The sequence below is a fragment of the Numenius arquata genome, chromosome 22 (genome assembly GCF_964106895.1).
Source record: "Numenius arquata chromosome 22, bNumArq3.hap1.1, whole genome shotgun sequence".
NCBI lineage: Eukaryota > Metazoa > Chordata > Aves > Charadriiformes > Scolopacidae > Numenius > Numenius arquata.
The window spans coordinates 3,029,974-3,101,353 of record NC_133597.1 but is presented as its reverse complement, the minus strand read 5'-3'; the positions used below and the strand labels follow the sequence as shown (position 1 = coordinate 3,101,353).

Sequence of the window (71,380 nt, the reverse complement as noted above, 5' to 3'; positions counted from 1 at the left end):
CTATAGTGCGAACCGAGGGAGGCAACGGGCAACCCGAGGGAGGGGGACCTGGCTTTTGTTGCGAGGCAGTTGCACCCGTCCCAGTTAATCCCCCTAACCTTTCAGACGCAGCAGCAGCAGCTCTCTGCTCTGCTTTATGCATCACCAGAGCGTTCGTAACTGCACGCCAAGGCTTCATCAGTTTCTTGGCTAACTTCTCATCATTTATTACTTCATCAAATATTTTATCCCCATATCTCCGCCACTCCTCTTCCTCAAAAACTGTATCGGGATTGGCAAAGAATCCTCTAGCTGCCCCATAAGCTAATAACTCTGGTAATTCCTTTTTACAATGTAAACCTTCTATGCTCCGCTTTTCTAAAAAGCATTTGAGCAAATCATACGCCGCTTGTCTATTCATACCTTCGTCAGCGCGCTGTTGCAGCCTTCCAGACTTCGGCGGCGCGTAGCCGGCAGGACACTCTCTATAGGTGCTCCAGGGCGCGGGGATCTTTTCCTTTAATCCCTTTCGCTCTTGGGCGCGGGGACCTTTTCCTTTAATCCCTTTCGCCTCCTGCGCTGCTTACAGGACCAGCACTGAGACTCCGTTGACCGTGGCTCGCAGGTTCAGCCCTCTGTAGGGTCCCTGTTTCGGGCGCCATTTGTCGCGACGGAGGGAAGACAGGGCCACTCAATATGAGTGATCAGCAAGCTTCGTTTATTGATTCACACAGTGCCCTTTTATGTTCTAACATAATTAGCTCATACATATTACAAAAGTTAAGCTCATGATTGGTTAGTTCTTAGAAAGATCAACTCCGCCCTTGGTTCCTTCTTTACAATTACTTTCATCCTCTTTTCCCATGCCTGAGCAGCTGCAACCTCTCTGTTATCTTACAACAATTATAGTCAAGGACAAGGTGTCTTTACCAGCCCAGTAGTTACGGGGGCTGAATCCGATGTTTCTCAAGCTTTTGCTCGGCCAGCTGGATCATGTCTACGTGACCCTTCTCAGCTAGCCATTCTCCCACAGTTCACAGCGAGGGTGGGATAGGGAAAGGCCTCAAAAATAATACCCTTGAAGCCACACAATACAGGTGAGGATCCCTCAACAGGGGACCTGAGGCCCTAAGAGAGGAATCCTGAACCTTGGGAGCCGGTGGGGACCATCCACGAACAGCAGTCAAGATCTGGGCTGCCCTTCCCTAGAAAGGCCATGAGAGCTCGAAGGATCACGTGGAAAAGTCTGGTTCGTCTGAAGGAGAGACTTCAGAGCTCACGCTGATGGTGTAGATTTAGGAACTACTAGGAAATGCTTGGAAAATCTTCCTCGTGGCCAGGCACTGTCCTACAGCTCCTTACATGAATAATAAACGGCAGCTTTTGTGAAGCAGACTCACAACTAAGCATTGGCTGTAGGTGCCTCCTGCAGAAGATGCCTCTTGGTGTGGGCCAAAATGCACCGCACTGGAATAGGAGAGTAGGATTTAGTAGTTTTTGTGGGTCAGCCCTTCCCTTTTGGTCCAGCTTCTGTCCTCTGCTGGGGGCAGAACAGAAGTGGTACCTGAGGAGTCGAATTCACATGCCTTTTGTGTTTAACTGGTCTAAATGGCAGGGCAGGTTGGGTGCCCCCTTACTTTCTCCTGCTCCAGGCTTTTTCCGTCCCGCTCACACAACTCTGCTCCTTCCCTTAACATCTGGATTCAACTATCAAACAAGAGGCTTTCTGTAACGCATTCCTCGCCTCCCTCACTGCTTCATGCCGCACAGGGTTTGTCCTGCTCACAGAGGGAATAAACACAAGGAGGGGGAGGTCAGAGACAGACAAAGACAGGGCAGGATGAAGGCATTGGTAGGTGAAAAACTTTTTTCTTTTCCTTTCACAGAATCACAGGATCACATGGGGTTGGAAGGGACCTCTGGAGATCATCCAGTCCAACCCCCTGCCAAAGCAGGTCCACCCAGAGCAGGTTGCACAGGAACATGTCCAGGCAGGTTTTGAATGTCTCCAGAGAAGGAGACTCCACCACCTCTCTGGGCAGCCTGTTCCAGGGCTCTGCCACCCTCAAAGTGGAGAAGTTCCTCCTCATGTTTAGGTAGAACTTCTTATGTTCAAGTTTGTGCCCATTCCCTCTTGTCCTGTCCCTGGCCACCACTGAAAAAAGACCAGCCCCGTCCTCTTGACACCCTCCCTTTAAGTATTTATAAGCATTGATCAGATCCCCCCTCAGCCTTCTCTTCTCTAGACTAAAAAGACCCAAGTCCCTCAGCCTTTCCTTGTAAGGGAGATGCTCCAGGCCCCTCATCATCTTTGTAGCCCTCTGCTGTACCCTCTCCAGCAGTTCCCTGTCCTTCTTGAACTGGGGAGCCCAGAACTGGACCCAGTGCTCCAGGTGTGGCCTCCCCAGGGCAGAGCAGAGGGGGAGGATGACCTCCCTCCACCTGCTGGCCACACTCTTCCTGATGCCCCCCAGAATGCCATTGGCCTTCTCGGCTACAAGGGCACATTGTCTGCTCATGGTCATCCTATTGTCCACCAGGATTCCTAGGTCTTTCTCCTCAGAGGTGCTCCCCGGCAGGTCAGCCCCCAACTGAACTGGTTTCCTGAACCCAGCTCTTGGCCTGTTTGACGTGGGCTCCCAAATGCCACACAAATACAGGGATCCCACCCAAACCCCCTGCAGAAGTCTTCTGAAATTGTCCGGTGAAAGCTGCCCTGCAGTAATTGCAGCGAGCAGAGGGGAAACCTTCCTGCCATTTCCAGGGGTGGGGAGGATGCGTGAAGCCTCTGCGCCGCTGAGAGGCTGTTCTTTGGTTGGCAGGTATGGCACACAGCCGAGCCCCAGGCACCCTAACGCCGTATACAGCTGTATGAATGCCATGTCTCATAAGCTTTCAATACCCCTGGATGCACAGTAAGCTCCAGCACCGTGTTGTGTTTTGGGGAAGAAGAGATGCAGGAGGTTGGCTCCGTCTGTGCAAGACCCCTCTGAATGAGCACAGCCACCCCTGCCAAACTGAGTGCTGATGGCTGAAGATCTTAATAAGAAATTAAAGTCCATCCACCACTCAGGCCCTCAATGGGTTTAGAGATAAAACTGGGTAAGGTCTGGGAGAAACGGTCCACTTGGCCCACTGTCCTGCCCTCCGACAGAGCCCTCAATCACATGTTTCCAGGAAAGCAACCAAATACCCTGCTGCGAACATCTGAAATAACAGCCCTCAGGGACATCTACTGACCCGTCTCAATCGGAGGTTGGCTTTTGTCCTGAAGTATGTGGATTTAGATCCCATCTAGCTGATTTCTTTACGCTGATGTGATCAGAGCTGGGCAGGAAATACAAAGCCAGGTCCTCTGTGGCCATTAACTGGAAGAGTGACTTTTCGGAGCACTGTTGCTTTCCTCCTGCTGTGGTATTGCCGGGGGTGTCGAGGGACAGGCTCTTGCACTGGAATTTCATGTCCTGCAGGACCTCAGCTCAAAACGAGGAGTGAGGGGGGGCATGGCCTCACCATGGACGTAGGTGCCTGCTCCCTTTGCACAATTGTGGTCTTGGGGACACCAGCAAGAAGGAAATGCTGAGGAGGGAGATGCCACTATGCCGAGGATTGCCAGCTCTGAGCTCTCCTTGAGATATCCGAGCATTTTCCTGGGAAAAGGGAAGCGGAGACAGAAATGCTACTGCTCCCTCAACACCCAGGCGCAGGAAAGAAAGGAATAAAAAAGTGGTATCTCACTAACTGGACTCCCACTGGATACTCTGAGGAATCCAGTTAGTGAGATGATCTCCACTACATTCCTGCTGGTGCTGAGTTGGAAAAGGTTAATTTAAATCAGCACAGTTTATGCTGGAATGATCCCAGTGGAAATTACAGGGGGGAAAAAACAGGTGGTGAGTTCTTGCTTCATCTATCTAATTGGGAGGCTGACCAAAGTCTACATAAAACAACATCAGTGTTGAGTTAAAGCAGCATCCTTTAAAACAAAAAGGATGTGAATCCCCTATGCAAGACAAGCCTAGTAAAAGAGATATTATAAATCTAAGTGAAGCCCTCAAATTCTAAAGGGATATAAATCTAATTAAAGTGATATAAATCTAACTGAAGAAATACACTGTAAATCCAGCCAAAATGATATCCATCTAAGGAAAGCAATGCAAATGCACTAGAAACACCATAAATAAAATCAAAGCAATATATAAGATGTAATGGAAGCAATCTGAAACCTAAATCAAGTGGTATAAATATAACAGAATGATATAAAACTAATTAAAGTGATTTATAAAAATGGACATTTCGAAAAGAATCATGACCCACAGAAGATGAGAATAGCTGAAGAGACGGACCAGGACAGGTTTATGAACAATAAAAAACACCTGCAGCTACAAAGAATAAACCAAGGTTAATTAGGTGCTGTGCTTCAGGGCAATCTCCAGTCGCAAAAGGGGTCAGGAAAGCTCCTCTTTGAGTACAACACTGAGTCACAGCCGCTTCTCTCATTACGTGAATGGCAAGAAAGCAAAACGGGGACGTTCGCATGGAGTAAATGTAACGTAGTGAAGATAATGACAGCGCTGCCCAGGGGAACCCCAGCGCCTTCCAGCCCAAGGTCCCGAGAGCTTTGGGGATGCTCAGTTAAAGCAGGAGTTCGTGGGAATGGGCATAATCCCCTGCACGGCTGAACGCACTCATCCGACTCCACGGGACCCGACACGGCAATGAGGGCCGGGAGAGCCAGCCCCACGCTGAGGGTCGACGCTCAGAGCAGTTAAGAGAGATCGGAATCAATTTAAGCCCGAAGCAAAAGGTTAGGCACGTTCTAGCCGTACTTTGCCGGGTGCACAGTGCCAGCAGCGGTGGGACCGACTCTCCGGAGCCGTTAGTGTAGCTGGCAGGGCGAGCTGTCGGGTGGCGAGTGGCTTCCCCCTCTCCCCTTGCCTCCGGAGGGGTCCGGCTCCCCCCCAGACGTGGGGACAGGAACAGAGGCAGCCCGCCCAGTCCTGTCTGAAACGTCTTCCCCAGGGGGGCTCATTTCCATTTCAAACTTTCCTGTATACAGTGAGGCAATAAAAAATAATGAAGTATTTAGGGATTTTTTTTTTCCATTTCAGTCATGAGCAGTGAACCCCTCCTTCCCCCTTCGCCTCCCATGTTTAAAGGCAGAACTGTCCCAAATCTTCTGTGTTTGCAGAGGAAGATGGTGGTTAATATTTTTCTCTGGAAAAGTCTTGATGGTAGCTTCCATTTTCATCCACTTTCACATAAAATAAATGCTTAAGGATCTTTTGGGTTTCACTTAAGTGATTTAATAACTGACCTAATACGACCACAATACAAATAATTAATAAGGTTGTTGCTCGTCTTTGGAAAAAAATAAATTTCAGAAAATAGTCAATATGCCCAAAATTCTGTCTTCCTTTAGCTAGGAGAAGCTCTTTCTTTTCATTCTGAATAATAAAATATCCTCAGCTTAGCTTTACAATTGAGCTTTTCCCTTCCAATCTCATTCCAAAGCAAAGTGCCATATGTTCTATACTTATGATTTCAAAATTTTCTCGTGCTTGAAAGTCATTTGGCATTTGAGCATCTGCAGTGGTCTGAATTTCATTTTTCCAAGAGTAAAGGAAAATAGCTATTTTGTGGAAACGTACTGAAAAGCAGCAACCCCCCTCCCTCCCGAAACCCCCAACCCCAACAATGTAGGTTAGAAATCAGCCCGGAGGGAAATGCAAATATTTTTCTTGCAGATTTAGCTGGAAATGTTTCCTGTCCTTTCCTGGAACATTAATGCAAAATTAGGCAATCTGTTGGACCGACGGGCCTACCGAATGACATAGCTTTAAAAAAAAACCACCCAAGTTAACCAAACTGTCTATTCACTTCATATATGGACAGATGCATTGCATTCTGTGCCACCTAATCTTACATGGTCTTAAAGCTCATTGGAAATAATCTTGTAAACTTATATTATATTATATTATATTATATTATAATTTCTATTCTTCTCATCAAAGCCATGTGGGGGGTCTAACTGTGAGGATCAGCTTGAAATTGGGTTAAACAGCTGGGGGTGACCAGGAGCTGTTTGTACCACACCTCTGTTTTAAGGTGCCTCCAGCAAAACCTCGTAGAGCTCGTTAGCTGGAATTGAGGAGGTGGGCAGCCATTCAGCATCCCTGAAGTTCAAGCCTGATTTACCCCAAGCTGGAAGGAATACGATGTGACGCTTGGAATTAACGAATGAGCTGGAAACTGGAAAATGGGTCTGGTGGCTAACAGCTAGAAGTTACACGGCAAATCCAGAATGATCTCCCGAGAGCCCTGGTTCCCACAGCAGCACATCAATGCCTCCTGCTTTCCTCCGGCTGTCGGTAACCCTTCAAATTATTGGAAAACTGCAAATAAGCCTCAGCTACAGTCTGTCATGAGGGAGTAAATTGTACAGGTCACTAGAGCTACCCTTCTGTGCTACATTTGTATAATTTTACACCGCGAAGGATTGCGCCTCAGCAATTAGTCCTACCCTGAAACCAGAGCCAGGCCCTGTGAGCATGGGGGCCAGGAGCTGGCTCTGGGGATTTCACATAGTGCAGATGCAAGCTGGATCCAGCCCTGGGATTTAGTGGAGATTCACGACCAGGCTGGTTCTCATCCTGTTCTTTTGCCGAGGTGGTTGCAATCAGTATTGAACGCAGAAGCTGAAATCATTGTGGCGATAGAATCAGCAAACAAAAGCCCCGAAGCCATGCAGCACTCACTCTATAGTGTCACTGAAACTTTTCCGGTGGCTACAGGAGGTTGAGTGCTGCCCAGACCAGCCTGAAACACAGTGAAAGCACCTCGGTGCCATATGTGGAGACATGAATAAGCATATGATAACCTAGCATAATGATAGGGACCGACTTAGGCTAGGGAACATCGCTGGTTATTGAAGCAGGGTAAAGGATGGGGTTGCAATGACGTTTGAAGAAGGATAAGCAAGATTTCCATCATGGTCAAGTACTTCTGGGGTTGAGGCTCTGTCTTTGTGCTGCCTGTTGACAGCACCTGGCCAGTGAGATCCTGGCACTTACCTGAGAAGCCCGGGTCTTGCTGCAATAAATGTAGTAAGTCATGAAATGGTTATCGAGCCTGAAGAGATGTATTCAAGAAGATAAGGTTAAAGGTAGTCTGTCAAGAAATGAAATCAAAACTCAAAAGCCAGGCTTGATGAATCTAGAGCGGACTAGTTCCAACGTCCAAGCCTGGAGTCTATTCCTGTGAAGGACCTGGGGTGGTGGCTGGCTCTGGGAGTCAGAGTGGCACAGCTTATAGAGGCACCTCTTCAACTCAGAGGTGAGGGATACAGTCAAAAAAAGGAACAGAGGACCTTGGCCACACAGAGAGTCTGGCAGCCCTACCTATCACCTTTAAAAGAGTGAGGACCTCCTTTGGGTGACACCTTCTGCCTGCACAGCCTGTGGTGCTTGTGGTGAAAGGGCTCTGCAGCCACCCTGCTCCCAGCCCAGCATGGCAAGGGACAGGGCTGCCACACTGTTCACCTCTGAGCCTGGGGAGGACACGACGGTTGAGTGCGAGGGCAACACAGAGGCTGCTCTACCTTACATGGGGGTGAGGGGCTGCTCCATGTCTGCTTGGGAAGGCAGGTGAAGAAGAACATTACCTTTCCTTCCTCCCAGGGAGGGCTGCAAGCTCCGGCCCAGCAGGGCTGCGGTGATGGGCCTGCCAGTGCCCAAGAGGGGTGTCACCTCTCCCAAACTTTCTGAAGTGAAGCCGGTGGCATTCACCCCAGGCTGAGGGATTCAGCGGAGGAGAGGGAGAGGGAGAGCTAGCTCAGGTCCAGGTCATGGTGTTAGCATCACCAGTTGATCACAGCTCTTGACTAACGCTTGTAAATCTTAGTTGGTTGCTGCCAACAAGCCATCAAACTAGAGATGATGGAAAGAAATCCCCCCTGTGCCAGCTCCTGCAGTCCCTCCTGCAGCTCCCAGACCCTGCTGCCGCTTTGGCTCCAGCTCCTGGGTGCCGTTATCCCGACACATGGCTCCTGGAAACAGTCCACCCTCCCTTGTCTCTGTCTTCCTAGCTCAATTCCTAGCTCAAGGTCCTCCTGCCTGATGTCCCTGCAGGCAGCGCGATGGAGGCAGGCCAAGGGACAATCTGTTCCTCATTGAGGTCATCCTGCAGCTTGCTGCTGATGTGGCGTTTGGGGGATGGAGGAAAAGAAAAAAAAAATAAAAAAGAAATAAAAAAAATATCTCTTCCTTGCTTGGCCTCAGTTCCAGTGCTGCTGGTGGACTGATAAAGCGTGAGAAGCACAAGGCCAGCAAAGGAAACCCAACTCTTCCAGGTAACCCTTTACACCCCCACCCTCCTGCTCCCACACCGGTGACTAAAAACCACAGCACCTCACCAGCTGGGCACAGTACCAGGACTTTAGAGGAATATTTTCCATCTCCCTAGGATGTCTTTTCCAAGGTCCTTTTCTGGTTTTGTCCTTCCCCCAGTTATTTCAGAGCAGGGGCTTCCCCCACCCCTGCTCCCAGAGGGCCTCCCATGCTGGGAAGCTCTTTCCCAACAGCCCAGCCGAGCTGCTGTGTCATTTTAATGACCCAGCTCTAAGTGCAGCTGCCAAACTCAGACAGTTTCTCAGATTCTGGTGAAAAATCACAGCTGTCTGAGAGTTTCCTGTTGCTTTGCCTTCCCCGGTTCGCCCCCCCACTAAGGAGGTGGGGAAAGCAGGAATGCAAAAGCTGAGAAGCCTTCGGAGCAAGGAAGGTTTTTTTTCCTTCTCTCCAGTACATCAAAGGCAAGATGTTCGTGCCTTCCCTTTTCTGTGGCACGTGGCAGAAATCAGCAGCATCTTTTGAGAAGCTACCTGGTCCCAAATCCCAGAGCTCCCAACCCTCCCTCATGAAAGAGCCCAGCTCTGAATTTCAAATACCCCGAAGTCTAAAGAGGTTTGGCTCAAGCTGTCACTCCAGAGCTTGGGATGCGTCTTTCAGTCATGCTGTGGAGTAAAACCAGAGTCCACTATTAGATAGCGATTCATGGAAGCAGAGAAGCGTGAAATAATACAGAAAGGGGGCACGAGAGCTGGAGTAAGACAGAGCTACCACTGGGAAGACTTGGGAAGTCCCCTTTGCGTGCCCAAGGCACTGTGGCATGACGCTCAGAGCTTGGCTAAGGACAAAACAAGATGGTCCCGCTCGCAGCTGCCCTGCCAACCACCTCCAGGCTGGGCAGCCCGCGAGTCACCAAAGAGTGCCAGGCTTGAGAGAATGCCTCACGCTGTTCGTGGGGCGCTGCTGCAAGGAAATCTGCAGCCCAGAATTAATTGAGCGGCTCTCAGCGCTGCAGGAGAAATCACATTATATTCCCTTCACAGCTCGTGGGGCAGGATTGCAAAAGAACAAGAATCCCTGACTGGGATGGAGCCACAAAAGGGTCAGGGCACTCTTGTCTGTATTAGCAAGAAAAGAGATACCTTCTGCTTGAGATAAGAGGCACTAACCACAGCAGGAGGGAGGCAGAGCCTGGCACTTTGTGCTCTGCCTGTTGAGAACAGAAGCTCACGAAGCACATGCTGTACCCTGACGGGGTGCACAGAGGGGGTCCCACTCCCTGCAAGCGTGCTCAGAAAACGCTTTTGCAACAGGGGGCTGAATTAGTGGGGAAAGCTGCACCCCCGGTGATGCCAAGCACATCTGTGGCACCACTGGGAGCAAAGGCTGGGCTGCGGAAAAGAAATTTCCCTTTCCTTCTCAGTGATGCCCCCCAGGAAGCAGCTGGGGGGTCTGCCCCAGCTGACCAACGCTGGGGGTTTCCCTGGCCCTGACCAAAAGCTGCTCCCATGGGAAGAGGCCAGCCCAGCTGTACCAGGAGATGAGGAATGACCCCTATTTTCCAGCTCCAGGAAACCATCCTACTGGTTTGTGAGTCACGGTTACAGGAGCGTGGAGGCTGGTACATGCATGTAGGCTCTTGCGTGCTAATCACAGCTGAGGATGGAGATGGGGGAGGGAGGTGGGAAGTGTAGGGGGATGAATTCCCCTTCTCTGGTATGAAGAGATCCAGACAGCCCGCTGAGTCAGCGCGGGGTCAGCAGGGTGAGGCCAGACAGGCTTTGATTCCCCCAGCAACTGGCTTTCAGCTGCTGCCTTCCCACCACCCAGCTCAGCCCCTAGCACAGGAACCATGTGTACAAGGGGAGCTAGCTTATCCCTTCGCCTCTCTTTCTTGCCGTAACCTTAGCTGGAGTCCTTCCCCACAATCACGTGGCAAACGTGGCTCTGTTTCAAGGGACAAAGTGCAGGAGTTTCTCATTAACAGAGAATGAAAACTGCCTGCTGTGATCCAGCTGCAGTAACCCCGTTGGAGGAGGGAGAAAAAGCACTGTGGGGAAAAAAAGGAGGTAGAAAAGGAAATCAAACAAGCACAACTGCCTCACAAACCCTGAGCTGAGAGCTCTGAACCTCGTGGTGCTGCCCCTGCGCTCCTTTCCCCACGTACCCAGCCGAACCCCCAGTGACCCCAGCATGTCACGCTGGAAAGGACCTTGTTCTGCTCCCTGAGCCTCTTGGGGGACCACAGCAGCCATGACCTTGACTTCAGTGTAACACTCAGCAAAACCCCTCTGGGCGCACAGCATCATCTGGGGCTTCCTTGCCCTGCCCAGACACCTGCAGCCCATCCCAGGATGTCGGGAGCAGGAAGAACATGGCCTTTCCCAGGGTGTTTAGGAGCAGGGAACCGAACGAAGAGGAGGAGCAGGAGAAAGGGAACTGGTTGCTGCAGTGTTTACATCTCCCCCTGTTCTGCCCCCCAAAAGAAGAAACTTAGATTGGATTTCCCCGAGGCAGCTCACAAAGAATTTACCCAGCATTCAAAGGAAAAGGCCTCTTTTTTCCCACCTACAGACTTGGCTGTAAAACCAGCCTCTCATTCTACAAGAGGAAAAAACCCATATTGTTAGTGAGAGCCCACTACTGCCAAACAGACGGACCCACGTGGGCCAGGGCTGGGAGTAGGAGTGAGACAGGGAGGGAATAAAACGGCCTTTATCCGGTGCCCGGGTTGCCAGGGCTGGGGGTGATGTATAGTTAGCATAACTGGAAAGGTCAAGTTTCATAACAGCCTGAAGAGGGGGATCTTCCTTCTGGGGAAGCTAGGGGAGAAACAAGGAGGAGCAGCTGATGAGCAGACAGACAGATGGTCACTGACTCGCATGTGGCTTTTTCATACTGCAGGGGTGAGGAGGTGTTATGGTAGGACGTGCTTTGTGCATCACATAACCTAGCGAGAGGATGGGAGAGCGACCCAGAAGCCTCCTTTGGCAGCAGCAGATTCCCGAGCCACGGAGATGAAGGAGCAGACGGGGCAGAGATGGAGGTGGGGAACGGGGTGGCTGTGGGAGAGATGGGGTGACAGCATGGGGCAGAAAGGAAAACACTGAGTTTGGATAAAGCAGGAGCACTGTTTTCCTTCCACTGCATTGACTCAGCACCACAGAAATCCAGTCCCAGCGGAACTGTTTGTTTGTGATTGTTTATGGTGAAGTGAAACAAGCTGCTTTCCTTTTACCCCCAACACACACAGTCACTCGCTGGCACATTATGCAGCAAGTTAATCTAAACTGAGCAAGGACCTGCCAGCATCTGCTGCAGCTTCCCTGATCCTCCCCTCCTCTAGGGAAGTTACGAACAGTAGAATCATCCTCGTGTTGTCCTCCCAGCAAACGCCTCTGCTTTCCCCCAGGAAGAGGTGGTGGTGTTGGCCAGGGTGGCACACTGTTCCCTTCCCACCTCCTGCTAGAACCTCTTGTTGAGGGTGAAGGGCAGGTTGCAAGAGACAAAGCCCTGATCCTATTGCCATGGAGATGTTAATTCAAGCTGAGTTCAAAGGAAATTGTTCCAGCTAAAGCTAACAAGCCTGGCAGGAAAGCCCTGCTGTCAGTTGAAAGAGGCCAGCTTCTCGTAAAAGGGGAAAGGAGGTGGGGTCAGAAAGAGGGGGCCCCCGTTCAAAACACAAGCTCCAAACAGACCCAGTCCTGTTCCCTGCCTTTGAGCAAAGCCTCTCCCCGCCACCAAAGCACCAGCTGTGAAGCAGAAGATGCCAGGCAGTCTGGACCCTTGCAGAAGAGGGAGGCAGGGGTCAGAGGAGCTGGGAGGTGGGCACGATGTGGTGGGCACGCACTCAGGCTATCGCAGCTCTGTGGCCTCCCCGGTCAGGTTGCTCTGCTGTGGTATGTGCTGATGGCGATAAGGAGCACAGGTCCCAAGCAAGGCTGGCCGGCCGCCTCCTGCCACGCACCGGCAAACGCCCTGGCGGTGGGGTGAGAGGGAACCTTTGGCACCGCTGGCAGAGCTCGGCGCGAGCATTAAATGCACCGTGTGACGGCCAACACCTTCCTCGTGAGGCTGCGAGGGACCGCTCGAGGGCAGGACAGGTCCCGCTTAGCTTGTCACCGAAGCCGCTCCGGTTCTCATAGAGGCAATGCGGTTTCAGGGTTTAGTGGAAGTATTGCATTCGGTGTAATGATTAATCCTGGCAGGCAGGACTTGTCAGCTGGTATAATACCTTGTGTTCCTGCCTGGTATTTAGGGAATGCTTCCTCTCCGAGAGCTGGGGGTGAATATTCGCAGCCCCTCTGAGGATGGGTGGGACCGACCTGGTCATTATTTGGCACAAGGGCCCATATAGAGCATCTGGAGAGAAGGCAGGTGTGCTCTCCCACACAAAAACATCCTTAAACTGACTGAGGAAATGACTCATGGGGGTGCGAGTAAGGCAGAGGCTACAGTCCGGGGTGGACAGCAGAGAGGGTAGAGCTGCAAGGTCAATAAACAGCTTTGAAAGAGATGATGAAGCAATCAGCTGCCAACCCCCTCCCCTGCCCTGCAGGAGCACTTTGAACATCTCCTACCCTCAGCCAGAGCAGGAGCGGGCCTGCTCAGTGCAAGATTTGGAGGAGAATTATGAGCAGCCCAGCTTAGTATTAGAGGCATTAACCGTGGTTTAAAAAAAAAAGAAAGAACAAAAACCCCAAACTCCGAACAGACTCTTCCAATTGAGCTAGAATATCTTCCCATCTGCTCCTCCCGTGCCAAGAGGCAAAGCAGGCAGGAGTCGAGCTGCTCCCTGCCAGCCAGAGCAGCGAGAGGAAGCTTTTGTCTGTACCAGGCAGCCCTGGAGAAACTCCTGGCTGGCAAAGAAAGGCCCTGAGGGAGTCCTCTGTAGTCCTTGGCCACTGCTGGGCCCTGAGGTGCCTGCAGGGCTTGCGGGAAACTGCTGGCAGCGCAGCTCCCCTCCCATTCCCCCATTGCCCTTTCCCTCCTTCCCATCCCCATCACTTTCTGTGCTGCTTCTCTGCAGCCCCTTCCTTCTCTTGCAAGCTCACCCCGCTGCTGGGCTCAGAACTACTGCCAGGAAAGTGGCAGGGAGCAGTAAGAAAGCGCTGACAGCCAGTTAGTACTGCGGGTTTCACATCCCACTGGTTTAGCAAGACTTGGGCCCTCTCCCACCTCTTCCTTTTCTTTCATCTTCCCCTGCTTCCAGGCTGTAGCTCGAGGCTGCAGCTGCTGCAAAACCAGGAGAAATTTGCTAACGGACAGCAGAGAGATTTCCCACAAATAAGAGCAAGAAATGTTTTCTTTCTTCTTCTTAACTTTTTCTCTCCTCCGCTCATCATGCCTTCTCCCTTTTCCTTCCACCTCTCCCTCTCTCGGACTCCTTTCCTTGCCAGCTGGCTCCTCTCCTCCCGTGTCACTGCTGAGAGCACGAGGGGCTCCCTCCTGAAGCAACGCTGACTTTTGGCCCACTCAGGAACGTGCCTGAGCAAGAGGAGAGAAAGTAAGGAAAAGGGGAAGGACAGACTCGGGTTACTGGGAGCTATGAGGGCAGAGAGAGAGAGAGCGTGCAGTGAAGCGGAGGAAGAGACCTGAATACTGGGGTCAGAAATAAAAGCAGTGAGACCTGGCATCTCTCTAGCCTCGTTTGTCTTTGCACCGCAGTCTCAGGGACGGGGTCACAGCATGCCCACGGTCACACAGCCCGGTGGCGGGAGAGCCAAGAGGAGGACCCAGAAACCAGTCTCTGAACTGCCTCTTCACTGTGCAATTAGGGAACCCCCAGCCATGGAAGGGCATTGGTGAGCCCGGCCACCACGGACAAGGTGGCCAGGGCACCCCCCGGAGAAACGGGCTGCGCGGCGAACTCCCCGGTGACTCAGCTGGGAACCTGCGCGATTCGAGCCCAGGGTAAAGCACCTCCATGCCCGCCGCTCCCAGCACAGCACACACGTAAGCTGACCGGCAGAAGTATTTCTCAGAAGCCCTGTCTCCTCCTCCAGGAACGGGAAAGGATCTACTGGAGTAGCATTAGGAGAAACCGTATCACACACTCCCTTCCTCGAAATAGCTCAGGCTTCATCCTAAAGCAAGCTAGAGAGGCTTTTTTCCCCCAGGCTCTATCTACAAGCTGAATTATTTTAGAAAAGAAAAACAACTAGTTAGATAGAAAAACAACTAGTCCCTCGTAGGCAGCCACAAGTAATTTCATTTTCCATTTATATGTAGCCTTAATGCTTCTCTCCTGCAAAATTTTCTCTGACATCTCCTGCTGAGGAGTGAGGTTGCATTTCTGCAGTCATCTACGATAATCTCTCCCCACCCCTTCCGCTTTTTAATTGTAAGTATTGAATTAGGTGTTCTGGTCCTGTAGCAATGCTCAGATGACACAGACTCGTTAAAAATTGTGATGAAGGATCCGTGATTTCCTCCTCTTTTAGAAGCAGAGGGCAGAAGGTATTTCCCTAAATCTCCCCCACCAGAAAGCAAGCTCTGAATTTTGTCTCTATCAGGAACTTGGCAGTTTCCCTTTTAATACCTTTGTCTTCACTTGCCACACGTTTAGCTCTTTCCCCACTGATGATTAAGTCCTTCTGAGACAATATCTAGACCTGCCTTAATCTCTACCCCATGCTGACTGCAAAGCATCATCATTTCTTCCTTCCATCCTTGCTCTTTTTGTTCTCTGCACCCAAAGAACTTAGGGCTGGTTATTTTAACACCCATTGCGAGGTTAGTCATCTCGGCTTTTGACAGCTCTCATTGATTCCTCCACACGCCGACCTCTAAGCTGCTGCTTTCTTTGCTGATCTGGCCTGTTTCTTCATCCCTCGCAGGCATTCTGATTACTGTTAGCATCCTTTTGAGGTGGTTATTCATCTAGCTAGAACTGGAAACCTCCCTTGGAAGGAGTCCCCACCCCCCCACCTCTCAAGCATTTTGAACTTTGTTTTTTTTGACTTAGAAAAATCGCAAGCCTGCTCTGAGCTCCCGAGTCCAATTTTCATTCCTGTGGATTTCTCTTAGCCAACAAGGATTTGCCTATTGGAAATCAAGAACCTTATTTACAGGCTTTGTTTGTCTTTCCATTTCATTTTAATTGAATCAGCAGTTAATCTCTGAATCCAAGGTTACTTTCTCAGTGCAGTGCCCTCATCGCATATCAAAACCCAGTCCAGGGCAACAATACCTTTCCTCACTGGTTCAGTGAACGCTGGTGAAGAAATTCACCCACTATCACATGCCAGAATGGATTTCCTAGTGTTATTGGTGACATTGATTTTTTCACGCTAAGTAAGAGACTTTCACTCCCTGAGTAAGAACACATTTCCTCAGTCTGTATCAGGCGAATAATTATGCAGGACTCTCTGTCCATCTCCCAGACCCGTGTCTGACCCTGGAAATCCACAGCACCAACCCCCCCCCACAATGCCAGGACCAGCCTGTCTTTCTTTCCCCACCGATCTTAAGTCTAATAGATTCCTTTTATGGTGTGTCAAGACTTGGAGGATTCTTACTCTAAAGCTCTGTATTGCCCCTTCTACCATATATACCTTCAGGGAATGGTAGTTATTTCAGCAGCCTGCTGTTTCTGCACCTCATCAGACAGACGTTGCATTGCAATACATCCTCTGCCCAGAAAGCAGCAAATGGTGATGAAATGCAGTTCCCTGAACTAGGGATGGGCTGAAACTGGGATTCAGCACAGAATGGACAAGGCTCAGCTTCTCTCTCGCTTCTAATCCCTCCAGCTCCAAAAAGCAGAGTTAAAAACCAAGGGTGTACGCTTAGATCTTAGTTTCTGTTAGACCTTCCTCTCAGTCACCATAACAGCAACTACTAGATATACAGGTGCAAAGAGCTAATGCAGACGCAGAGCAATAGTACAAACCATGCTATATACCAGTACCTTGCTCTAACTTGTGGCAGGGGTCACGAAGCAGTACCAGGAATTTGCCTCCGTGTCATTACATCACCGCAAGAAACAAGCCAGAGCAATCAATGCAGAACGCCAAGGGGATTTTCTTTTCTCTCTCTTTACTCTGTATTTGAGTTCCTCTCTAAAAATCTTCCTGATGTTCCTGCCCCCTCCCTGATCTTTAAAGCATGACTTCAGCCCGCTAAGGTGGGCATCAGGCCAGGCTCCTGAACCATAGTGTTTGCTCAGTTTAGCACTGGCTCCTGTCAGGAGGAGCCCTGCTGGCTGAACACACCGCTCCCGGCCATATGTGGTGTTATTTACACGGGGAAGGGAAGAAAAAAACTACATCTTTGTGAAATCTTGAGTTGGGAGAAGAGAGAGACACGGGCAGGGTGGGGTGGGAATGTGCCCGTCTGAGAAAGCCATCCCAGCCCAGACCGCGGGAGGAATTAGCACAGGGCTCCCGGAGAGGAACACTGCTCAAAGCAATCTGCGAGGGTCTGCAACAAAGCCTCGTAAGGGAAGAAATTGGACAGACTTCTGGAATCGGTGCACGGAAGCTCTGCTACCAGCTGGGAGACTAATTTAGCTTCTGTTTTTTTCCCCTTCTCCCCATCCTCCCTCCTTCTCTCTTTGAATAGGAGAGCCAATGCAGCCAAGGGCTCAGCTCCTGCCAGATTGTACAGGCTCAGACGGGGCAGGCTGGGTCACTCAGTGGAGGAGTAAACATCAGGGAAAGCTGAAAGGGCTTTCTTAGGCTGTGCTTGAGCTAAAATGCCGAAAAGCACAGGAAGCACTTGAAATCCCCAACAGGGGGACTACCTGGTGGGAAGCAGAGCAGCCCAAGGACTGCTCTAAATCCCACAGCAGCCATGGCAGGTATACGAAAGCAGAGACAGGCAGGGGCTGAAGCTGGCAAGTGCTCTGTCGTCTTCCTGCTGCTTAGCACAGCAGTACTCTGCTCCTTGACTAGTGCCCAGCAGCAGCCTTGCAATTTTGTCATCCCCAGTACAACCGATCTCTTCCCAACACAGCCCGTGTCAGAACCCTGACGCGCTTGATGAGAGGTGCTGTGCCAGTGGAGGTGCCATCTTTTGGAATAAGATGTAAAACCAACCGTCTGACAGCCTGGACTATAAAAGTTCCCTTGGCAGCTTCTGCCAGCGTTATCTTCCTCCCTCAGCCAAATTCCAGGTTAGAAACTGAACAAAGCAGTAGTGATGAGCTGCCAGTATTTTAATGAGCAGTTCCCACAGACACTTTCCTCCCTCTGCCTGTGATGAAACTCCGCAGAGCAGGTGCACGTGTGTGCTCCCAGAAAGGGAGCTGTATTTACTTCTCACTTGTTCAAACAGCAGCAGTTACAAAAATCCTCTCTCATAACCATCACTCAAGCAGGGAAGTGGCTTATTTGGCAAGGAAATTGTCATCAAGAGCAGTTTGCTGGAGATGTTTACACTGTGTTTCTGAGGGTATAATGAGTGTGCTGATAAGATAGTGCAGGAACTAGCTGACTTGAACGAGGGGGGAATATATTGATGGAGAAGCTGCTAGCTGTATTCTGCAAGGCGTTTGGGAAATACCCTGCCGGCACCCTATAGAAACAACTGCATTTACTCTTAAGCATTTATTTCAGACTGCTTAGGGAGAAGGTCTTTCTAGGACACAAAAGCAAATCTGGGAGAGCTGAGATTTCCAGTATCATGCTTTTCTTCCCCAGCAAGGAAGCTGGGGTGTTTTCCTTGCTATAAAACCAACTATCCCTTCCCAGCATCTGGAGCATTCCAGCAGGGAGTAGGAGAAGAGGAGGTACTGGCAAACCCCCGAGGAGCCCTTGGTACCTGCTGACAATTAATCATGAAAGCACTCACCCCAGCAGCCCCGCTCGGGACCCTGCAGGCCAGGCATGGACCAGGGGAGCAGCGCAAGGGGGGACTGGCTCCAACACAGGCCGATTTTCATTGCTTCTTCTGTGCTTCGGGGCCAGGCTCAGCAGCTCTTCTGCACCCCCGGGCTGGCTGCGTTTCACTGGTAGTGGATTTACCTTCCTAGCAGAGCACAAAAAAGCCAGGAAGATTATACTTAGTGAAGCTCCAGCCCTGTCCTCTGTCCCTGACCTTCCTTCTCCTCCCTCCCGTCAAATACCTCCAGGGACACCAGGGACCGACACATCCCGCCGGGATGCGGACCTGGGCAGGTCCAAGCATCCACCCCACCGCCAAAGATGGGGTCTTAAGATAACATCCCCCTACCCCTGCTCAGCCCCAGGCAGGACAGGCTGCTGGAGGGGGACTGGCCCGACCTCTCCGGCGGGGGATTTTCCAGCATGCCCACCTTTTTGGAGGCCCCTTTCCCCGCGGGGCTCCCGACACCCGTGTGCGGGCCACCGAGGACACCTAGTGGCTGGCGAGCCGTGCCGGGCTGCCCTCGCCCCACAGCACCGGAGCCGGCGGGCTGCCCTAAGGATGCTCTCCCCATCACCCACCGGAGGTGGGAGCAGCAGGGCCGAGGGAGCTCCTCTCTCTGAGCTCCCCTCTCCGCCTTTAGTGCTCGGACACAAGCCCCAGAGCCAAGGAAGTTGCCCAGTCCCATAGAATGGAGGGGAAAAGTGGGGCTCAGCACCCTCCTCGCACAAGCAGGCTGTGTGGGAGAGTATTTGAACACTACATGGTGTGGGCACATGGGTGCAGAAGGTCAGCGAGGAGGAGTAAGCACCTCCTGTGTACTCCCAAGGTGGACTTCCACATCCCCCCAGCATGGGGCAGGGGACCAGCAGGATAAGGGGAGCTGGGATGGGCCAGAGGATGCTGGGGGAGGCTTGGAGATGTGGCATAGGGGACGGGGGGGATTTGGGTGGCCAGTAGGGCTGCACCGGCTAGCCTGGGGTCTCCCCCCATCGTTGGGATGCTCAGAGAGCCCTGCTCTGTAAAAAACTCACTAAAAGTGTGCTGGGAGGGACCTCACCAGTCACTGTCTCATTTTCCCTTGCTGCACGGGCAAGATGAGAACACCGAGCACAGGGGGAGGACTAAAGCCCTCCAAGTGAGAGACATGAGAACCTTCCAGCAATGCCCAACAGACCTTCACCCATCAGAAACACCCTTTTCTACAAATCAGCTGCTCTTCAGCTGGGCGGTGAGCGGTGTGCGCTCTCCTCAGCAAGAGCGAAGGCGTCCCTTCGTGGGTGTCCACACGTACACGCTGCCTCTCGCCCCTTCCTGCTGCCACGGGGCCAAGGTCTCCAGGACAGGTACAAGCATGTGGGTGAGGGCAACCCCCTGTTGCCCCCTCCCTCCCCTGTAGTGGTGGCAGAGGTGGCCCTGGGTGGCAATGTGTCCCCCTGACATGAGGAACTTGCCCCAAAATGCTGTCCCAGCCAGCCCAGAGAGCAGGGTCACCGGTGCCAGGGCACAGGGGGTGCGAGGCAAGGGCAAGCGCGCCCTTTCCTGCACCAGGAGAGAGCTGCAGCTGCCCCCAGGCCTGCAGCTTCCTCACCCAATCTTCCTCCACCCCCTTGGCTTTCCTTCCTGGGTGCCAGCCAGCCCCATGACGCTACGTGAGGCTGCGTTTGGACTTGACGGAGCCTCAAACTCAAACGCAATTAATGTAATAAAGGCCAGCAGCTAGTGCATGCGCAGAGCCAACCGGAGCAGCAGGGACGGCTCGCCGAGTTGCCCAAGCTCCAGGTGTTCCTTGCCCATGCACAAGGAGCAACATCCCTTCCCCACTCCCTGGCATTCCTGCGGCCTGCAGAGCTGCAGTGCCAGCACACGGCTGCCTGGGAATCTCCCCCATTATTTTACCCTCTTTCACAACTATACCACCGGCGAGGAGGCCAAATCCTGCCTCTCTGCCAGCAGCTCGCTGCTGGAGAAGCAGGCTCTGCCAGGAGGCAGTGAGGTGGGGAGGCAGGAACGCATGAGCTTTTGAGCCCTCCGGGTGCTGGGCGCTTTCCAAAGCTCACACGCAGCTGCAAAAGAGTTCTCCGACCCGACCGGCCATCCTGTTCTGCGGGGCCAGCAGGCGGTCGCAGTGACGGCGCTGGCTGGCACGCAGGGAGCATGGCAGAAGCCTGGCCTCAGGCTGTGCCCCTTGCTTCTGCTGCCAGTGTCCACTCTGCTACCCTGCACCTTATTATGGGCACTTAACTCACCACATACAGCTGCTACCGCAGTGACAGAGCTGCCACCGAGTCCGGAGGAGAGCTCCACATGCTAGCCACACAGAAAGCCCTGCCCTGGGGAGGTAGGCGAGAGGATGGGATGGACAGGCAGGCATCCACGGGCAAGGATGTAGCGGGTGGCCATGCCTGTGTCACCAAGAAGCCCATTCTTTCCCCTGACTTTGAGTTACGTCCTGCTGCGGGGGTTTCTTGAGCTGGAGAACCCTTCAGAGGTTAGTTTTGCTGGGTGGGGATGGAGAGGGGAACAGCTTTTTCTGCCACCAGGCCCACGTAGGTGTGAAGCAAAGAGGTTGGGGTTGTGGTGTTGGCAGGAAGATGGAGGCTGGTTACAGGGAGGCTGTGAGGGAGATTGAGGGTGCAGGTGACCCTCTGGACTGCCCAGAGGATGCACCTGGAGAGAGGTAGGAGCGAGGACAGAGAGCTGCGATAGCAGGATGAGAAGCGAAGCCTGAGCTCCTGCCATTTAGCAGTGGGGCTTGGGAGAAGGTGTAAACAGGTGCCGAAGGACTGTGAGCTCAGCGCCAGTGGCGTAAGAGCTACCGCAATCGGCCTGTCCCCAGATCCTTTCCAAGGCAAACATCAGACGTTTTCCGTCAGACACGGCTCTCCTTGGATGCCAGATTTCACTCCCATTTCTGCAAGCCGGGGCCGGTGTCCACACGCTCCCGCTGAATTGCAGATCCCATCCCAAGCCCCAGACACTGAGCGGGCCCCTGCCGGGAGCAGATAAGGGACCTGGGAAGACAAGCTGTGTCAAGGACTGCCTGCCCCTTGCTCCCACCTCCGCCTGAACGCCAGCAACAAAAATACAGTCTCTGTGCTGCTGCCCAGAGGAAAGCAGCCTTGCTGGCCTTCCCTGCAGCTTGCTGACCCTGTTGTTTTCACTGGGAGAAGGGGATGGCATGACACAGTTGTTTCCCAGGCAGCTGCCACCACCCTAAAACCAGAGGGTGGGATTTGGCTGCAGAGGGATAATGCTGACCAAGGGCGAGCAAGCCCAGGCAAGGCATGCAACAGAGCGCTGCTCCTGATGAGTAAGAGTGGCGGATGCTAACCCTCCTCGAGGTCTGGTCCTGACCCTCGCCCTGCCTCGGCTTCTGTCAAGTTACCCTGTATTTATGGCAGTCAGGAAGGGAGGTTCAGGCCCAAGTTCACTCTCCTATCTAGGCTTCACATTTCTCTCCCAGGATTGTTCTGATTTTTTTTTCTCCTCCTCCTCCCTTCCTTTCTCAGCGTTTTCCCTCCTCTTTGTCTCTCCCCTTCACCTCTTACCACATTTTTCTTTTGCTGTCCTATTAATTTCTTCTGTATTTCTAGAGGAAGGGAAGAGGGGAGTAAATCGAGACGCACGCACGCGCGCACACACTGGATATTTGTCTTGCTCAGTCACAGAGTGAATAAGCGTCCTTGTTTCAACATGTTTTCCCATTTAACTTCCCAGGGGCTTTTCAGAGCAAGAATTCCTCTGAACAACCAGACACAAGAGCTGAGCTCAGAGTCATTTGCTGCGCGTGGTGGCCTCATTCCTCAGGCTTCCCTCCCGTCCTGCACTCCGATTTCCAGGAACCCCACAATGACACAGACCGGGGCCCACCCACCGCCTCCCCTAAAGCCTCCGGGCTCCAGGGAAGCCCAGCAGGGTCAGGCTGCAGCTCCCCAGGCGCTGAGCTGTCTCCTGGCATGATGGAGCAGCAGCCCTCATGCAGGCAAAACCTCCAACGGAGGTTTCTGCGCAGGGCAGAAGCCTTGGGCAGCTGAGACCTTGCCTGTTGGGGTTCCTCCGCAACCGTGGGACTGCTCAGACCAGCCCTGGCTCCCTGTCCCTCTAAGTAACTTCCCTGCAGGGGGACCCACCTCGGGAGGTTGAGCCTTCGGCAGAGAGAGCCCACTTGAGACGCTGAGGTTCTTGCAAAAGATGAAGAAAGCTTTGGAGGAGATGGCACTTGTTCCGAGCGAGGAAGACGCTGACCAGACGCTAGAGATGATCCCACATGCCCACAAGCTTGCCCTCAACCCCAACCCCTCACCAGTACCGGGTGCAGGACCATGAACAAACACAGTATAATGGGAGGAAGCATCTACCCCCTCCTCTGTCCCACCTGCAGCACACTCTCGGGGCAGAGAGTGAACCCTCCCCACCCACGGCAGGGGGTTGGAAAGAGATGATCTTTAAGGTCCCTTCCAACTCTAACCGTTCTACGATTCTATGCTGGGCTGCTCGGTAGCCACATGGGCCTGGATGCCTCATGAGGAACAGAGCCACAGTTTCTGTCTCCAGGGCAGGTCAGGGCAAGGAGTGCTCCTCCGTGACTGGCTCTCTGTGCCTGGGGGGAAGCTTGGCTTGATATTGCCAAATCCAGAGGATTTCAGAGTAGTTTGTGTCTTAGGGAGACTCTATTAATAGCTCCCTGTCCTTTTTCTTCTTTCCCTGTCTGTCCTTTTTCTGCTCTTCTTTATCCATCTATGTTTCCCCTCTTTCTCTCTACCTGCCTCCTCCAGGCTTGGCACAGTGAGTCACACCTCGTCCCATCAGCTTCACTTGTTTTCACTCCCAGACCTCACCAGGGAGCTGGGACCTTGATCTCGCGAAGGCAGAGACTCTGCGCTGACAGGGAAGCTGGGGAACAGCTACCGACATGGGGGAGCACGGATGCTTGGAGGGGGGATTGCAGGGAAGGGGATGACCTTTAGAAAGAGACTAAGGAAGAGAAAGTAGTGATGCTCCTTAAAACCACCTTTTGTGATCCCTCACCAAATGCAGAGCTCCTTCCAGCTCATTTAGCACAGAGCCTCCGGACTCAGCCGTGCAATGCCAAACCTGCCTATAGCAGACGATGTGGACTTGTCAAGTCTCTCCCATCGCAAATAAAACACTTACCAATGGTACTCGCAACCTTTCCCCAGCCTGGGCTCCATCCCGCAGCACCTCTCTCCCAGTCTAGGAGCCCAGATAGCTGTGTGACAAGCTCAATCAGCACAGCTCTTCAGAGGGAGATAAACTGGCCCTCCGCTCCGGGCAGACAGGATGGCACCAGAGCCCTGCCCCAGATGTGCCCTAGGAGCCTTTCCCACCTGTGCCAGAAACCTCCTCAGTGGCTCAACTGCTGGAACTGTATCTCATGGATCAGTAAAACAGGCTCTAGAGGGGAAATGATTTTAAGTAATGGAGCAGGGACACAAAAGTCCCTCTTAGGGGATTTCCAGTCTCTGCCTTTAGCTTGCTGGGAAAACAATTTTTTTCAACTTTGGCAGGCCTTAGTTTCCTGAGGCATGAGATAGAGATGGCATTCCCCTGCCTTGCAGAGTTTGACGCAGGGCATATTTTGCTGAGATGCAAACCCATGGAGAATTAGGCCTGACCCGCTGCTGGGGACAATAGCAAATTATGCTGAAAGTTATAATTTCCAAGCATCAGAGAAAAAAGAGCATCCTCACAGAAGAGTACACAAAGAGATTCGGGGGGCTATAGACCCATGTTAGCACCTATACCCCAGGACCAAATCTTTTTCTGGAAGGAATACAATCTCTTGCAGCTATCCAGATACCAATAAAATCATTTCTGCCAGCTGAAAATCAGGGAATATTTTATTATTTCTTCTACAGCCCCCCAAACCATAAGATTATATGAACTGTTAATTTTACATGAACAATATCTATCTCTTCTAGTATGCTTTGCTTCTGAAGATCCCAGAGCACTTTAGAAGATTATCAATGGGTTGGAGCAGAGCAAGAACAGAACCACGATCTCTCAAGTTCGCATGTGGAACCGTTCACGAAATCACATCTGCACGGTTACTGAGGCTGACTTGAAAACTGCCAGAGACCACAATCCAAAGAAGCCAAAAGAGAGTATGCTATCCTACAGCAGAAGGTAAAAACCTCCAGTGGTCCTTGCCAATCCAACTAAAGAATATTCCTGATCCCAAATTTGGAGATTGTGTTTTAGTGCTGAGCAGACACCTGAGAGGTGCAACCAGCTCCACCCAACCTCCCCATCTCAGGTTGTGCCAATCTCTAGTGCATGAAAAGGAGGTGGAAAAGAAAACAAAAACTGAAAACCAATGACACAGAAACCAAATTAATCATCAAAGAGGGGGAAAAAAAATTCCTTCCTGGCCTCTACAGGCAACCAGCAGAAGCCTTGAAACACAGGCTTAATTAATTAATTAAAAACAATACGAACATGGTGCAACAAGTCTTGTAAGCACATTGAAGGCGTGCAATATCATCCATACACTGTTATGCAATGTGTTGATGACTGTAGCAAGCTCATCGTGAATCCAGTTCGGGTCTTGGTGCCCAAGACTCTGTTTCAAAGGCCATCCCCGAACTCTGCTCCTGTGATGTCTAGAAATCATCTTCTAATTTCTAGCCTATATTGTTTAATGAACAAATTTACCCTATTTGATCTTGCACTAGTACTGTCCTTTAATTCAAATAGATTTCCCTCTTTAGCTGGTATTCCCTTTCCTCTCCTCCACACGAATTTAATGCTGAGTAGTCATTTTCCCCTTCAGCCTTTTCAAAGATGAAGACTCAGCATAACCACTAGAAAGGGGTCCTCCCCCAGGCAGCACATATCCTCCAGTAAATGCCCTTGTCCAGTCACACACCCTCTCACTCCTTCAGTGAATCACCCTCCTTCTGCACGCTCACCGAGTATCGTTGTTACACAACAGGCATTTATATCCTACCTGTAACTTGTTCCAATAATTAAGATTCCCCATGGTCCAGCTCATAGCCTGCAGGCCTGATTTAAGCCCTGGAAAGCTTGTGTTTGGCCTGTCCTGGTACCCTGGAGGAGCTATTCAGATGCTCACGCTACCCTAAAAAATCCAAGTCCTTGTATCTGACACGAGGTCCTGACCATCTCCACCGAGCTCTCACTGCAGCATGCCCCCTAATGTGAAAAGCATCCCCCAAATAACTGGATCCTCCTGGTTCAGTTTTCCTTCCCTTCATCATCCACTCGGAGACACACAGCTGGTTATCACATGGAGGTGGTGGGCCCCGATTGTCACAAATACCTGAACTTCAGTTTATGCCATATAAATTGAGTCTATCTTGTGTAAATCACAGTTCTGAGAGTATTTGTAGCTCTGCTTCAAGCACACCTGTAGCATTGTTTTTTCCCCTCTACCAGGATAGCTCTACGGATCTATCTGGATGCATTGCTGAGTGAATCTGATACGTGTGAACACAACACGAAGCCTTGAACTCGTTCTGCCTGCTCTGCTGTTACACGAGGAGCTGGGTAACGCGTGGTCATTGCTCAATGGTGTCTACACGCTGGATGGACTGACTTCCTGCGCTCTACTTGTAGCAGGAGCAGCCTGTGTGCATTTCATCTTCTGAGCTGTGGACTTGTTTTGTATGAAGGTGTAAGAAATGAGAAAGGACTGAAAACATGTAGGATGTGAAAGGGAGTGTAGATTAGTGGGTAGAGCACAGAGTAGGCAATTAGCAGACAGGTTCCCCGCTCCTAGTTTGGTTGGAGTTGTTGTGAGAACCGGGGCCAGTGAATCATGGGCTGGTTGATCTAATTCTCTATGACTCTCCATGACTTCATCGGTCATTGGTGTTTGAAACTCTGCTCCGGAGCCTGTCTAAAGGAGTGCCCCAGGGTTGGCTTAACTGTTTCTATTCTGTTTAGTTTGAAATGGACCCAATTTTTTCACTTTTTCCATCCTGGAGAAATTTATTTTTTTTTTAGGTACCTACCCACAAAGATTTTTGTGCAGCACACTGCACAGTAGAAACACTTTAGTACAAGCAAACTTACTGGTGTATATACAATGAAAAAAGTGAAGCTCAAAAGAAGAACAAAAGCACCATGGAATATTAAAAAAAAGTATCAGGGATTTAGAGGGGTCACAATCATAAAAAATAAGAGACTCAGCAAGAAAAAGGCTGGCTGCATAGCTATTTCAGAAAAAAAGTTTTACTTTTGCTGAAAATTTTCAGTCAGTTCCACAGTACATGCCTCAGTTTCCCTAATTGCTACATGGGGTTAGCAACCCAGACCTATTTTGCAAAGGTGTTGTCAAGTTTAATTTGTGAACCTTTGAAAAGCACTCCGAGTTTTTCAGATGAAAGGCACTGCAGATGCCAAACGTGGGTGTATGCTCTGAGTCAGAGGCACAGACATGGGCATATTGTGTGATCGGCTTGACGCAGTGCACTAGATAGGAGACAGTTGTCCTCTGCAGGAAACATAGGGACGGCTGGTGCAAAAATCACAGATGATGCTTACACAAGTGTGAACTCATGCTATAGAAATCAGGAGCCACCCTCCTGGGAGGTGCAAAGATGAAGCCTGCAATAAGGAGACATCCAGTCTGTACTTTACTTTGGCTCCTAAATTGCCTGAAATACATGTGTGCGCACGAGTCTCCTAAATATGGTCAGGCACTGAAGCACAAATTGTCTAAGAAACTACCCTTTAACTAGCAAACTGCCCTTTAACTCCAGTAGTCCACCTGTGATTCCATTAGCCAGCGTTGGCAGTGGTTGTGAGCAGCAAGAAGACCGTGTGCGCCTCAAGTTTCAGACAGGTGTGAACAGTAGATTTCCCAGGAAAAGCCAGAAATAACAAGAAAGAGGTGGGCCCCATCTGCAAACAATTTTTTGGCATGAAAAAGACATGATGATGTATGACGAGGTGCAGAGAGGTGATGGGGAAAAGAGTGGGCACAGCCACAGTCCCAGGACACGTGGCAGCAGAGAGGATGCATTTAGCTCTCGCTGGTGACACTTGCCATGGGCCTGCTGTGGTTTCACGGGTATTTGCAAGCAGGACATGCCAGGCATATGGGATGCTGTGAGAGTGAGCTGAGGTTGAGAGGAGACCTCTGGAAGTGGCATTACGTAGAAGTGACCGGCAGCAGCAGGGAACGTTCCTGAGGCACACGTGAGTGACATCCTTCCCTTCTTCTGCAGACTCAAGGGAAGTTCAGCCCAAACTACTAGCAAACAGATTCCTCTTCAAGAAATCCAGCTTGCACTTGGCTGGCTCCATTAGTCGGTATGTGTGCATCTGAGACAGAACATTTATAAGCTGAGGATGCTCCAAAATTAAGCAGCAAGGACAGATGCCACCCAAGCCATTCAAAAGCCAAAGCAGAACCTGCAGCTTTATGGGACACACCAACTGTCACAAGGGCTGACAACAGCCCGTCTGAGTCTGGCACAGCATTAGATTAGATTAGATTAGATTAGATTAGATTACACAGATTAGATACTTCACCAGTACGGCTGGCATCAGGAATTATTGAAAGGTGCTGGTCTTGTATTTGCCTCTGCATGGACAGGAAAATCAATAATAAACCTCTGTCCAAGCCCAGTTACTCCCAAATCTGCCTGGAATAGCTGGATTAAACTCATTGACTCTGGATTTTCATCAGTAAAACCAAGATGAAAAAAATTCAGTCCTTAATTTTTTGACTGCCTTACGTGCTCCAAAATCTTAACAAAGTGTGAGGAAAAGAGAAATCCCACCTTCTTCCAAGTTAGACCTCTTTCATATAGATGTTTTTTGTTTCTTAAGTATTTGTGCTAGCTTGGAAAAGCTCTGCTGAGTCTTTTCTGTACACGTGAGAACAGGCACCTCCACCCTCCAGTATTCTTAATTACTTGGAGATCTATAGGACTGTTGATGTTGTAAAGATCAGCTCGGCCCAGGAAGCCAAGGGGAAAGAAATATGTCATTCAATCTCTTTCTTTTATGAGATTTGTTTTTAAAAAATAGCACTGCCCTTTCCTATGCCAAAGAATGACTTCTGACTCACGAAAGACTATGGTCCTATTAATAAAAAACCTGTCCATTAGAAATTACTGCAAAAGGCATGGCCTTTCCCAACAACTATTATCCAAAAAAAATACTGTATACGGAATCATTTCTCATATATAGAGAGCCATAACAATACACAGGCAGTAAGAGGGGCTAGGTCTATGAGCCAGGGGTCCCAACTGCATTTCAGTTGAAAAGAAATAAAAATTCTTTCCTTTTCTCTCATTTTGCACAGCCAAAGAGACTGTATCTGTAAGACAGGCGCTTCCTGGCCATCTCATTCTCATATCAGATCCAAAATGTATGCTGTTCCTGTTTTGGGCTGCACCTCTATTTCCTCCACACCTAAAAAAGAGCAGCAAAATGCAGACCTGGATTTTTCCTCCATTACTTAGGACACATCAAATTGGGATTTTGTTACGAATTTCTAATGAGAAATTTTTACAGGCTAAAAATCACAGTCTCCCGCAACACCGCCATTGCATTCTGTGAAAATTAATTAAGCCATGGATAATTTACACCCTGGTGATTAATCTCAGAGCAATCTCACTGAAATTCAGAGCATAATCTATGCTAAATTGATAAGATATGAGTGGAAGACCAACCTCCTCCTTTTGAAGTTGATGGAATTCACCAGTGCTTATAAAGGGTCTTTTTCTTCTGAAATCTTCTGTGATTCCAACAAGTTGAACATTTCCCAGAAATACAGCTACTGGAGGCAGATCTATTTTTAAAACTCTCAGTTCTTTTTTCTTGCAAGAAATATTTTGGCCATCTAGCTGTAAAATATTTCCTCTTCCAAGTATGTTACAGGTATGTCTCTCAGTTCAGTGGACGTTTATGGGAAGAGCTACATAAGATACACCTGAACCCTTACCTCAGTGAGAACATGCAATGAAATAGGCAATGGGGGTTTTATTCTGCTAGTCACATTAGTGGACATGGATACATGGTTGGGCTATTTCCAGGACTAGATGGATGGGCCTTGCACAAACCCAACATCAAAATCAAAATAAAGATAACAGGGTCTTTTAAACCCACTATTATCCATATGTTTCCCCTCCCTGTCCTACTGAATACAGTAAGCCCTCAGGGGAACACAGTTTAAGAATGCTTTATTCTAGGCGTTCATTTTAATTACAGCCATAATTATTTTTGTGCGTGTGTATGACCCAGTTAACAAACCCATCTTCGACATCTCATGGTCTCTCCGACCCTGCCCATCTCTGCAAGGAGGTAACCTCAGCTCCTGGCAACAACGAGCAAAATTATTTTTGAAACAAGCGGTCGAACTGGTTGCTACATCTTAATGAAAATGATTTTTAAAAAAAAAAACCCAACACTTTTCTATGTATATAAACAGCCCTTCCTCCCAAACCTGGTTAGACAAGAATGTTCCTGGGTGTGGACTGTCTTGTATAATTAACTGCACAGCTGTAGCTTCTGATCCCTCCTAACGTCTGTTTCTTTCTTTCTCCCTGCGTCTACCTAGCATAATCCAGGCGTTCTCCTCCTCCTCGCAGGAGCTCCAGGTGCGTCACTTGGGCAGAAACTTTCCTGCATTCCACCGTCATTCCTTGCTGAGACAACGACCAGGCAGGCGTACCTGCTTTCTAGAGGGCTGAGAGACAGGAACTGGAGGAGAGACTGAGCAGTGAAGCCAATTCGCCCTGTTTAGATGATGGAAACGGGGAGCGCAGCAAGGACAAATGGTACCACTGGGAAGCCAGAGGATGTGAAGAGTCCATCTGCCCCCAAAAAAGAAGAAGAAGTGAAGAAGACCGCAAACCCTGGTGGAGGAGAGAAGGAACCTATGAAGGGCACTGGCAGCCCTTTGGAGACAGGACAAATCAAGAGCTCCCTCTTCTCTGGGAGTGACTGGAAGAGGCCCATCATCCAGTTTGTGGAGTCATCCGATGAGAAGAGGTCGACCTACTTCAGCATGGATTCGGCAGATTCAAAGAAGATGCAATATGCCAGTGGACAGATAGGAGACATGAGGAGACCAGCCCTCTCCTTTGCAGAGAAAGGCGATCTCAGGAAGTCCCTCTTCTCCTTGGATTCCAAAAAGAGCTTCCTGCCTAGTGAAGGGGAAGGGAGGAAGTCATTGTTCTCTGGGGGGCAGATGGGGGACCTGAAGAAAACTTCCCTCCCTTTGGTGGAGACGGGGGACTTGAGAAGATCCACCTTCAACAAGCCTGACAGAGCAGCTGGGTCACGGCCTAGGGTGAAGCTCGAGGATGTTCTGTGTGATTCCTGCATCGATAACAAGCAAAAGGCCGTGAAGTCCTGCTTGGTGTGCCAGGCTTCCTTCTGTGAGCTGCACCTCAAGCCCCACCTGGAGGGAGCAGCTTTCCGGGACCACCAGCTCCTGGACCCCATCAGGGACTTTGAAGCAAGAAAATGCCCTGTGCATGGGAAGACCATGGAGCTGTTCTGTCAGACAGACCAGATGTGCATCTGCTACCTCTGCATGTTCCAGGAGCACAAGAACCACAGCACAGTGACGGTGGAGATCGAGAAAGCGGGAAAAGAGGTAATGCTCTTTTTATTGCACATTCCCAATTTTTCCAATGGTCCTCAATAATTACACCCCAGTTTTTGCTCTCCAGCCTACAGTCTCTCCTAAAATCATGTCTGCGATGTAATTCTGGGATGCAGGGGTCGTGGATGGGAAGCATTTAGTGGAGAACTGATGTTGCCTGGGTTCTGCTGCGATAGGATTGTCATTCTCCGAATGGCTGGTTACAGCAGCACAGCGCTGGTGTTGGGTAGCAGAATGGGTTGGGGAGGGTGAGGGGTGGAGAACTCGGTTTCCACCACTGACTTTCAGCAGAAGCTGAATCAAAGCCCTACGTTTTAAGTTTTCAAAAAACTGCCTCGAGTTTTGACAGTGTTTGTATAGTGTTATCCACAGCCAGAAAGGTGGGGCACTGCTCAAGCTCAGGACCTCCAGAGTACAGGTAGTGAGATCAGTGGCTGCCCAAATTACTAGTGGCTGCTAGGTTACTATTGAAAATTGCCATCTCAGCTACTTGGAGTGAGATTATGGCTTTTTGTTTTTCTTTTCTGTTACGGATATAATAGTGTCAAGCCCCACCTATGCGAAGAATCTTTTGAAGCTTCGATGAAGAAAAAAATGCTGCTGCAAACACAAAACATTATCATTTCCCCTGAAGTGTTACTACAATAGGTTCAGAGGATGGACATCTAAGGAGATGAGGGTGGTATGAGAAACAGTGCTCACTCTAATGAAAAGTCTTCCACCTTTGTTTGGTTAAAGCCTTATGCTGTTTGCTTTCTGGGTGGATGTATGATTATTCCACTAGCTCTAGTTAAGATCAGGGTCTCACCATATTTGGTCCTGCACATCCCCATAGTAAGAGCATGTTCTGGCCTAGAGACCTTCTGATCTAAGCAGACAGGACAGGAGAGATTACAGAAAGGAGACCCATGAAACAGTAATGCAAAACAACTTGCCTAGAGTCACAGAGACGGTCTGTGGCAGAAACTGGAAGGGCACTAAGATCTGCTAAATCCCAGTCTTGAGCACAGCCCAAGCCAGCTCTCTGATGTGGTGAACAGACAAATACAAGTACTCTCTGTTGGAAAATTCTGAGTTACCCTTAACTTGGAAGAGCAGTTTAACTCTTTCTAATGTGCTGAAAGAACATCTTATCTAGAGCTTCTCTCTGTCTTCCTGTGCAAATGTCTGGTCTTTTCTTGCAATGTCATCTCCAACTTGCAGCCTTGCTGAAACCAAACAAGGTTTCTCCCATGTCTTAGACAGTCTTTCTTAAAGAAATTCCTGCAGGGCTCCCCAGCCTGCTGTTTGTTTCATAATTACTTGTTCTTATGTTTTTGATGTCAGCTCTGAACATAGCACATGCCTAACTCTTATAAAGCTGTGTCTAGTGTCTGCCAGGTTGTCCAATCCCTCTTAGACATTTCTACTGAAAAGAGGTTAACAGTTGCTCCCTGAGGAACCAAAGCCGCCTTCCTGTGGCTGGATGGACCTAGAACACCTTGCTTTTAGAGGAAACCATAGCTGAGCAGAGAAGACTTTACCTAAGATTTAAATTGTGTTGGATTTCTTTTTTAGAGTCCTTGTGCCACTCTTGTTAGCTCCATGCTTTAGTTCCTGTACCGTCCCCTGCACCGTTTCTGCTGCTGCTAAGCCTAAAGGATTTAGGGCTTTATCAATATGAATCATACACATGTGCAAATTTCTCCTGACAATGAGTTTTGATCGTGTTGTAACTTGAGCGAGTATTCACTCAGACAAAAACAATTAACAGGAGAGCTGTTGCTTACAAATGTTTATTCCTAGTCCTCATTTATTAACCATTGGTGGAGCCTTAGCAAGAACCACAAAGAGGAACGAACATTTCCAAGTCCCTTGTGTGCACCACCTATTCAAGTCTTGCACATCAGCCGAGCTGGAATATGACCACAAATTGGAAGAGTGGCAAAGTGTAGCTGGTGCTGCTGGCTTTTGTGGAAAGAATAAGCAAAAAACCCACATCAGGTCAACCCCATCCCTGCCCCGTTTTCACAGCTTGGCCTCCAAGCAGCTCCAGGGTAGCTTTACTGCCTCTAAATTTGCTAACTGTGCCACTGGACTGGTGACCAGAATACAGCTGTATCCAGATAGACCTTTTCCCACAGTGTTGGTTGTAAAGGAACAACTGGTTTATCTGCAAGGATTTCGAGTCCTTGGCTATACTGTGACTCCAAAACTGGAGAGGATTCCAGCAGAACTGGGCAGGGGGAATTCTGTGCTGTGATGTGCTTTGGCCTGACTGTCAGTCTGGGTGCTCAGCAATAGAGAGGCACAAACCTGTCACGTAGCAAGGTGTAATATTCTTGCTTTAAGTACATCTATTCCTTTCGTATTGCAGAATTAATGCAGGCTACAGTCTCTTTCATTAGTTTATCTTGTTTATCTTTGCTATAGCCCTGTAGGGAAGAGAGGTGCTGTACTTCAGTGTTGGGAAAGCAAGGGAGAGCTTAAGATCCTCTGTAGAATTAGGTAACTGCTTGCTCCACAAAGCAGACACAGACAGAACAGCTTAAGAGAAGAATGCAAACAAGCCGGTATACAGACACCAACTGGTTAGAGCATTTAAGCAAGCCGTGGAAAGCCTGAGACCTCTCTTGTCTGTGGAAGAGAGGGAGAAGACGGCAGTGTCTTCCACTTTTCAGGAGCCTGGGGTGAGAATCAGTCATCCCCTTTTCCTGGTGTGCTGCTGAGCAGACAAGAGAGAAAGGCACCGGGGGTGCGACGGAGACAACTTGGAAGGGAAAACAGGAGACATTTTTTCTGAGTTTCCACCCAGTGGTATTTGCGTATTTTACCCAGCAAGCCTTTAATGCCTTCCCCAGATCCACTTTGCATTAGTTTCCTGCTACAGATTTAAAGGAAAAGTAACACCCCCACCAGAACCAGTACAAGAAACAACCAAGAAAAAGTCTGCAAGGCTGGGTAATAGCCACACACAGCTGAAAAGTGAGAATTGTCAATAGCCCCTTGTACACTCAAATAAAGCCCTCTGGCCAGCTTGATTTATCAGCAGAACTAGAGCCCCCCTTTCAGACAGCATCCTTCATTTTGAAAGGGGATCCTTCATTCAAAACCTGTTTTACAGGCCTGTTCTCAAAATGAGACAACTTCACATATGCCTGCCAGTCACAGAGCTGTAAATAACCCGGCGTTACTACCCAGCGCCAGCCTTAGTGCTCAGCATGTCAGGTCAGTTCTAGTGAAAAGCACTTTGATTTTTTTTTTTCTTTAATTCTTTACCTTTAAAGAAAAGTTCACATTGTACAGCAGGTTTAAAGAAGCAGCAGAGAACTGCTGTGCAGAAACAGAAGCTGGGTGTTCCTCGCTTCAACAAAGCGACTTTAAAAAAGGGGAGACTTCACAGAGTCTGAACTGGGCTTTGAAGTCAACCGTCCACAGAGATGGATCCAGAGGGATTTCCATCTGAGCCCTCCTCTGTGTTGCTTTCACCATCTGAATAGCGTGCAAACAAGAGTGTACCAACGTGCCAGTGGAAGGATTTTTGGCCTGTCCCACTGATGGAAGGCTAGGGCACGACGTGGCTGTCAGACCTTATCTACACCAGTTGTGGTTGTTCTGCGGACGCTGCTTAAAATAGATGCTCTTTCTCCAAAGAGATGGTGCAGTTACAGGACGTTCTTCCCAAGCTGGGAGGCTGGGGAAGCTGTGCTGCACGTTGTGATTTAGAGCAGATTCGCCTGTTTGCGTGCATTCCGCATTAAAGCCTCTACGGTAAGGGTTCCCAGAACCCAGGGAAAAGCCACTAGTTTTTAAGGAATTCTCTTCAAACCGAGAGGCTTTTCCGGCCTCTGCTCATGCAGTGACCAGCGGTATTTTTGCAGGATGCTGGCCGAGTCCCCAGAGACTGTAGCCCGCTGACACCCACACCTCTGCTTGACAAAAGCTTAGACAGAAAAAGGTAATGGCAAAATCAGCAGAAATAATGTCTCAAAACAATTTTGTGATTTCTCAGCCATGTCATTTCCAATACAGGCCCTGTATTGGGGCAACAAGTTTAAACACTTCTTCTCTAGCTTCATTATTGCGTTTGGTTGCTGCTGTCAGGTAATTAGCATAGCTTTCCCAGGCTGGTGACACAGGGGTGTTCCCTGATTCAGGGACTGGGTTCCCAGAGCATTAAGACATGACGATGCTTGTATTGCTGCCTTGCAAAAATGAGTTGCATCATGATGCAAGACTCATAATCTCACATCTCTAGGTCCTTTACAGCAGAAGGGCTGGGTTCAGTTGTGGATGTTTAGGTGTAACGCTCTGAACTTTCACTTCAGCCTCTTGACTGTCCTAATTAACTTAGACTCTAATAGGGGATCCTCTCCGAGCTCAAAATTTCTCAGTGCCAACATTTCTCAACTTACTATAGCCAACCCGAATGGTCTAAACCTGTATTTCCTAGATCTTCTTCCCTGTTACTGCTATTCCTGCACTGTAGGGACTCCCCCCACAATGGATGGAGCTGCTATATTGTCTTTGGCTTGGACTTTCTGAACCCCAGGTCTCACCCAATGGGTTTGTTCTGGGTGTCTGATCACGTAAGGGGATCAGGGATTGCTGACCCTGGAAAATCTGAGAAATATGAAGAAAGCTAGAAGAGAAGTTTCTTCATAGGGAATGAAGCTGAGAAGTTGACTGTCCCTAGCACCGGTAACCACCCTATTGTAAATGTAACACTGGATATACAGGGAAAGCTAAAGCAGCTTCTAGCCAGTCCTGGACTAAGCAGGGCCTTAAACACAGCATGAAGTCACCTTTGCTGACCCCCTTATGTTGTGGTCCATCTCCAGATCACCCTTAGTGAATCCACCTCCTTGTGCCTATGTCACTAGTTCTTGTACTATTCCACAGTCTCCCTGGACCTCTTCTTAACATTTTTTTCTATGGTAAGACTAGTTTTAGTGTTTGTACTATCACGCAATGAAACAGCTCCCTTCACCTCCCTTGCCCTTGCTGGTGTCTGTAGTAATGTTTCCTTTTGCCCTCAGTATGGGCGTCTTAACCCAAGCCCAACCTGGATGACTGTGGTATTTGCATTCCAGCTATTGGAACTATCTCTGTAATTTCCATTTGCAAATCATAATTCTCACTCCAAATTGTAGTGTGGGTCTGCTCTTAAATAGTTGTTACATCCCATCCCAGAGGCACCCAAACTACCTTTCTGGGTGAAGGGATATTATAACTGCAACAAGCTGTTAAGAGTTAGCTATCACTTTTGAGCAAGTATTAGTTTCCAAAATTCCTTTGAGACTCATCTTAGTTAAGAAATACTACAAATGTATAATATTGTTATCATTACCTTTGAGCCATCACCTGAAATTTTTTCCTGTTACTTTTCTTTTCAACTCCCTGGTGTTTGGGAGTGTTTACGTGGCTGTGAAAGGTCTTCTCTCCTCAAAAAAAATCCCTCCAGTCCTCCTCTGTATGATTTCACTTACATTCTTGTGATAAGTACCTCCTGATATTTAGGGATGAGGAGGGAAACAAGACCTCCCATTGCTCAGGAGATGTGCTTTTTACTTTACTAACAATTAATACCATCTGGATGGAGCTCTGTGGCTCAAGGAAACAACTTGCATTATAGTGTAATTTCTCACATTGGTTACTGCACTGCAGTGAATATTTGGATCTAAAATGCTTTTATCTCATTGCATTTCCCTGCTGTGCAAAGATGTGCCCACCTTTGTGTCCTGATGCACAGGACATCTCACAGTGCACATGAGAATACAAAAAAGCATGCATTCTTCCGAGTCACTGTCTTGAAAATGTGAAAGCTATAGGATCAAGCTTATCCTACAGAGTGAATTTTCTCATCTTGATACCCTTATGGTTCCCTGATGATCCTGTACCACAAATCCTTGTCTGTTCTGAACCCCTGTAGAATATGAGCTACATCATGAGCTTCAGCTTATGATGGCATTCAGTTGGCTGTTGAAGGCTGTCAGGATGTATGGAAAATATTTAGAGGGCCAGTGCTCCTGTAACCCTCAACACACAAGGACAATTACAATGGCAATGTGATGATGCAGCTCTTCTGGCATTGAGACACCTTCAAGTACATTTGCCTTTTTTGTCCCCCGCTTTCTTCTGTTTTATAAGGCAATAAAACAACAATCAAATAATTTTCCCTATATAAATAGAGATTTTCTAAATTAGAACAGCTAGAGTCAATGGCTCTCAGATGCAGCTGTGCTGGATTCAAGCTCAAGAGGATGTTCAGACACTACGGTGACTGGCACCAAGACAAGAGCCCTGTTGGGCTGATTTCCTTGGTCTGAGCTGGTTGACAGCTTGTTGCCTGCTCTTCATTGTGTGATGCTGTTTTCTACTCCTTGAATGAAGAAATTGAAATTTTTGGCACTTCCACCCTGAGGGCAACTATGATCACAAGAGAAGACCCAGGTTTTCATGTTGTATTATGTTCTTGGATGGGTGGCAAAGCAGTGGGAACTACACCTTGCATTAGACCTCACTGTGTTAGTTGCTGTGGGAGTGGATTTATCCATCCTTCATCTCCCTTGCCTCTATTGGCCTAAACGTAGGTGCTTTTGGGCAATACAACCATTTGCCAAAGGATCCCACGTGAACAGCGGGTTTTCAGAACTCCTCTAATGCGACATAGCTCACTTGAGGAATACAGGTAATTTCTGCCAACTGCATGGTTCCTGAGCAGCGCTGGGGAAAGAGTCCCACAGCCAGATTGCCTGCAGTTATAGTTGTGCTGTGACCAACCTGTACACACATGAAACACAGAAAGACCTTGAAACGCGTAAACAAAGGCTTTGTCATGATCCGCTGGGCAGGGAGGTGGTGAATGTGAACGACCGAGGGAAGGGTTGCCCAGAGTTAACGGCGCAAGGCATTGCTAAACGCGCTGGTCTGCTCCCGAGACACGGCGTGCACACCAGCCGGCGTGTCACACCAGCGCAGGGCTGCCCGGCTCTCCACCGGCTCCAGGTTTATGGGCTGCCTTGCATGCCATTGTCCGGTCTGAGCTTCTCTGGGAAGCCAGTGCAAAACGAAATGCAAATGAATCCCAGTGAAGTTGCTGATCTAAGCCAAGCATGGTTGACTACACCTTCTCCCTCCTCCTTTTGTGTTTTTTTATTTTTTTTCCAAGCATTCCCCAGCTTCATCATAACATGAAAGCTCTCAATTCAGAGCAAATTAATCCACAATCCTGTCTAAACAGAATTCCTGCCGGAGGCATCGTCCTCTTGTTGCAACACTCGTCAAACGTCATTCCGTAATTACATGAAAACTGTTATTGCTGCAGAGGCACACCCTGGGATGGGCCCTTCACTGCATACACAGCTGAATTTTGAAACAGGCCTCTTCCCCCTCCAGCTAATGACTGTAATGTGATTAAAAGCGGCACCATGACAGTAGCCTGGTAGGTGGGTGCTTCGGCTGCAGTCTTTGCTGAGGGAGCTGAATCTCTTGACCCAGCCAGAAGCTCTGGGATCTTGTCCAGTGTCAGCACATGATCTCCATTTCAAGCAGTGCCAGGAACCTGCACCTCCCAGCTATTATTGTCCAGGGCCAAACGCCTCAGTGGAAGCACAGCGCCTCTTTGAAGTAGGCCACCCTCAGCCCCAGCTCATGAGACTCCTTCTCTTCTCACAGGCCGAGCTCTCGCTGCAGAAAGAGCAACTGCAGCTGAAGATCATTGAGGTAGAAGATGAAATGGATAAGTGGCAGAAGGAGAGGGACCGTATCAAGGTGCGTATGGGACAGTCTTTTAAGTGCACTTCTCTGTTTCTCCTGTACTCGTCACTGTCCACTCTTTCACGTCCCTCTCCTCCTTTCCTCAGTTTCTCTGACGTATCCAGCTCTTACTCACCCCATTCCTTAACCCAGGCTCTATCTCATCACTCTCCAAACCTCACTCATGCCAAATCTTGGAAACAACAACTCCTACTGAAGTCACCTTGCGACATACTGCCGGAAATCAAGAAGAGGTAGCGCAGCCTTATTACAAAATGATCCGAGGCACCTCCCTGCTTTGGGTCCCTTATAGTTCTTCAATCACCAGTAGCCAGGGCTGATTCGGAAACAAAGGTGTGCTGCTTTTTTTCCCTACTAGACCACACACAAAAATAAACTCCAGAAGGGCTCTGGATTACCCAAACAGAGATAAGGCAACAGGAACAGATGCAGTTACACCAACAAACATCTTGCTTATAATGGAACAGCTTATTTCCATACTGATACAGGGCTCCTTTATAATTCTTTCACCACGCTAAGGGTTAGAATAGAGTAATGGCGTTATTTTTTTTTCCATTTATACCCTAACTGAATAGACCAGTGAAAACACTATTTGGAGACACCCCAGAAAATTTGCATAGCATTAATAGGCAAAGTCATTCTTCTCCCTTTTATGTGGTACACACACATTGGCTTGCCAGTTCTGCTTTTTGTCTGCTTTATTATTATTATGATTACTATTATTACTGTTATTATTATTATTATTGGAAATCTGACCTAGAAATTTTAACTCTGAATATAGGTACATCCACAGTCCTCCTGTTTCAGAGAGACCTAGGGGTCAGGTTTATAAAAAGTGTTTCATCCTTTGAAATGGTGGGAATTTGGTCGTCAAATTCTTGAGGAGGCAGAACCATGGTTTACAAGGTTAATCAGTGTTTTTAAATATCACCTAAGAGTGCAGCTCATGAATTGAAATAAAAGATATGCTCTTATAATCAGGAAGACAGCATGCCCTGTAGAATACACACACACAATTATCACAAGACCAAGTATTACTCCTCCTGGCACAACTTTTCTGGCGCTAAGACTTACATACCTAGAGTCTCCATGGTCACAGTCTAAATGGTGAGAATGGTTGGATACATCCCCCTCTGTATCCCTCTACCAGCAAGTGACTCCCAGAGAAGTTTAATATTTTATTTCTCCGCTTTTTTCCTGCTGCCTCCTCTCTCTGCCCCTTCCCTCCGCAGAACTACACCACCAACGAGAAAGCCACAGTGGACCAGCATTTCAAAGAGCTGATCCGTGACCTGGAGAGGCAGAGGGATGAAGTGAAGGCTGCCCTGGACCAGAGGGAAAAGATTGCATCAGAGAACGTGAAAGAAATTGTGGACGAGCTGGAAGAGAGGGCAAAGCTTCTGCGGGAGGACAAGGAGAACAGGGAGCAGATCCACCAGATCAGTGACTCCGTGCTCTTCCTGCAGGTAACTGAGATATCACATTCCTTTCATTTTTCTCCCATGAAGACAGGATTTGTCCCAAAGACTTGTGCAATGCACAAGTATGGCAGGAATCGATCCTTATGTGTGAAGCTGTCTCTGCTCTGGTAGGTGAAGAATGAACTTAGGCCCATTTTTTTGGTAGATGGCTACAGCTCACAGCCAGAACATTTGTCTTCCCCCCCCATCTTCACTGTTCTCCTTTGCACTTCATACTATCTGGAGCATAACATTTGCCAGTTCCCTAGGATCTATCCCCCATCTCTTATGTTCCTCAGTAACCTCTCCTTCCTTCTTTGTTTTTGGCAGGAGTTTGGGGCTTTGATGCGGAATTATGTCCCCCCTCCATCTCTTCCAACATACAGCGTGCTGCTTGAAGGGGAGAGCATGAGCCCATCCATGGGACTCCTCAGAGATGACCTCCTAAATGTCTGCATGAGGCATGTGGAGAAGATCTGCAAGGCCGACCTTGGCCGCAACTTCATAGAGAGGAACCACATAGAGAATGGTAGAGTATCTAAGATCTGCCCCTTCCCTCCCTCCCTCGGGAAAATCTAGCTCAGAGGAGGTGAAGTGTGGTGAGGGTGCTCTCACAGAGGAGAAAGTAAGCAAGGACCTAAGGAAAGTGGGAGAAACACTACCTGTAGCTGGAATTCATTGTGGAATATCAGAGTTGTCCTACCAGACCTATGTGGGGATGGAGCCAGCTGAACAGACAGGGATTTAAGGTATCTCATGTGTAGGGGACCCAGGGGTCCCCTACAAACTAACCTTGTTTCCCTGAGTGCTGTTTCATGTTATGACTTCGCAGTGTTTAATAGGTTCAGCCACGTCCCATGTGGGACTTGAGAGCAACATTTCTCTTGGGGGTCGAGAACAGTGACTCTTCCCTCCCACACGAGGCCAGCAGGGACACTCTGCCTTGTGCCAGGCTCCAACAAGCCCCACATATACTAAGGCAACTCAGCGGCTCAATAGGTAAATTGAGAAGGCAGTGGCAAAAATGTGAATGTAGCACATTACCCCAGTAAGGCATCTTTGAAATCCTGTCATTAGCCTATTTGTACAGCTCAGTTAGCACATTTGCTGTGCCCGTATGACATACCATTTTACAACAGCCCATTTCAGCCGCTGCTTGCCTGGCTGGAACATGAAATACCCTGCAAGCACCTGTCATTTAAAATCTAGTAACAGATTTTCCAAGTAAAAAGGTCTCCATTTTGGTGTTCAGGTAAAGCTATGACTTGAACCGGTATAACTCTCTCTGATCTTATTTCTCTGCATGTTCCACTAGGGACAGGCTTGTTTCCCGCCTGCCCTGAGCCAAGGTGTTCAAGGAAAACGTAGTGCCAAATGGTCCCCACGCTTCAGTGATGTTTAAGGATCTTTCTTATGTGAATAGAGGTATCACGGTCAATACCACAGCACTGCAATGAATCTTCTAAGTCTCAGAGCCCACTTACTTTCTCTGTCTCCCAATTAGTTCTGCAGAAAGGACTTATCTTGCATCAAGCTCACACGTAAGATTAGGAGGACAGGGCACTAGAATGGGACTCCACAACTGATGTTCACTTCCCAGGTCTCCCACAAATGGCCTTTATAACCTCAGGCAAGTTACTTAATCCCATGAAATGACCTCTTGCACAAAGAATAATAAGGATCAGAATTAATTGTTATCTTACCAGGCTGCTATAAGGATATAATCTATTAATAATTGTGGAACCCCAGATACCAGAACAATAAAGGTCAAGAAGCTGGATAGGTAACATGAGGATAAATTGCATCCTGCTGTCCAGGAGGACGTGTAATTTGAAAAGACACAGGAATAATCTGAAGTCCAGTTCATACAACACAAGCAGCTGAGGAACTCTGCAGCAAATCTGCAAGATTACTGTTACTTCATTCAAATTCACAGAACTCACTAGACATTCTTCCCATATTAATAGACCACCTTTTTTTTCCTGGGCAACAGCCATGCAAATCACTCCAACTTCCTTCCAGAAAAGGCAGATCCACATTACAAGATTATATGATAAAGGAGCAGGAAAAGAAACAACCGAAAAAAAACCCAAACCCAAACCAAAACCCCAGAAAGAATACAGCCTGCTGAAAAGATGCATAGAAGCCAGAACAACACGGGTTCAGTTATTGGTCAACATGTAGTTCAGAGCCTGGGTTTTGTGAATCAGCCCGTCTGGCATTCACAATCTAGAGCAATAAGAATGAAGGTGACATAGGACGAGAAAACATTTAGATCTGTAATAAGAATCACTAGTATTCATCAAGTGACAGCCTGCTGCCTTCCTACATTATGGAAAGAAAGAGTAAGTCCCTGGCTCCAAGGAGCCTGCACTGCAAACAGTTCATTAATGTTTATCTAGCACCATCACTCCCCAATGGACATGAATTAGATGGACTTCTAGTACAGATAACCAACCTTTCAGAAAAGTCAAGAATCACATTCAAAGTGCTCACCACGCATAGCGAAAGCCAGATTTTTACACTCTCCCTACTCTTCAAGTAGTACCAGAAATGAACATTACTTGTCTTCCAACATTTAACACTGGTCAGATTCTCAACACTCCATGTGCTGAGGTTTGCTGAGAATTTTGGGTATAACTTAGTACAAGTAGATGACAGGCAGTTCAGATCCAAAAATCACTTTTGTAGGTTTTTTTTTTCTTCTTTGTTCACCTGGAGATTTGCAGAATTTCCAAGCTCTGATGGCATAATGCCAAAGGGTTTTTGATGCCTGTCTACTCACAGCACTTCCAAAAACTAGAGGAGTAGCATAAAAGCACTTTGCATTCAAGTTACTTCAGAAGTTACCTTCCATCTGCTGAACTGTTTTTTGCCAGTCCTGAAGCAAATACATTTTACTCGGCCATTTGCACAATCCAACAAGAGTATGCATGTGTTCAGTTCTAGTAGCTCTGGACAAAGACTGACTACTTCTTGGTGACTTGATCACTTTTAATTAGGGTCCCGCTCCATGTTACTGATGCCAGAAGTCCTCAATGGTACTTGAAATCCGTGGGATTCAAGTGTCAAAACATTTCTGAGCAGGGCAACAATTAACTACTACCAGAAACCTGGGCACTTTCAGAAACTTTACCAGGGATTTAATGGACACAGCTTGGAGTCTGCCTAATGAGAAGAACAGTGGTACCCACTCAGTTGGGAAATGTTATTTAAGGTGAGTCTCAGAAACTTCAGAGCTCTCCATTTTTCAAACCACTGTTACACTTGAAAGAGGACAGCACTCTGCATCGAGTGACTGCAAGGAAATAACTCCACAATTACTTAATGGCTTTAATTAACTCAGACTCCCCCTGAGTCATTGCAACAAATTCATTTGCAACTGGCTTGATCTTCTAGTGTAAAAAAACTTCCCAGGAAGAAATATTATATTAATGGAATGAAACCTGCTTAATAGCAGACTCCAAAGGGAATCCACTTTCTTTTAGTTGTCATAACAGGTACCTACTTAGTAGTGTGACAAGGAGACAAATAATCAGAGAGCATCCAGGGAGTTTAAATAACACAGAAATAAATTGGAGAAATAGCACAAAAGTTTGTTCAGTGTCTTAAGAATCAAAAAATGGAACTATTTAAACACGGGAACCAAATTTACCCCCTTGCAGAGAACAATAGGTTTACATAACACTTGAGGCCTTAAAAGAAAGTATTTTCATGAGCAACTGTACCGATAGAGCATCAACTGCTAGCTTTCATCCACTTTGCATGAAGCCTGAACCAAACACCCTTGTCCAAGAGCCCAAGAGCTGTTTGCAACTGAGGTTTAGCATCTTTCTTTAAAAATTGAACAAACCAACCCACTGAGCCCTCCCAACAGTGACTTTCTTGAGCTTTGTAATGCTTGCAGTCAAGATCTGCTGGTTGAGAGCCAGCTCTGTGCACAGGTTAAACACACAAAAGAAGCCAAACCCAAACCACCGCTTTTGAAGTGGGATATATTTTTAGCCACACGGCAGTATTTTGGTAGGAAAATGCCTCAACCCTCAAGTTTCCCTATGGATTTTCAGGAGATAGTGTATCTAGTGAATGGCCGAATGCTTCAGCTGTGCTACGCCTCTGAGGGAGCTTTCTCTTTTATCCCAGGCTGAACGTCTGGGCAGCTCCCTCCCAGCCAGAGAGTCCTGCAGATGAATTACAAAAACAGAGGAACTTGTTTTCAAAGGGCAGAACCATCTCTCCTGCAGCACCTGAGGAAGCAATTCCAGTCTGTTACCCCCTTGGCCCTCCTCCCGTCCCTCTCAAGGCCACTCAACTGCCTCCTCCAGCTCATGCCCTGCTCTGCTTTTCCAGGTGACCATCGGTATATGATGAACAACTACGAGTGGAACCAGCCCGACAACTTGAAGAGATTTTCCATGTTCCTGTCTCCCAAAGGTACGGCACCCTGACGGTGGTCTGGTTTCCTCCAAACACAGCATAGGAAAGGAACTTCATTAACGATTTGTCCCAAGATTTGCTTTCCCTGGTATTTCCTGCCATCCCCTAGACAAGATTGGTCCCTCTGCATTTCTTTATGCCAGGTTTTCTCTCCAGCTTGCAGAGCTTTGAGAAGTTTTTTCATATCAAACAAGGCAGCAAAGGTTCTCAACCCCACGGAGGAGAGCTGGAGCAACTGAACCCTAGTTTGTGAATATAGGGGAGTTTTAACATGTGTTACTAGTCAGTGTTATCCTCCACCAGAAGCTCATTCCACTGTGCTCTCTGTGAAAGCTACATTAGGCTTGCTCTGCATTAGGATTTTACTTTCACCAGAAAACATACTTTTTCCCTGCAGGGAAAGGATAAACTGAGGATAGTGTCCTAAAAACGCAGGAGTCTGGAGTTCCTTTTTGAGCTCTGACACTGACAACATGAACTCTGCAGGATGAGTCTTTGGAGTGAATGACTGTTTTCAACACATCCAGTTGTAAAAATGTCGGTTGTCTATTTCTAAGTTAGTGCCAGGGCCTCCAGAGTCGTCTATTTCTAAATTAGTGTCAGGACCTCCCGAGCGAGAAGCAGAGAGGGCTAAAAGCCTAGGCAAGGCAACGCCTGCAGAAACAAAAGCCCAGAAAGGGTAGCAGAAAATAAGTAACCAAATTTCCTCTGGTCCCTGGAGAGCAAGGCCCTGCCTGCGTTCGCCAGGTGTTTACAGCTGCTGTCGTGCAAAGCCAGATGGCGGGCAGGGCGAAGGGATGTGCCAGCAATTAGCAGTGGCACTACCCCTGAAGGTGCATTCCAAGCGCGATGTTGCCTGCGCCGCCGTCCTTCGGGTTTCACGGGGATAGCCCAGACCCCAACACTGAGCCCTTTGTCTGGATTTCCACTTTGCCCTTTTCCGCTGTTACCAGCCCACGCCTGGCAGCCCTGCCTGGCCCCGCGGGGGTGAGGATGCCCTTTACCAGGGGCAGAGGCGACATTCCCAGTTCAGCGCCCGCAAGACTGTAATGGGACTGTTCCCTTCAGGCCCCCAAGTGAGGGGGCAGCCTCTTCAGCAGAGGCTGCGGAGGGGCATTTTGCCAGTGGCGGGTTGGTTTTGCAGGGAGCCTGTCTCCAAACACCACCCGGGCGGTTATAGCTGCTGCTCTGCCCCAGCTGCTGCGGGGCTTCACAAGCCCTGTGCCGTCAGGGAAACACATGTTCTGCTAAGAGGAGCTGCCAGGGCTGGGGAGAGACCACAGTCTCAGCTCTGCACCCAAAACTGTGTTCAGCCTGAAGGGATGGTTGACAGTTAGTTCTAAAATTACATGGGCTGAACCCATCTCTACATAAAACTTCGGGTTCAGGTGGAAATGGCCCAACACGCGTTTGAAGAGCGCAGTGGGGTGTGATGAGGGGAACACAGCAGACAATGCCATTCTGCCGTCACCACTGCCAAGTTTGTCTGGGTCAGGGCTGAAACCTGACGTGGCAAAAGGAAGGGAAAAGCCATCTGCGGCAGTGCCATAGCGTGGGGTAGCCTGGCCGCTCACTGCTCGGGACTTCCCTCTGCTTCTCTCTGGAGGATCAGAGAGCTGAGACCTGGGAGCAGGGGCTCCCTGGTTTCCGGCTGGGATCTACCACCCCAACCGCCTGAAAGATGTACCAAGAGACAGGAGGGATCAACAGCGACTGCTAGATACCGGATTTCTTATTTAGTGCTGTTTGTTGATACAGAGCAGTGTGAGGGTTTGTACAGTGGCTTGCAGTTTGGTGGCCTGCTGCTTCCTGCAAGGGACTTTTGAATATACAAATACTGGGGGAGTGTTTGTTCTGCCTACACATCTATCTCTTCCTGAGAGCACAAGACACCTTGCCTTCCAAAGCTACTCATTCTGTATTTTCTACCAATGAAGTTCCTTTGTGCAAAAAACCTAAGCACATGATTGCACACAGCGTCTCTGCTGAAATGGGGATTGAGCAGCACTGGATTCTCCACCAGGGTGAGGGCTCAAGCGTGATCCCTTGTGGGAACACTCTGATAGCCAGCTGCTGAAACCACATTGACGGGGACTTTGGGAACAGAATGAATCAGTAGGCAAAACAGGAGACATGACCCACTTAGCTTGCATGCTGGCTAGCAAAGGATTATCCGATGAATAATGCAATATACCCACAATCATTTAACTCTCTAGAGCTTTCTGTGCTCCATTAACGTGTCATGTGAAGTCCAGTGCTGTCTCCAATTCCATCTTTTCTAAGGAATTCCGTAAAATGAGAGGGAAAAAAAAAGAGGACCACCCTTTGCATTGCATAATATGCACAGAATCCTTGAATATCTCGTGATAGTTTTGTAACACACCCCTTTTCTCACTAGGTTGGATCACTGCAAGTTCTGCCTCATGCCACAGCGGCAAGTCTGTTTGCTGCATTGAGGAATGCTACCCAAGCAGTGCTCTGCGCTGATTGCAGTGACCTATACTAAGAAACTGCTTGGATTTGAGCTGAACCTATAGGTTTTTAAGCCCTGCTTGAATTCAAGGAGCCTTCCACTGCTCTTGTCATTAAAGACAGTATCACAGAGCATCTGCCTTCAGGGATGACATAATGAGGCAGAAAGGAGACAGACAAGGTTTCAAATGCTGCCTAAAAGATAGAGGAACAGTCTCTTCAACTGCTCGACACTCCTTTCTGTCCTCTTCTACTGAGCTTTCTTCTCCTGGCAAACAGTTTGGCCAAAGCCAGGAGGAGATTGGAGAGATCATCTTGTGCCTTTGGAAGTCTTTGAATGGAGAGTAGAAGGGACTCGGGCACACAGAGAGGAAGAGGTAACTGCTTAAATAGAAACACTGCTTAAATTGAAAAGCAGTCCACAGGATGGCAGCATAACAGCTCAAAGCATTCATCCCTCTCCCTCTTACAGGAGTCCAGTGTCTCCCAAAAGGGGTACAGCAGCACTAGTCTGCATCACAGCATGATGTCCTAGCAAAACCCTGGAGCACACGCCTGTCGCACTGGCTAAGACAATGTGTGCTTGAGCAAGGAATGTTCCTCTACTTGTGTCTCTTGAGCTCTAAATCCAAGCCTCTGCCTGCAGGTCTCTTTGCAGAATAGTTGTGTTGCATAGACAAACCTGAGTTGGCAATTTAATGCAGCTAGAGACAGCTCTGTGGCAGTGAGAGTGCTTTGTTGTCTAAATGAGAAGTCTATTCACCATTCCCTAGAACCCAGAGAAAAAAAGACCAAGCTCTCCTCTACTCCCTGGACTCAGATTTCTGGTTTGAGGCTGCTTCCAAATTGGTGGGGACTGTTTCATAGAGCAATGCCAGGCACAGGCCTTTGAGCCAGCTCATCAGGAGCCGACTGCTGAACTGGATGCTCTTGTTTTACAGCCAGTTTCAACCCACGATCATGGGAATTTTCCTCCTTCCAAGCGACTGAGGAAACACTTGGTACGGGTAATTCCGACTTCAGTTTGAAAGGATCTAACCCCCCGTGCCACAGCTTTCTAGCTGGCTAACCAACCTTTTCTGCTTCCCCTCTCAGCTGTCCTGTCACCTCTCAGTCACTGTCTCACAGAACCGTCTCTTAGGCTGGGTTATCAGCCTGTCTGTGTACACCCAAATTCAGAGTCTCACTGCTCTAGGTCCTATGTATATAGGAGGGAAAGGTGTTCCTGGACCTCAATGTTCAGATAGTGAAAGAAGATGATGGAAAGCATAGGGACCAATTTGTAAAGATCCTGAGATACCTAACAAACTGCCGTCAATGGGAGTGCCAACATCATCTAAGATAACCTATGGAGGTTGTGGCAGAACAAGAAGCAGATTCCAAATACCCTCAGCCAGTCTCAGAGGCACAAAGCTGCTCTTCTCCATCGCACGAACACCTTTTACTTAGCTCCTAAGTTCTCAAAGACAGAGCCTGCCCAATGCTCACTATCTGTGTCCAGCGTCCAGCACAACGGGGTGGGGGTGCTTTGAGCTAGTGTACCGAGAACCAGCAGCAGCGAGTCATGCCTTTTCTTCCCAGATCCCCCCCTTCCTCTTCCTCGCCTGTATTTTCTTACTCTGCTTGGTTCATGCTCAGAGGGTCCTGCCTGTGCTTTCATCCAGAGGCAGCCTACAAGCATCCTCGGCCACTCTACCTGGGGGGAGCTCTCGTGACTCACAGCCACACCTGAGTCGTTCCTGCTTTTCATGCCACGGGCAGGGCTGTCTCCCTCTCATCATCTCTGCTCTCAGATTCATTCTGGCAGCCAGGGCCTGACCCCAAGGAGGCCAGGAGGGGAAGCCTTGCTTTAATTTCAATGGGCTTTGAATAAAGCCTCAACTGCTTGGAGGCAAGGGAAGCTTTGGCAGGTATATAGGTTTGCCTCATTACTCCAGTCTCTGGAGATGCAGTTTACCTGCGAGGAAGCTGCTGCTCTTCAGACACACCTGCACTCTGGGTGTCTCCAGAGAGGGGCTCTTCCCTGCCTGCCTGCAGCATTGGGATCTCTTCACACTCACACACTGTGTACACCGGGACCCCACAACTGCTCTCATCTGCCTTTTCTTACTAAGAGAGAAAAGGGACAAAGCTATTCGTTCCCATTTTCCCCCAAGCTGGTTGAAGGTAGTTTTACAGGGTGTGTTTTGCAATGCTTAGGCTTCCCCACTGCAGCACGCAACACCATGGAATAACGCAACCTCTTCTATCTTCCAGTAGGCAATGGTACTAAGCTGCCTTTTCAGTTCTCCTCGGTGGGACAGAATCCGCCCGGTGACTTCAGCAAACAGTCTGATGGGAGCCTCTTCACTAAGACCGGTACTAGGCATTTAGTTTTTTTCCCCCTTCCTTGTGCTCTTTTTTTTGAGGTGGTAAGATGTTTAATCCTGTTCTTGCTCCCCCAGAGAAGGTCTGGAGCAGTCCTACACCTGGCCCGTATCTCCTGCCCTGACTGTCAGTCTCCTTGATACACGCACATGTTTACATGGGCAACTCACTCTCCTGAACCAGGGCAACAGGAGTTTATTACAGAGTGTTGAAAAGTATTAAGAAGTTATAGCTAGTGAATGGTTGAAGGGGTTTTAAATTTCGTTTGTAATGAGTAGAGATGAGAATCTTAGATTATTTTAGAGGCATAGGGACCAGGGAGAGAAAGGTACTAGGAAAATTATGTTCATGGCCAGTTAGCCTCCTAGCTTCATCAGTGTTTTAAAACAGCTATCATCCTGAGAGACTAATAGCCACTGAGAAACAACCTTTAAAAAAAAATAATACAGTAGCTGTCTGTCCTCCTTCATCCGAATCAAAATCCCCCATTCACCATCTCATAATCCTCTTTTCACTACCCAGTAGTTCAAGGGCGCCAGAGGTGGAATCCAAGAGCATCAGAACCTGCCAAGCAGAGTCAGGTCTGATTAATTTGCGAATGGGAGATGGCGGGGAAAGGCCATTGCCTGGTAGCACTGAAACTGGTTGTGATTCAGGAGGGCTGGTATTATTTCTGAATCAGAATGGAGCTGGTATGGTAGAAGGGGGTTAGGACTTATCATGCTGCCAGAGGTACTGTCATTAATTTCTGACATGAAACCCAGGCCTGGGCTCTTTGCACTAATTAAATAGCCTATAGTGTTCTTTGCAAGAGTCAGAATGCTTAGTTCGGGACTTGCCCTAAATTTAATTGGACTGATTGCATTCCACGTCTCTGCATTCCTCAGACATTTTAATTAGACAGACCTTCTTTACTCCCTTTTCCTAACTGATTGGGTGGTGGAATAGGCATCTGTCTGATGGCTGTTGTGTCCCACCCCAGAAATGGCTGCATTTCAACGTTAAGCAATGCGATACTAATTATGTGGCACTTCCAGTCCTGCTACTCATCTTGACGCTCGCAAGGGGAGACGGGGATGGTGGCAGGAACTGATCTATAACAGGCTGTTTTATGTTGTCACAGCTTATCCTTCAATAGTGAGACACCAGTCTGCAAAGGTGACGCCGCAGACATGGAAATCCTCTAAGCAGTCTGTATTGGTAAGAAATATACCCTTGGTGTGAAAGCATGTGCACAGCTTCAGCAAGAGAACTATCTGTTCTAGGGATACCTGAGACTTGAGAGACTAGGGCTTGGGTCCTTTGGAGATGGGAAAGTAAAAGCTTCACGTCAACAGCTTCTATTAATTTTATTCTGTGATTGACTGCATCCACAGAGGGACGTAGATTAACCCCCCCCCACACACACCCCGCCTCTACAGCTCTGGGTTGTAGGAATAATCAATACTTCAAAACATTTTGAAAAGATTTTGCCCTGGTCTGAAACGTGATCCAGGCTTCTAGAAGCTATAGAAATACTATAGCACACATGAATCTGTCTGAAGTACTTCTCCTCTCTACAGGGATATCATACACTCTTAGTAGTCTGTGACATCTAGAAAGCACAGATTGTGTAAATGACACCAAAGGCAACCATATAAAAATATCTCGCTAATTACACCCTACAGTGGGCAGATGCAATATCAAAGATGAGGGGTCAGACTATGATCATAAATCGCTAGAACATCTGCAAGTGACTTGTTTCACTCTGTTAGTGCAAAACAGATAACAGTACATTATAAGGGGGAGAGGAGAGCGATACTTTAGGTCTTGCAATCTTAAATATTCGAGGTTAACAAACAGTTAATGCATAATCACAGAAACACTAAGTTCATCTATTTTTCTTGACATCCATTCACATTGTGCTGCATTAAGATCTTGCATGATCTGAATTAAGACCGTCACGTTTTTGCCCCCATCCCCGCAGATGAGATCTATATTTTGAATTCTGATTATACATTTGTGAAAGATCATTTACTGTTTCCTGGAAATAAGACTTGTAAGAAGGAAAGGATCAAGAAGCGAGAGCATTCCCGCACTGAAGGAAGAAAACCAAGGAATTACACAACAGTTAGAAAGTGGCTGCCTAAGGATTGCAGCTGTATCTCTCTGCTAAGGAAATGAACGCCAGTGAAAGGGATGTTCCTTGGCAGACTGTATCACCTTCAGAAAATCCAGCCTTGAGCCTCTGAACGTGCTGCAGTGAAACACATCTCCTAGGAACAGCAAAGTTTTGCAATAACTTTTGTCTTGCTTTTGATCACTGCCTTTCTAAGAGACCATCTACTCCATCATGTGTGTGCTCGGATGGAGACTCTTCCCAGTGGTTTTAGATACCAACCTATCCTCCCAAATGGTGGTGTTATACTGGGGAATTCTGGTGAGGAAAGTGAAGTCTGTTAGCACTGGTGGATGTGAGTATGGTCTTCTTAGCACTAAGCACCCCGCTGCATGGCAGTCATCGTGCTGTGCTCCATGGGCACAACCCATGCTCTCCATAATCCACACAGAGAAAGCCTGAGTAACTTCTCCCATGTGAAGTCACCCACCTTTTTCTGTCTCCCTTTCTCTCCCATGCATACCCTTGTAGCCGCTATTTTATTTTTATAGCTTATATTCACCAGATAGCCCTGAACCTAACAACTGAGTTGATAAATACAAGCACTAAAAAGTCCCAAAATAGAAATACATGCTCTGGACTGCAGTAGCTCTGCAGGAGCTTTTATGGTCTATTGGGCCAATAATCTAGCTTTTAAAATAGTCTTAAATATGTATTTAAGTAATACACATTCTAAAAGCTCTGTAAATATGAATTTTCACAAAGGACTATACTGTTTAAGGAGGAATGTCTTTTTAACCCACAGGGAGTTCTTTAAGATGAAGCCCCCTTCTTCCATCTCTTAATTATATTGGAAATTAAAGCCATAAAATGAAAAGAATTTCAACAAAAGGGAACATTGAGCAGGAGGTATTGGGAGTTGGCGCTGAGCAGCAAGATGGGCTGGGTTTGCTCTGCCCGTGCTTCCAGCCTCCCGCCGTGCCCGATATTAACAAGTGCGCTGCAAAAAAGCGTGCCAGCGTGTTGCTGTGAGGTCTCTCCCACCTTCTGCAAGTGAGATCCAGGCAGTGGATCAAACCTAAGACAGAGCAGACATTACAAAACCACAGTTGTTCCCGTAGGTCTTGGTCAATGCGTTGTTGGTGTAAGCATATTCTCACCCAGGCTAAAGATTTTGCCTCGAGCAGCGCAACCAGCTATCACAATCAATAAATTGGCTTTTGTGTTTTGCAATCGTTCCAAGACAAGGCTAGGCTGCACGGGCAACTTTGCCACGTGTTGCTTATTTGTAATGGCGCTGCTAAGAACTAAATTCCAGGGGTAGAGAAGATGAGAAGAGATACAATTAGGGACTACAATAAACAGAGACAGGAAAATGGCAATTCCTTTAGGCTCTGCCCCTGTCTCTCCACTTACGCTTCTGTTTACACAAACATTTAGTACTGGGCCCTGCAATGTGTGGAGGCGCAAATAAACAATACACCATTGTGTGAGAATTTCCATGCACAGGAGTTTTGGCTTGCCAGCCAGAGAACACAGATAAATACCATGCGATTTAGTTGATCACTCTCGTAACTGTGCATGGCTTTAAACGTGAAAACTCCCATGAGTTCTCAGGTTAGTGAGCAATTAATAGACACTGACAGAAGCATAAAAATAAAGGTGACATTCCTTTTCTCCCAGAAACCTCTCATCTAACCATGAGTCATAGTCTGAGATTTTAGATGATGCACAGACTCATTTGGCTCAGGAATGAAGTCCATGCAAAGCATGTGTGTAAATCAAAAACCAACCCCATTTGCATTTGATCACTCCAGCACCTCCAGTAGTGAAATGAGGCGGTGTTGCTCTGCGAGAGGAAAGACTGAAGGTGTTAAAATAGGAGTACGTTAGGATATGTATGGTTGGGCTACCTAGGAGGGTGAAGTATAGGCGGTCAGAAAAAGAAGGTAGGTCAAACTCACATGCCCCAAATTCTCCATTGCAGTCACATTACCGCCCCTTTTACGTCAACAAAGGCAATGGAGCCACTTCCAACGAGGCACCTTGATTCCTGAAGATTTAGGGAAGAGCTGGCAGCACTTGGAGTGAAGACTCAGCTGCGGATTTTCATGGATGTACCTGCTACTGTATTAACCTTACTGCTCTAATCTCTGCCAGGGAGAGGGAAGGTGCAGAAGGGAATAGCCTTTACTAGAGCAAACGAGGACTTTTTCCCAAATCACCTAATCACCTTGAAAGCTCCACAGGCCTTAACAACGTAACCCCATCCTCTGCTGTCACCTCCTTATTCCCTCTTTGTCAATGCCCTTCCTTTTGCCTCTGCAGAGCGAGCTGCTCTGCTTCTCCTGGGAAGCACGCGTGCTTGGGTAGCACACCCCCCCTCTGCTATACCAGTTGCCCCCTTGTCCTGAGTGTGTTTATACGACCATAGCTATTAAGTCCTGGTGAAAGGTCCCAAGCTGGGGGGGCCCAAAAGTCTTCCTGGAACGGAGAGGCCCCAGCCACTGGGAGCAGTGACAGGCTGAAGCTCTTCCCACGCTTCTCTACCCAGTCACCCGGACCCTGCCTTGGACGGGGACACACAGCTCTCATTGGGATCAGGTCCAGTGCTGCCACCTCCCTGAGATCCCCTGCAGACTCCCACAGCCCATGCTGGTGGCAGCACGCTTCCTCAGGGCCCTTCATCAGCTCAGCTCTGCTCCTGCTGGCTTCCAGAAAGCAAGCCAAGGGGACCCATGCAGAGCTGCTACAGCCCAAGGCCAGCTACTGGTGGAGGGCAGAGAGGCTTTCCATCCCATTAAAGTACCCCTCCAGCCACCTTTACAAATTAAGAAATAAAAAGAAAATCCATCCTACTAATATAAGATTGATTAGATGCCATAGGTATAGGGTGCTTGTTTGTTTTGTAGTCTATTTTTAAATCCCCTAAACGAAAATTGATTTATATATTGTGGTTCAGGTGTTTTTTTTCTGCAATGGGAATTAGTATCAGAGCTTTTTGCTTGGGAAAATATTTTTTATTTTTCCCCCGGATAGACGAATTGTGTCAGCACCCAGCTTGCAAACCAGCCAGGGCTGGTTAACCTTTCCATGATCTCACCAAGATTATTTTCCTTCCCCTTGGATAAAGCCGAGAGGTGAGGTCCATGCTATGCAAAAACCTCCCCAGGCCAGTCAATGGGAACAGATGGCCCATTGCAGGATCAGAGCCCTTGAACAGTGATAAAGCAGCTGCAGAACAGAGAATTGAGGCCTGACAGCTACTTTTCATGGTTTGCTCTGTTCAAGCGTTTTTTTGGAATGGCTTCCCCCCACTTTTCCTACCCCCAAATGCTTGCAACGCCTTGCTGGGAGACGTCACGCCTATTGCTCCCTGAAAATTACTTTCTTGCTAATCCCTGTGCAAAGATACTCACTGCTTTTTTCATCTGACACCTCAGACAAACTTTCTGAGGCCGAAAGTTGGTTGCTCCAGAATACTTGAAATGGCACTTATTTTATAATTTTATTTTTTTTTTTTCCTTAATGACCAGAGGAGAAAGAGATAGCATGGTAGGGAAGGATGTGAAGAAAAGGAAACTGGGATAGAGTTGCTAGGAAATGCACTGAGGGGTTTGAGTATGTGTGTGAAAGGATAAAATAAGCTGCCCCCCCTCCCAAATATCACTGTTTGTTTTGCCCCCAAGCAGGCGTCCAGTAATCACTTGGGTCCCTTATGTTCCAGTAAAAGTTTCCACCACCTCCTTTCTATTCTCCAAAGTGTGGGCATGATCATGATATCCCCCCCCCCTCCAAAACTCAGATATTAAAATTCCCCCCATCTTTCCTGCCCTAAAGAAGGCTGGTTTCAGCCAGGATCTGCCCAGCCCCTTGCCCAGCACACAACTGACTGGCCAAGGAGGCGAGTGTCCCCTTCCTCCCACTGCCCCCTCCCCTGCCCCACCTCGGCAGCCCCTGCAGCCCCCAGCCTGTTTGCTCCCCTTCCTCTCCTCGCTGCAAGGGCCTCCCTCAGACCTCGCACACACCACTTCCCGCTCCGGCGACAGGAACGGAGCTGCTCCCCAGTGCTCATTAACCTGGGAGGAGGCCAGGCATCACCCCCTTCCAGCCCCCACAGCCCTCAGCCCCACCGGAGGAGCGTGGGATGGGGCACAGCTCCGGCCCCCACTCTACCTCCCAGTCCCGGGGAACTAGCGGTGCGGCTTCCAGGTGTATTCTGCATGAACTGTTTTTATCGTGTTTGTCTTGATCAGCAAAGCAAGAGGAATTCCACCTCCTCAGACAGGACACGACTGCGCTGATGTAAATGAGGCCCTTCACGTGTGCAACACATACTGCAGAAATAAAGGAGAAAGCTCCATGTCTGACCAAAAAAAACCTGGGGACGAGGTCTCTCTCTCTCTTTGTTGTTTGTATGCTTGTAAGAGTCTCAGTGAGGTTAAGTCCCTTCAAAATATTCTTTATATGAGCAAGGGGTTTGGAGAACCCATTTTCCCAGCTCCTAGAGGCTTTCTTTTCACTGTTTTCTGGATATTTTGAGTCAGAGTCACGTCAGCTCAGAGAAAATTCCCACATTCTTGAAGGTCAAAGCCAGATGGATGGATGCACTACTAGTATAATACCCTGAGACTCCCCTGCAGATATGCCCAGCTAGGTCAGTTCCCAAACAGCAGCTCCACGCAACTCCTGCCCTGCCAGGGCATTTCTAGGAACCCTCAGCCTGTGGTTGTTCGTGGTTTCAGTGCCTCTCCCCTGCCAGAGTTAAACCTCACTCGTTCCCACTGGAGGAAAGTGCTTGCTCACATATGCAGAGGGCAAAATCAGCCCGGGAGAGACCAGGCTGAGAGGAGACCTGCTGAGCTGAGGCACTGTTTTGCCTCAGCCTGGACTCAAATCTCCCCGGGAGGTTGGTTCTGGGAACCATTGGGACCCGCCACCCACTTGAACTCTACTGGGAATACGGGCCTCCGGATCTGCACAGCTCAAATTTCTTGCCTATATCGTGGCTTCTCTTGTCTCTGAGGGAGCGAATAAATCCCTTGTGGGCTGCTAAAGATGCGAATTCAAAGCCAGAGACACCTAGAGGTAGCCCTGACAGCCGCTTAAAAGAGCAATTGTAGATGCGGATCTGTGGGGACAAGAACAGAGGCAGGCAGGGCTTATTCATTTACCCTGGATACACTAAGGCAGGGAGCTTCCCAGAGGATGCCTGGCATATTTCTTCTCCCAGGTGCTGGATACCAGCTATTTTTCCCCAGACATTGCTGACAGTAATTCCCAAAGAGTGAGGATGCTACCAATTCACTTGAGAAGCCAGTAAATTCTCCTTGTTTACCCCACACGGGAGTTACCAGAGAAGAGAGCTCAGCTCCTTCCCATCAATTCCACTCACTGCCTCCATTACTGTTATTACTGTGATTAAAAAGCAATCAGAGAGAAATCTTCTTCCTGTCCCGAAATTGCCGCAAACATCTCAGTTCCACCTCTTAAGCATGAGAAGAGCAAGTTAAAAGCACATTCTGCACTCCTGGACTCTGCGGCACTAGAAAAAAAAAAAAAAATAATAATGGAGCTCATCGCCTGAGCGGTCAGAGGCAGCGCCAGGATGGAGCAATGAAGCTCGCAGCTGCAGGGCTGCATGGCGAACCCTGCTTAGGGAATCTAGTCAGAGCAGCCCCAGACACGCCGGGATGAACTTCGCAGCCTGGAAGCTCGGTCTGAGCTCGGCGCTGCTGCACGCCCAGCTCGCAGAGCGAGGACAGCCAGCCCGGCTGAAGGAGACGGCACCGATGGTCTCCCTCTGCTCAGGCAGACCGGAGGGGTTGGATCTGGGGTCGGGCATCAGCTCTCCATCCCAAGGGGATCCCTGGGAATAGAAACAGGGGTGATGGGTCTCCCTGATCCAGCCAGTGGCTGCAGAGGGGCAGAGGACACTCGGACACCAAGGCTCAAAGACAAAACTCAGAGTCAGGTTGTCTCAGAGGGGAGTGAGCAGCCGTGACCCCTCTTTGGAGGGCCCAGGTGCCGATGGCATCAAGAGTGGTCTTCTGCCTCTTTTACCCCCAGCAATTTGCAGTTTCCCAAAAATTTAGGCTTCTGGGTCTAGTTTCTTAACCCAGGGGCAGCCGTTTCTCAGCACAGACTTCATTCGCAAACCCCCACTGCCCACCAGAGCAACCCCAGCCTCTCCCCCTCGCCCCTGCACAGCTCCTTAGACCCAGCCTGACACCCGCCCAAAGCATCCTCGGTGCAGTTCAAGGCAACATCTTAGGGGGCAGGTGTACCCGTGGGCGCCACAGGGTGTATTACTGCATAACCGACTGACTGTAAGGATAGCCATCTGATAATCAAAAAAAGATGCAAATAAAGGTAAGTTTATGCTGAATTTTGCTAGCTTATATTTAGTTCTGGGCTTCTGAACTAGAATGAGTCCGAGGGAAACATAAACAACGTGGGGACAGACCCTCTTCTTGGATGTAAATTGGCTGCAATAGGCAGTTAAGAATCAAAGCAAGTAGCTCCAAAAGCTGATCATCTTTAATAATTCATTCAGCTCACTCAATCACTTGACTTCCATCACCACCGCAAGACAGGCCACTGTTTTATCTTTATACATATTAACTATAAAGTTTTAAAATGAACAATTCTTCAGGGGCATAAACAAGAAAAATAAAATCTAATTGCTTGTGAACCTTTAAATTTTTGTAATATTTTAATGACATAAATTTGCCACTCTTTTGCACAAAGATAACACAGAAATAAAGTGTTTGAATTTGCTAATTAACAAGCATAAAATTCAGGGACATGTTCTTAATAAAACTATTGGGATGTTCAAATCAAAGACTGTGATAGCTTCTGGATTTTCACTGCCAAGAATCTGATCTTTAGACTTGTAGCTCTTCACGCTACAGACCTTGAAACAAGGCAGCATAACAGAGCATTTCCTCCAGACCACGCTGGAGCCAAGGGGCACAGTGACACCACTTTCAGACCCCCTTAGTCAAGGTCAAATTCTGCCCTGAATATGATTTTCAACACTTTCTCCCTGAGAAAGTAGGGAAGCACGGCCGGCAGTTCCCTCGCCAGGAGACAGAGGCACAGACCACAGGGAGCAGCTTCTCTGGCATTGCTGATGCTGGACTTGCTGCTGTTGGGTATGTTCTAGGGAGGACTCAAAGCAGATTGTGTCCAACTCTACCTCAAACTGTTTGTTGACTTGGATAACGTCTGATAGCATTAGCCCGTCTCCCCTGGACTGCAGTGTTGGACAACCTTCCTACGGCTGGCACCCTAAACCTGGTTAGTCTGACTTCCATGAGCTCTAGGAAGAACTTGACAAGTGCCCCCAAGTCCTGCTGAAGTTGGAGTGGGCTAAACAGGCCAGCAAACCCTGAGTCACCAGGAAGAGAGTCTGCTTTGCTGCTGTTGGGAACTGCCCATCTACCCCCTGCATCAGCAGCATCGACTTATTATTAAATTTACTAAATTGCCCAGCACCAGAGTTGCTTGGGAAATGCTTTCGGGTCCCTGTAGCTCAGATGTCACAGGACAGCGGTCTTGGTTTTATGGGGCCATGCACAGAAGGTGTTTTTGTGGGGTCTGAGAGAGACACCTGTCTCAAACCCCACAGCAAGAGCATTAGGACTCAGGAGTCCAGCCTTGCGTTCCCTGCTCCAGCAGTTTGACAGACCCCATTACCTTTTCACATGCCATTTGGCTGCTGTCAGAAGCAAGAGAGCTTCTTAACAGGGAAACCTTTAAAGGCCACAGCCTGCATATGTGTGCTCTTTACGTGGAGCCTCCTTCAAAGAAAAGATTTACTACGCGTTTTCTCTTCCCGCTTGGGACCTCCAGGGGACGATAGCTCCATAGCCACGCTCTCCTGCCTGCTTAGGGATTCTCTGAGTACTTTCCCATTGCAAATCCTGGAGGATTTAATATCCACTCTGTAATCTACTGGCACCAACAGGCATTATCTAACTAAACCTTAAATTGAAAATGCTAGTCTTTCCATTTTCCTCAAGCAGTTGTGAAAAAGTCGGATTCTCGTAGTCCGATGTAATTTACTCTCACTCTAATTAAAATACACCAGTCAGCTGTTCCTGGCAAGATACTCAGCTGGCTGATGCTGTGAGTGCCAAAGGCACATCAGGACCTGTGCAGAGCTGGTGGGTGGGACAGTGGTGCCCCAGGTCTCCCAGACTGACTCTGCTTTATCAGACCTGCCTCTGCTCTGCCTCCCCATACACCAGCAGCAGCATGCTGAACTCTTCTCTGTTTTGCTGTGGATCAGTCAAGTTCTGGCTCTACTGGGGCCAAGGATTGTCACTGAGGGCATCCAACTCCTTGTCCCAACCCCTTACCAAACCTCCGCAGCAGGGATCAGCAAGGAAACTGTTTAGCACCTGTGTTTGGTTCTGCAAGTGGTGGGAACTCATCAGTGTCCACAGAAACACCCTCCACCCAGCTCACTTCCCGGGCATCCGATGGCAACAAGAGTGGCTACCTGGCTGGGCTAGCAAACACACATGGCTGGGGCATGCAGTGGTGACCTGCTGGGGAGGAGAACAGGCAAGAGGGACCCGAGATACACATTTAATGCAGATAGACATAGGCCAGTGGTACAGATTTGTGACCTTGACCTTTCTGTTACACCACGTGCTTCCAGAATAAAGAAACAAAGTTTCTGTGCTTGTTGCTCCCTCTCATTCATCATACTCCATTTTGGCTGAATCACCAAAGTCTAAACACCAGCCAGCAAATTCATTTACGATTTCCAATTTTATTAAAAGAGAAAAAAAAAGTCTATGTCCAAATCAAGCCTGTTGTGTGTGTCAGGTTTCCACATGGACAGGGTATAGATTCTGCTCTGTAGTAATCAATCCCCACTGATGCACAGCAAATGGAAAATGGAAACTTTTAGGGGGAAATCAGCCCGGAGACGCAGGAAAAAAGACAATGTTAGAGTGAATTGCAGATCAAGTCCATCTGGTTCAGTAACCCATCTGATAGTACCAGATGCTTCAATGGAAGAGGCCGGTAGACAGATGTGGGATAAACTGTGTTTAGGGAGAGCTGTTTCCTCCTGACCCCATCACTTACTACTTAGCTTATGTCCTTAATTAATACCACTTTTAGTATTTTTAAATCCTATTAACTATGTATCTGATGTGGCTCCCTATTAGTATAACAGCTGAGCATCAGGATCTCTGGTACATTTATTTCCCCAACGCTTACGGCAAATGTGAATCTGCGTTTTACGACCACAGGGAACAGAAGCACAGAGAAGGTGAGATTTGCTTAAGGTCAAAAAAGGAGTTTGTAGCAAGGCAGGAATTTGAGGTCTAATCTCCAGCCAGAAGAGGATTATTTTCCTCAAACATATTTAATCCCATTTTGAATCCACTTGCCCCTTAGCTCAGGAGTAGCTTGTGGCAGCAAAGAGTTCTACAAGCCTAGTCTCATAAAAATACTTCTCTGAGAACAACAGTTGCGCAGACATCTTAGCACATTTGAAAACCACTTGGCAGACTGAAGGTGTTCTTAGTGCAGGGAACACAGGGCTACAGCAGAGCTCCACCTTCCATCTGAAGAGACCTCAGGCATCACTGGGAACCTCAGCCTTGCCAGGGAAGGTGGGGGACATGACGGATGTAGGGATATCCTCCACCCTTTTTGCTCCAGTGTAGGACACTTTTTGGGACAAGAATCATACAGGCTGAAAGATTACCTCTGGATCAAAATGAGGGTGTTGGCAAGGCAGTACTGGGGGTGGACAGACAGCTGGACATCTGCAACATGCCTTTTGGATTGATATATAAACAGACCGATACACAAGATCATAGAATCATAGAATGGCTAGAGTTGGAAAGGACCTTAAAGATCATCGAGTTCCAACCCCCCTGCCATGGGCAGGGACACCTCCACTAGAGCAGGTTGCTCAAACATATGCTTAATAAGGCTAATATTTAGTGTGCATCACTTAGGATTATGGAAAGATGTAATAATATACACAATCAAAGAAGTAGAGGAGCCTAAATACAATAACGCATTTTCGGGGAAAAAAAAATTAGTATGAGGAAAAGAAAATTTTCCCAGCTGAAACATTTATTATTTGATATACTTTTAAGAAAAATAATTTCAGGGAGATGTAATGACTGAATATTCCCAAATCCATTAGCTTCTGCTAAAAGAACAGCTGCACAGGAAATACAGGGAAATAATCAAGAAGAAAAACCTCATCCCAGCATACTCTCATGTTCAGTAGGCATAAGGGACTTTTGCCCTTCATAACTAACATAATAACTTTGTGTTTTCATTACCCAGAGAAATGATTAATCCCCATTTGAACCTCTTTAGATGCTGCACTTCCATCACATCTAACCCAGCAAGTTCCGCTGAAATATGTGGAATTAAAAAAAGGTCTAGGACAGAGGACTGACTTAGATTAATGAAATATGTGAACAAGGTCACAAATCTCTGTGTACAAATAAAAATGCAGAGCTCATCTCTCCAACCTAGGACAGCAATTCTGGGCACCCATCTCTGTTACCACAGAACCAAACTCTTCAGTGTGCAGTAAGACTCACCAAGATATTCCACATGGAACCAGTCATTTAGGAGTCCAAAGCTGTGTGCTATATTATTATGTTTTATTTGTTGGCTGGTAGGAACATAGAGCATCACTTTTTATCATATGCTGATAGAGTTATGGCCAGTCAACTCGGTTATACTAACCATTAGAGGTTTTTTTAAAGGGTAATATCTTTTCATTTCACAGATAGACAGGCTAAGAGAGTGTGCACGTAGTCACAGTGACTTGGCTAATGAGCGGTAATTTGTTAAAGGAGCAATTAATTTCAATAAGTAGTCCATACTTTCCCTGGTGAAGGGAGGGGCAGAGTCCAGAACTCTTCAGTTCCTAAGACACTCCTGCCACTTGCAGCGAGGAAGAATTTCTCTTTTTCTGCCCATTGCAAGCGACTAATACATAATGTGGAGAAGTCACAACTGCCAGCCAGGCAGTAGCACGAACCGATGCAGTTTCTACTCTGCAAACCAGAAACCGGCCAGTTTCTACTCTGACAAAACGTGGTGGCCACACATCAGTGCCCTCTGGGTGATGAAGGCACTGGCCCTTTTCCCTCCTGTTTCAGAGTCTCGGGGCAGACAGCAGCCTGCCCTCAGCAGCTCTCCCTTCAGACAGGTTTAAAAGAGCCCAGCCACACAGCAAGGAGTGAGGCTGCAAAGTTCCTCTCCAAGACAACTGCATATCAAGTAGAAATCGCACAAGCACTCTTGATAAACAGCAGGCAGCCCCGCTCCTGCCAGCTAACAGGATTAAGCTAAATGCACACAGACACAGCTGGGCAAAATCAAAACATCGAGCAGAGACTAAATTACACCACTTAATGGCAAAACGTCTTCGAGGCTCCCACTCCACCCACTGCCTTTCCCCGTGCTGCTGCAGCCCCGGTAAGGAGGAGAAGCCTCATCCCTGTCCCTCCAGCCCTCCGGCACCAGTTCAAAGATAGGCAGACCTCGGAGGTGAAACCCAGCCACCCAGTTCTCTAAGAGCAATGGGCAGAAGAGAGCCAGGGCTTCCTGGACCTGGAGTCTTAGCTGCCCAGGGTCAAGAGATTAGCTTTTGAAGCAGTGGCAGTGGAAAGGTCTCCTGCAAACAGAGAGGGCATGGCTCTGTGGTTAACACCACAAAAGACTCAGGCTTTTCTGGCTCTGCTGCCAACCAGTTAATGCCAGTGGGTCACCCAGTGCAGCGTCGAGCCTGCGGTTCACCCAAACCACAGAAAGCAGTTTTTAACACCAAAGAGAAAAAAAATTCCACATGCTGCAGCAACAGAGGTGAAATGAAAATAAGAAGTGTATGTTCAAAAGGCTAGTGTAATTTTTATGTGGTTGAAAGTAAAAGCCACTGAGGCAATGCCACCCAAGAGGGTCTGTGGATTTCCTCCTTCCCCCCCCAATAAAAATCAGAGGATCTTGAAACTGAAATAAATGGAGAGTTCTACCATAGTTTACCCATGTTGAGGTGCCTGCCTAGATAGTGAAAGGGAGATAGGAAGTGTTACAGCTGCAATCACGACTGTGTTTTGAAAATGAAATTTGGGCAACGAGATTGCCTTCCTGACTCCATGCCTCGAGTTCATCCTGTGCACGTTTCATTTATCTTGGTTCTCACAAACTCCTTTATAGAATTAAAGAAAAATCTAGCTGTCATGGCTAACGCCCCAGCATCAGTTTCCCAGAGTTCACAGTGCTGCGGGCCAGGAGATGTAGGAAGTATTACAGCAGGCACCAGCTGGATGTGTCCAAGCCAACAAACTTGTCCGTGATGGAAATGGTTTGGGTTGGCTCTTCCCCATTGCCAGACTTCATTTAGAATCAGTAAGCAAGGCTTTGCGTAGGCTGGCTTCATTCATATCGGGCTTACTAGAAACAAGGCTAGCAGTCATCTAGGAAATAATTGCCTAGCTCACTTCATGTGAATTTTCCTAGCAAGCAGAAGCTGAATCTCCTGTCCCCAAGAGCACAGAGACCTCAAGATGACCAAGAAAAGGTCATACCAGGCAGTGGCATACTGCCCTCCTACTGGCTACTGATTCAGGACAGGTTAGGAGTGAGTGAGCTACTTCCAAGTGTTTCCTAATGATACCTGTGCACTTAAAGGGAACATCCTTCATTCTCCAAAGACAATGATAATGTCTGGTATGATAATACCAGAACCTTTGTGGTTTCAAATTAAGAACTCCAGAACCACTCCTGAATTGTTGTAGCACTTTACAGAGGTCTTGGTGGGAGATGGGTTTCCCCTTAGCAGAAATGACATGCAACATCCTCCTCTGAGCAGCCCTGAGAGAGCTCCAAGCAGTTGTAGAGCAGTGATGGGAAGTTAGAGAGAAGCAATGACCAGATTTTGAGAGACTTTGTGAAGAACACAGAACCCCCGAATAGATAGCTGCTTACCAGCTGTCCAAACTAGCAACAGAGGTGAAGCTTCTGCATTTAGTATTGTAAGGGGTTGTCAGTACTATGTGCCATTAAAGTTGATCAGACTAAGCGCAGAGAGAAAAAGTTAACATTGGGAAACTAATATTGGTCAACATGATTATGGCTAGTTTGTGGCTGTGGGATGGAATCTCCTTGTAATTTCATGAATATTAATTGGTAAGAATTATGCCACAGAGAAAACACAGTCACAGGGCAAATCAAGTTTTCAGCTCAAAGGATGTTATTAACTTTTCTCTTTTGCTGTTCCTTTCATTATAATTTTGCTTGTGGGATGCAGTTCAGCTGCTAAGCATTCCCCTGTCTCCCTGGTGGGCTGAAAAGATAGAGCTGGAGCTCAAGCAATGTAGAAACTTTGTGGAAGTGGCTATTTCCTCTTTAAGGATAACAGTAAGTCTGTATTTCATAGCAGAAGGGAAAGATGCTTTCTATTTAAAGCAGATGGGTTAAGAGTTCAGGAAAGGAGGATGAAAAGAGATCATGGGAGGAAAGGTTCTTGGAGATGTAGGGGTTTGAGAGTAGAGATAGGCTGGCAGTTGGCAGACAAGAAATTACACAGGGCAATTTGTACTAAGAACTATTCTGACCCGTCTTAAATCAGTTCTTTAGAGTCTCCCCTGAGGTATCACAGTAATTTCCTTCAGCTTTTACTCAAAGGCCAGACTCTCCTCTAGGCAACTTCTTTTTCACAGTTGTTTGGGTGATCTTAAATGGCAATTGCATTACCAGTAAGACCAGTTTCCTTTATTTCTGCCGATCAGCATGTTACAAACTCTGTTACCTGCCATAGAACACAAGTTTCTGCCCGGGGCTGTTGTTTCAGTAGCTTTTATAGCCACAAGTCCTATGTAAACTTGATGCAATGGCCAGATCTCCAGCTGGGCTAAGGCTACCATACCTCATAGCAGCCTCCTGCATCATTCCAAAGAGCAGCCTGGCCTCAGCTCAGGGCTGCAGAGCAGGATGCTCTTTGTCCCGGGTCACCCTGAGCATATTATTAAGGAGCCACTCTTCCAAAAGTGCCTAAGTATCTTCGTGGGTCTAGCCTGTAAGTCTTTCCAGGTGCCATATCTCCACTAGAAAATGCTGTGCATTCCTGTGGCATTCTGAGGATGTCCGTGTATCTAGCCCTACAGTACCAGGACCCAGACAAAGTTCTTAGGGGTGCAGAATGAACACATACTGATGACACAAAACTGGGAGGGGTGGCTGACACACCAGAAGGCTGTGCTGCCGTACAGCGAGACCTGGACAGGCTGGAGAGTTGGGCAGAGAGGAACCTGATGAAATTCAACAAGGGCAAATGCAGGGTGCCGCACCTGGGGAGGAATAACCCCCTGCACCAGTACAGGTTGGGGCTGACCTGCTGGAGAACAGCTCTGAGGAGAAAGACCTAGGAATCCTGGTGGACAATAGGATGCCCATGAGCCAGCAATGTGCCCTTGTGGCCAAGAAGGCCAATGGAATCCTGGGGGGCATCAGGAAGAGTGTGGCCAGCAGGTCGAGAGAGGTTATCCTCCCCCTCTGCTCTGCCCTGGGGAGGCCACACCTGGAGCACTGGGTCCAGTTCTGGGCTCCCCAGTTCAAGAAGGACAGGGAACTGCTGGAAAGGGTACAGCAGAGGGCTGCAAAGATGATGCGGGGCCCGGAGCATCTTTTTTACAAGGAAAGGCTGAGGGACTTGGGTCTTTTTAATCTAGAGAAGACTGAGGGGAGATCTGATCAATGCTTATAAATACTTAAAGGGTGGGTGTCAAGAGGATGGGGCCGGTCTTTTTTCAGTGGTGCCCAGTGGCAGGACAAGAGGTAACGGGCACAAGCTTGAGCACAGGAAGTTCCATCCAAACATGAGGAGGAAATTCTTGACTTTGAGGGTGGCAGAGCCCTGGAAGAGGCTGCCCAGAGAGGTGGTGGAGTCTCCTTCTCTGGAGACATTCAGAACCCGCCTGGACACGTTCCTGTGCAACCTGCTCTGTCTGGACCTGCTTTGGCAGGGGGTTGGACTGGATGATCTCCAGAGGTCCCCTCCAACCCCATATCATTCTGTGATTCTGTGATATACCCCTCATGTCTATTATTCCTTGCTCCATTTTTTTAAGCAGCATGCATTAAACTATTCTTGCCAGGCATTTTCAGTTCTAACTGGAAAAATAAAAAAGTGTCTCAGTGCTTGGTTTCTCAGTAGTGGGGGGTGAGGAGCACCCTTATTGGATCTATTCGTATTGTGTATCTCTCAGACATTAACTACTCGTACCATGTTTATGTCCAGGTGCACAGCGTTCAGAGAGATCAGACTGCTGATCATCTTTGAGGCTTTTTTCTTTTCTTTCCCTCATATTCCTCTTAATTGAGTGATGCTTACCTGCCCTCCCCCTTTTCAGCATATTTGAAAAACAAAACCAGACAACTACTGGTTTGCTTTGCATGCTATTTTTTTTTTCTTTCCTAAGAGACCACAAAGATAAACCTCACAGGCCCAGCAGCAAATCAAGAAATCCTGCAGTACAAATACCTAAAAATATTTTTTACAATAGTCATCTTGGTATTTACATATTTGCTCCCAGTCTCCCCATCTAATTAGACTCTGAATCCCGTATTCACTTATGCTGGCAGATAGCTCCATTGTTTTCATGTTTTGGGTCTGTGAATATCTGGAGGGCTACAGTATAATCCCATTTATGCCTTTGCTGGAGGGTGAGGCGAAAACAAAGAGAATTGAATACTCAAGTGAGGAGGAGCCTGTTTGCAAAGGCTGAGGATGGCCAAGGCAGTGCTAATGCAGTTGATGCTATGGAGCCTCTGTGCAGGGCTCAAATGTGGGGCACAGACTGACCACCTCATTGGATTCATAGATCTGTTTGAAGATCTTTCACAAAAACCAGGAACTAGGCAGCTACAAATGCAATCCAAAGAGAAGTTACTGGGCACCAAAAGAGAAAAATACCATTGGCAAATTCCGCAGATGAAGGTGAAAACATTGGCAACAAACACCAAGGACAACAGAGGTAGGAGGAGTTTCCAGCAGGTTGTGCAGGGACCTGAATTATCCACACATTGAGAACTTCAGTGAGCTGCTGTCTCCACGTGTGGGACAAAGCCAAGAGGAAGAGGATCAGTTCATACATGAGCTGTCTCCTATGTTTGTGCAACATGAAGCAAGCAACCTGGAAGCAAAACTGGAGCAAATGTGGCTATTGCTTCACAGCTCGGACAAACGATGGGCTCGCAGAGAAGCCAAGACATGCTCGGGAGGAGCAGTCTTTGAGATGCTGCCACAGAGACACCAGCTCAGTAGTCGATGCAAGGCATCTGGCATGACAGCTTCTCAGCTGGATTTGTGAGCTGGGGGTTGGCCAATTGCTACAGCTTCAAGCGTGTTAGCAGGGATGTGGCCATAAATCACTAACTTCCCAGCCCAGCAGCAGGTTGAGTTGCAAGGACCACACCAACTGACACCAATGCTCAGCAAAGAGCATCAGGGAATTTCCCCCAAAGCACGATATAAGCATAAACGAATAAGAGAGAGAAAAATACCTGAACAAGCCCTTAGAATAAACCTGAGTTCTCCATATAGCGGAGCAGCTTGATCTACTTTATCTGAATATCTATCCCAGTATTAGGGTCTGGCTTAAATTGCTGTTGCACCTTCTCAGATTCAAAAGTGAAAACATTCTTTCAGGTTAGATGACTTGTTTTTGATTAAGGAGAAAGGGAAAGGGCAGGGTAAAAATCCAGGGAAGAAGCTGTGAGAAGACAGCACAGAAATTAAACAATCTGAAAAGATGTGAATTGGGAAAATTTTATTCTAACTCATTGCCTCTGTTTCCCTGCCACGTGAAAGGAGGACAACATCTACATCTGAGGGATAGAAGCAAGCTCGCTTCAACAGTATGTGCAAAATCCATTTGCCATTCTTGCTGGAAAAGGGCTATTGAGATGTGTGGTATTAACTGAGCCTTTATCCGATACCCTGCCAGCTTGTTCAAAAGTCTCTTTTTACCCACAGCAGGGTCAACAGCCACTAGTGTGGCTGAGATAGGGCTGTGCTGCTGGCACAAAGATCCCAGCCTGGCATTTTGTCTGGTACACAAATAAACTTAGAAGCTTAGGATTTCTCTCCCATTGGTTAATGCATTATTCAGAAAAGCAGCCAAGAAAGAACTCTGATTTGCCATGGACTGGCCCAAGGGGAGCTAATGGCTAAAGACATTAGCTAGAAGCCAAAGAAATTCTGGCTCCCTAGACTTGACCTATTTGTTTCTAAAATGCAGAATCCAAATCACTTTGATTTTTAACTAAGAAATCCTCCAGGGATGTGCACTGGCTCGAGGGGCAGACGAGAGACCACAAAGCCTTTCCACCTCTAGGTTAGCAGCAAACCCGCCCTGCTTTGTTAGCAGCCGGATGTCACAGGGGGCTGACAACCCTGTAATCACCAACGGCACGCGAGTTTTAGGCTGCGCAGTACCAAACTGTAATTCGGTCATCTCTGCAAAGAGATTATGGAGGCTTGGTCAGAAAACGCTAAGCAGTGGGGGAATGGTTGTCGGCAGAGAAATCCTCTCTGTTGCTGCTTGTGTTACCAACTTAAAGCCGACTTTCTCCCCAACGAGACCCTTTGCTGTCCCTGGCCATAAAGGGACGGGATGGAAAGATTCTTGCTCAATGCATTTGCGGCATTTTGTCTGTGATGGGAATTATATGCCCAATCATGTATCTTGCCAGTCTACCTAAACTGAGATCCTGTTGACCCTGAACAAGGAAAGGAGTTTCAGAGCATAAGAACCCTTATATACTTTGGGACTACCAGGGTCTTCAAGGAACACAAAGCTCTTCTGACAGTAAAGCTATGAAATACCCGCCTCCACACTCCACTCACACTGAGGGGGATTGTAAAGGAGGCAGCAGCATTAATTATTGATCCCAGATAGAATTAATAAAGAAAGAACATTTACTACAGCTGATAAAATGTTCCATGCAAAATCTTTAGCCTCAGGTCAGTAGCAGAAACAAGACAACAGCATGCAGCCCCCTTCATGCCAAACAAGGTGTAATACCTTGTTTCTCGCAAGGCAGAAAGACTAGGGAGCTGCTCAGGATACAGAGGGAGTTTCCATCACGCAATCAAACTTGGGCCATACCACTGCCTGCTTCCTAGTGCTGGGCCTCAGCAGTGCAGCTACACGATTGCCCACCCTTACAGCCTCGGGGAAGCAATCGGCCGCCCTAACCCTTGCCAGCCAGCTGCAGATTTGCAGACAGACCTTGAAGCAGACATCTACACCGGCAGAACCGGCCAGATTCTCTCCACAGATAAATAAGCCCTCTGCTTCGAAGGGTGATGGAGGTGAGGTGGGGTTGAATAAGGCAGCTGAACCTGAAAGCCCGTGCAGGCTTGTTAGTGGTGGGACAAGAATAACAATGTCCCATGGGAGGAGACGGAGTGGTACCCAGGGGTTTGGTGGCGTGCTTTACTGAGCTTTCAGGAGAAGCTGTCTTTTCCCTTGCCACAGAATTTCAACAGCAAACGTCTCTGGGTATTATTGCATTTCAAGGCTGCGCTGTGTTCAGGCACAGTATTTCTCACTTTTGAGGTTAAGGTGATTTCTCACTTAGCTTGGAGAGAGAGCTGCTTCTCAAGGTAAAGCCTCTCTGGAGACCACAGCCTCTGCTCGCTATGGACATCTCTGGTGATGATATAATTTCTTCCCCATCCTCTTGGTGTGCACACACCAGCACCTACATAAATATTGTCAGTGCACATAAATCTACATAAATTAGCACCTCCCAAACGTCTAGTAAAGGTCTAATCAGCAGAAAAGAACAGATTAAAGATAAAGGACTAGATCATCGGACTGCATCAAGTCTGTGCAGTTCTTTGTGTTGAAGTTACTCTGGTTTACACCACCTCATGGTGTAATGCAAAGATTCTCCCATTGCCTTCAGTCAGGATGGTTTATGACCGAGTTCTATTTATTTGTACCCACAAACTAAACTAACCTGCATTATAAATTACAGCAAAGGGAGGAGCTATTTTTCTCCTTCTTCCAGAAAGTTTTACATTCATCAAAGTTAATTGTAATCGGCCATTAGCTCCCATAAATAATCAGATATATTGCTGAGACACAGAATAAATCCACCCAAATTATGCTAACGAGTAGGATTTTGAAAAAGTTTAATCAAAGTTTAGATATGGAATCGCAATCAGCAGAAAACTGCCAGTTCTTAAAGCTCGCCTGTCTGCAGTCATCACAAAACCCCTAAAACCAGGAAATAGTGGAAGCTTCAAGGGTTGAGTGTTGGAAATCAAATCAGCAAGGCACTAGTCTCCTCTACATATCTTCAGGTCTATATTTATATCGCCATCAGCAGCGTGACAGCAGTACCATGTCTTGCTGCTGCCTAAACAGGACCCTAGGAACGAGGGGATTTAAGTACAGGATAGCAAGGTTTTGGGCATCGATTCTAGACATGGTTTTATACTGCCCTCCTCCTAACAGCCTTCCTACTGCACAGTAAAGAACAGCAGATGTCACCTTGTTTGGGCTTTCCCCCCTTGGCCCGTAGCTCCAAACACCAGCTCAGTCTCAATCCATCACTCCCGCTAAGAGTTCTGTTTTTCAGGTCAGCTCCCGTTCTCTCTTAGAAAGTTTTAAAATGAAGATGGGTGCCCCACAAAACCAGGGTGGGCTCCTCACCTCTACGTATCAAGGGGCAGAAATGGGATATTTCTAGACTCTGAGTACCAGGAGATGAAGGCCCATACCCCTCCAGGCCTTGCCGGCTGGGTGATAAAACAAGAACTATGGCTGGGTGATAAAGCAAGAACTACCAGTGCATCCTCCTGCTGCCAGTGTTGCTACAGCTGTAGTGGTGGGGAATTGCCCATGTAGACAATACTCACAAACAATTTCTGTGAAATAGATGACGGGACTGTAATTTCATGTCTTATGTTGCCAGGGACTCACAGCAAACTCAATTAAAAGTTGAGACC

The 71,380-nt window shown here is 48.1% G+C and overlaps 1 protein-coding gene across 1 annotated transcript; it reads left to right on the top strand.

Annotated features, from left to right (window-relative positions):
• The first annotated feature begins 29,901 nt into the window (after window positions 1–29,901).
• TRIM29 (tripartite motif containing 29) lies at window positions 29,902–53,407 on the top strand. The gene is made up of 9 exons (XM_074162449.1): window positions 29,902–30,756; window positions 38,422–38,517; window positions 39,756–39,989; window positions 40,314–40,512; window positions 44,334–44,417; window positions 47,834–47,899; window positions 49,149–49,250; window positions 50,383–50,459; window positions 53,345–53,407. Exons 1-9 carry the CDS (start codon window positions 29,902–29,904, stop codon window positions 53,405–53,407), a joined length of 1,776 nt encoding a protein of 591 aa, XP_074018550.1.
• Window positions 53,408–71,380: the final 17,973 nt, after the last annotated feature.

Bases quoted from the DNA above. Each gene is read 5' to 3' on its own strand.
- TRIM29 (XM_074162449.1), top strand. From the start codon at position 29,902: ATGGAAACGGGGAGCGCAGCAAGGACAAATGGTACCACTGGGAAGCCA. The intron at 30,757-38,421 runs GTAATGCTCTTT...CTCTTCTCACAG, and splicing joins TCGAGAAAGCGGGAAAAGAG to GCCGAGCTCTCGCTGCAGAA. The intron at 47,900-49,148 runs GTAATTCCGACT...TCTATCTTCCAG, and splicing joins TGAGGAAACACTTGGTACGG to TAGGCAATGGTACTAAGCTG.